This window comes from Ranitomeya variabilis, chromosome 5 (assembly GCF_051348905.1).
Source record: "Ranitomeya variabilis isolate aRanVar5 chromosome 5, aRanVar5.hap1, whole genome shotgun sequence".
In the NCBI taxonomy this organism is placed as follows: domain Eukaryota; kingdom Metazoa; phylum Chordata; class Amphibia; order Anura; family Dendrobatidae; genus Ranitomeya; species Ranitomeya variabilis.
Window position 1 is genome coordinate 679,551,202 of NC_135236.1, and position 54,474 is coordinate 679,605,675.

The 54,474-nt window shown below is 42.6% G+C and overlaps 1 protein-coding gene across 1 annotated transcript; it reads left to right on the forward strand.

The window, feature by feature from the left end:
* Positions 1-18,933: 18,933 nt before the first annotated feature.
* On the forward strand, positions 18,934-47,958 carry LOC143777059 (sodium- and chloride-dependent betaine transporter-like). Its single transcript, XM_077267000.1, has 15 exons — positions 18,934-18,987; positions 26,399-26,593; positions 26,879-27,013; positions 29,046-29,186; positions 30,155-30,236; positions 30,621-30,753; positions 31,147-31,281; positions 43,438-43,541; positions 43,712-43,836; positions 44,195-44,307; positions 44,809-44,946; positions 46,020-46,122; positions 46,458-46,558; positions 46,997-47,167; positions 47,336-47,958. Exons 1-15 carry the CDS (start codon positions 18,948-18,950, stop codon positions 47,483-47,485), a joined length of 1,866 nt encoding a protein of 621 aa, XP_077123115.1. The 5' UTR covers positions 18,934-18,947; the 3' UTR covers positions 47,486-47,958.
* The last annotated feature ends 6,516 nt before the right edge of the window (positions 47,959-54,474 follow it).

A 54,474-nucleotide genomic window follows, 5' to 3' on the forward strand; every position in this document is an offset into this window, starting at 1 on the left:
GGCAAAACGACGCATTTGCGACGTATTGCAGTTAACGCTAGTGTGAAAGTAGCCTTAGATAGGAAGTTAGTTAGAAGCTGACTGGGTTGGAACCAGGCAACATCCTGTGGCAGAGGGTGTTGCAGGGGAAGATTCAGGGGGGTCCCTGTCAGGGGTGGGATCCTGACAGAGGCCTAGCGAACAGAAAAAACGTTACAGGAACGCGCCTGCACTTCATCGCGGCGGTACCTCAAGAAAGGACAAGAAGCGAGGTTTATTGTGTTGAGTGAGAAACGAGATCAACACAACAAGGAGAATTACCAGTAGGAGTCGTGCTGTAAGACGACGCAACATCCTACTGAGGCGCGTAGCCGGTGGCCGGAACGCCGAGGAAGTATTGAGCTCCAGGCCTTACTTCAAACCTACGGCAGGACAGTCAGTTATAGGCAGGCTGTCTCACCCAAAATCACCTAAGCAGACACAGGGGGCAACATCTGGAGAGGGGCGACTCTAGGGTCCCGGAAGACCTCCGAGCCTACCCGTCATACGGGTGCGTCCTGTTATGATCCTGGTGGTAGGATCTCAAACTGACCTGACACATATACCCTGAATATATAGGACAAGTTCTGGGGATGTGTAAGCTATACTGACCGCAATCCTGATCCTATCCAAACACACTAAAGGCAGCTGTGGAGCGTTACCTGAAAACCTAGACGCCTCGTCACAGCCTGAGAAACTGACTACCCCTAGAGAGAAAGCAAAGACTTCACTTGCCTCAGAGAAATATCCCCAAAGTTTTAGATAGCCCCCCACAAATAATAACGGTGAGTTAAGGGGAAAACACAAACGCAGAGATGAAACAGGTTTAGCAAATGAGGCCCGCTAATACTAGATAGGCAGATAAAGATAGGTGTCTGTGCGGTCAGTACAAAAACTATCAAAAGTAAACCACGCAGAGAATACAAGAACCCCCACACCGACTCACGATGTGAGGGGCGCACTCTGCACCCCAGAACTAACCAGCAAGCAAAAAATCACATGAAAGCAAGCTGGGCTGAACTCATAATATAATGAGAAACGTTTTCAAGGAAATAATGAGAAACTGAACAAGCAAACTTAGCTTCTCATAGCAGGAGACTGGTCACAAGGAATATTCAGGAGAGCACAGGATCAGGACTGAATACACCGACAGCAGGCGACAAGTAAAGGTCCAGTTGAGTTAAATAGGCCCAGCCTAGCAGGAGATGAAACAGCTGAGCCCAGCAATATCGCTAAAGGCCACCAGAGGGAGCCCAAGAACAAACTCACACAGTACCACTCATGACCACAGGAGGGAGCCCGAGAACGGAATTCACAACAGCGTCCTAGCCATATCATCTGGGGGACTAAACAGAACATCATAATCGAGTTGTGAGGGAACTTCAGAAACAGACACAACAGTTGTGAGGACTATCCCGTAAACACAGCAGGGAAGGACTACAACACACAAGTGCTAGAAGGTAGGCACAGATTTCCACCTGCAAAGGGAACTCTGGAGGTGCCATCGGACCGGCTGGACTTACGCAGCCCGGTTAACCGTATTCCAGACTGAGGATCCTGAAGCCTTCAGTAAAGAGGTAAAGAGACTGCAACCTGGTGTCCTCGTTATTTTCTGCGACCGGCACCACACTACAACAGCATCACTCACCACCTTCATTGTATGCCCCTCAGCAGGGTCACGGGCCGGGTCTAGCCACCGTGACAACCCCAGAACTGAGACAGAGAGGCCCGGTACCGGGTACCCCTCGGCCCTGCGGCAGTGGGGGCACTCCATAGACCCCAGACCAGACCCCTAAATAAATACAGATACTATACCAAACCACTAAATAAGTACAGACCCCAGACTATATCCCCAAATAAGCACAGACCCCTAAATAAGTACAGACCCCAGACCAGACCCCTAAATAAGTACAGACCGCAGGCCAGACCCCTAAATAAATACAGATACCATACCAGACCACTAAATAAGTACAGACCCCAGACCAGACCTCCAAATAAGCACAGACCCCAGACCAGACCCCTAAATAAGTACAGATATTAGACAAGACCCATAAATAAGTACAGACTCCCAAAATAAGTACAGATGCCAGACCCCTGAGTAAGTACAGATCACAGATTAGATCCCCTATATAAGTACAGATCAGAGTTCAGCCCCTTAAATAAATGTAGAACCTTGACCAGATAGTCAAAATAACTACAGAACATTGATTAGACAACCTAAACAGCTACAGAACCCTGACCAGACAGCCTAAACAGCTACAGAACCCAGACCAAACAGCCTAACCTACAGAACCCTGACCAGACCCGTAAGTATAGACCTGACCCTTAAATTAATACAGAGCGCAGATCAGGCAGAATAAATAGTTACAGACCCCAAATCAGACGACCTACATAGCTTCAGAACCACGATCAGACCCCAAAATAAGTATAGACTCTTAAATAAAGACCGAAGACCAGACCCCTTAACTACAGATCCCAGACCAGACCCCTAAATTGTTATAGATCCCAGACCCGTCCTTCGAATCTAAAGTACTACATACTACATGGAAAATACAAGCTTGTTGTCCATTGCAACCAATCATGGTTCATAAAAATGAAAGCATAAATCTAACCGGCTGCAATGGCAGACATAGCCCCCCTCTTGTCTTTTGCCCCCCACAAGGCTCACTGAGCAGCCCACAGGGCAATTCTTTTATTTTTCCACTGCTGAAAAGTAAGTGAGAGCAGACCTCTGATCGGTTATTCTGAGGCCCCACGTTTTGGGTCCATGGAGTTGATATTACGGGTTTATTTGGGTTCCCACCCCGAATCAGCTACATTTATTCTCTCATCATTTTATTATTGTCCATATAAAATTTTCTCATTTAATATTAGGCAGTAAATACTGATGGTTTCTGGGCAACTTGGGAAAACAAATATTATGAATAAATGATCTGTCATGTGGCTGACGGCCATGTGACAGCTACTGAAATGAAAATAAAAAAGGAAATATATTAGGAAATATAAAATGCCTGTCGTTACAGATCCCACATGGGTTGTTGCCCTGGTTTCCTAGACTCTGGATGACTCCCTGCTTGGGGATTTGAACATGTAATCCTTTGAAAAAACATCACAATAACCCTATATCAGATCCAAATCTAGGTTTTTCCGCACCTGGGGAAAAAATTCAGTTAGGCGCCCCTTCTATACACAGCTCAAGTGGTTTGAGTAGTCAACATATGACCACTCATGCAATTTGCAGACGTACAGTCACATGCCGATGAGCTGCTCTTCCTAATTCTCTCAGTTTAGTGAAAACTTAATACATCACTAAAAGCACCATCAATACATGAATTCATCAGTGGAACCACCATCAAAACTGGAATACAGCACCAGAACCACCATCACTACAGGTATACATCACCAAAACCACCATTAGTACATGAATACATTGAATACATGTCATGTCGGACGCTATTCACACTAGGGCATCCGACAGACAGCGGTAATTCCGCATTCGTCCACTATACGCTCAGTGGTGCCGACTAGATTTTATCTAGGTTGTCCGGGGTTAATTTAGCTGGTACTCGGGTTGGAGGCTGGGTCACGCCCACTGCCTTTAAATAGTTCTGCTGGACTTTGGGCGTCGCCGATTATAGCTTGTGCCTCGTGCCTAGTGATTCCGGTCTGGAGTGGTGGTCTTGGAGTAGAAATATTGTATCTGGTGGTGTATTATCCTTTGTCATATTTCTCCTTCCTATATTTGTATTTGTTTTGCCCTGTGCACGTTATAGTGTTTTCCTGTGTGTCTGCGGCGTGGTGCGTATTTAGTTTTTCCTGTCTGTGCTTTCTGTTGAGGTTGGTGTGTGGTCTAATCACTGGGTGGCGGGTGGAGATTTCAGCTTAGGGCTGAAACAGGAGTCAGGGCCAGGCCTGGTGGCCCAGACAAGCACACCATTAGTGTAAATTCTGGGAGAGGGACAGACAGGGTTTTCCCTAGTCTGAGGGATATCGCAGGGGCCCGGGTAACCAGCCTTAGTCTACCCAGTACCCCCGTGACAACCCTGTCTGTCCCTCTCCCAGAATTTACACTGATGGTGTGCTTGTCTGGGCCACCAGGCCTGACCCTGACTCCTGTTTCAGCCCTATGCTGAAATCTCCACCCGCCACCCAGTGATTAGACCACACACCAACCTCAACAGAAATCACAGACAGGGAAAACTAAATACGCACCACACCGCAGACACACAGGAAAACACTATAACGTGCACAGGGTAAAACAAATACAAATATAGGAAGGAGAAATATGACAAAGGATAATACACCACCAGATACGATATTTCTACTCCAAGACCACCACTCCAGACCGGAATCACTAGGCACGAGACACAAGCTATAATCGGCGACGCCCAAAGTCCAGCAGAACTATTTAAAGGCAGTGGGCGTGACCCAGCCTCCAACCCGAGTACCAGCTAAATTAACCCCGGACAACCTAGATAAAATCTAGTCGGCGCCACTGAGCGTATAGTGGACGAATGCGGAATTACCGCTGTCTGTCGGATGCCCTAGTGTGAATAGCGTCCGACATGACAATACATCAACAGACCCACTTTACTACATGAATACATGACCAGAACCACCATCAGTACATGAATGAATTACCAGAACCACCATCAGTACATGAATGCATCACCAGAACCACTGTCAGCACATGAATACAGCAGCAAGCTTAATTGTGATGTCCGGCCAGTCCCATATTCAATTGTATCATATGAACCTACAACTGTCCTTAAAAATGGTAAAGTGATGCTGGGAGTTGTTAGCAGCCATTATCAGACTGTGCACCATAAAGAAACCACTATACTGATGAGATGTAATCAGTATTACAAATAAACATTTACATCCAGGTACCTTACAGATCACATGCTCTCTGACTGGAGCTGTTTTATATCTTGTCCAAATGCCATAGTAACGTTTCACATGAATAGCTCGTCTCTGCAAACTTTTAATTTTAACAGTTTAATTTTAATGCTCTTGAATAAAAATATCTGCCCTAAGCTGCGCTCCTCAATAATTGTCTCTCAATTTGCTCCCTACACAGTGTCCTCTTCTTTCCAAGCTTGGCTTCCTCGTTATATGGTCCCTTCACACTGTGTCCCCCCTATACTGCCCAGTCTTTATAATGTGCCCCATCCTTACTTTGTACTCCTCTACATACTGTCCCCATTTGGTATGTCCCCAAAAGCTACCCTCTATTTTGCACGATCACACTACCCAGTCTCTATACTGTGCCCCCTCCTCACACTTCCCTATCTGCATACTGTCTCCTCCCTACAAGCCCTCACATTGTTCCATTATGTTGCCCCACGTCTTTATACTGCCACCCCACCCTCCCCAGTCTCTATATTGTGTCCCTCACACTTTTCTCCCCATAGTGTCCCCTCACACTCTCCCCCTATGCTGTCTCCTCACACATTTCCCCCCCCCCATACTGTCTCCTCACATATTCCCTCCCCATACTGTACTCTACTCAAGATTCCCCACGCTAGAAAACCTCCTGTTTTTGGCTCCATTGAAGCACTTACCTTGCCGCCACCCACCTCCTCTGTGCCGCAGAAGTGACATCAACAGCGTGATCAACTGACCTGATCGGACTGCTGATATCGCCCTGACCCGGGATTGCCTGAGGTCATGGCTTCAATTGTACTCATGCCTGATAACAAGTTATTCTTGCCAGCCGTCAGTTTGACAATTGACTTGGAGAATGGTCGAATCCCACTCCGGGAGGAGGGGGGCCTGGAAGCAATATGCCACTACCTGGGAGACACCTCTGCCCACCTCAAAATGTGCCGGTTACCGGGGCTCTGGACAAATTGGGGGCCCACTCGACATCGGCAGGGGTGTAACTACCGCAGTTGCAGCGAATGCCAAAGTGTCTGGGCCTGGAAGCTGAGGGGCCTGCCAGTGGCAGCAAATACTTCAGCTGGATGTGCGTCCGAGGGAGCACACTCAGCTGAAGTGTATTGCAGCACACAAGGCAATACACGCTGCCGGATAATCAGAGGCCAGCAGCTGACGTTGGTGTGCATGTGACCAAGGGCGCATCGCAAGTACATCATGTGCTCCCGTCGCTTGCCCGCTAAAGTCAGCTTCCGGCTTCAGAAGAGGATGATGTGCGGCAGGGGGAGCAGATGGGAGGTATTTATTTTATTTTTTAAAATCAGTGAGTACATGGTGGCCATACTACTACATGGATGACTATGGGCAGTGAACTATACTAAATGGATGACTATGATGTGTGCATTATACTACATGGATGACTATAGTCTGTGCATTATACTATATGAATGACTATGGGCTGTGCATTATGTTACATGGATCACTATGGGCTGTGTATTATGCTATATGGATAACTGTGGGCTGTGCATTGTACTACATGGATAACTATGGGCTATGCATTATATATGGAGATGCATTATACTATATAGATGACTATGGGCTGTGCATTATATACGGAGATGCATCATCTATATATATAATTGTCTAAGGGTTTTTCCGTCTGTCTGTCTGTCTGTCCTGGAAATCCCGCGTCTCTGATTGGTCGAGGCCGCCAGGCCTCGACCAATCAGCGACGGGCACAGCATGGCGACGATGATGTCATAAAGGTTGCCTCGACCAATCAGCGACGGGCACAGTCTGCCACGAATTCGCCTCGACCAATCAGCGACGGGCACAGTATCGACGTAGATGTCATAATGGTTGCCATGGCGATGATGATGTCATAAAGGTTGCCTCGACCAATCAGAGACTGGCACAGTCTGCCGCGAATTCTGGAATCATCATTGTCCATATACTACGGGGACATGCATATTCTAGAATACCCGATGCATTAGAATCGGGCCACTATCTATATATATAATTGTCTAAGGTTTTTTTCTGTCTGTCCTGGAAATTCCGCGTCTCTGCCTGGGCCTCGACCAATCAGCGACGGGCACAGTATCGACGTAGATGTCATAATGGTTGCCATGGCGACGATGATGTTATAAAGGTTGCCTTGACCAATCAGCGACGGGCACAGTCTGCCGCAAATTCTGGAATCATCATTGTCCATATACTACGGGGACATGCGTATTCTAGAATACCCGATGCGTTAGAATCGGGCCACAATCTAGTACTATATAGATGACTATGGGCTGTGCATTATACTACATGGATGACTATGGACTATGCATTATACATGGAGGTGCATTATACTATGTGGATGAATATGGGCTGTGCATTATATATGGAGAAGCATTATACTATATACTGTAGATGACTATAGGCTGTGCATTATACTATATGGATCACTATGGGCTGTGTATTATGCTATATGGATAACTGTGGGCTGTGCATTGTACTACATGGATAACTATGGGCTATGCATTATACATGGAGGTGCATTATACTATGTCGAGGAATATGGGCTGGCATTATATATGGAGATGCATTATACTATATAGATGACTATGGGCTATGCATTATACTACATGGATGACTATGGGCTATGTAAGGGTTTTTCTGTCTGTCCTGGAAATCCCGCGTCTCTGATTGGTCGAGGCCGCCTGGGCCTCGACCAATCAACGACGGGCACAGTATCGACGTAGATGTCATAATGGTTGCCATGGCGACGATGATGTCATAAAGGTTGCGTCGACCAATCAGCGACGGGCACAGTCTGCCGCAAATTCTGGAATCATCATTGTCCATATACTACGGGGACATGCATATTCTAGAATACCCGATGCGTTAGAATCGGGCCACAATCTAGTACTATATAGATGACTATGGGCTGTGCATTATACTACATGGATGACTATGGGCTATGCATTATATATGGAGGTGCATTATACTATGTGGATGAATATGGGCTGTGAATTATATACGGAGATGCATTATACTATATAGATGACTATGGGCTATACATTATATATGGAGGTGCATTATATTATATGAAAGAATATGGAGGACTATGGGGGGTGCATTATACTAATATGGAGGACTATGGGCTGTGCATTATATTATATGGAAGAATATGGAGGACTATGGGGGGTGCATTATATTATATGGAGGACTATGTGCTGAACATTATGTATGGAGGACTATGGGCTGTGCATTATACTATTTGGAGGACTATGGGCTTTGCATTAAACTATATAGAAGACTATGAGACTGAGATGGATAACAGCTCTATAACTTGATACAACCTTGTTGATATATGTATTTATATTTATATTATTGAATATGAATTAATTTAATTAAAAACATATCTTTTACAATTCTTTTACAATTCTGGTATACTTCTTTGTGGTTTATATGCTCCAGGTTTCTTGTTTCAATAGAGGACTATGAGTTGTGCAATATACTGTATGGAGGAATTAGGGCTGTGCATTATACTATATTGAGGATTATAAGGAGTGTATTATACTATATGGATGGCTATAGGCTGTGCATTATACTATATGGAGGACTATGGGAGGCATTATACTTTATGGAGGAATATAAGCTGTGCATTATACTTTATTGAGGACTGTGGGCTGTGTATTATACTATATGGAGGACTATTGGATGCATTACATTATATGGAGGACTATGGGGAGTGCACTATACTATGTGGAGGACTATTGGATGCATTACACTATATGGAGGACTATTGGATGCATTATACTGTATGGAGGACTTTTAGATGCATTATACTATATGGAGGACTATGGGATGAATTATACTTTATTGAGGACTATGGGATGTGCATTATACTATATGGAGGACTTTTGGATGCATTACACTATATGGAGGACGATTGGATGCATTATACTGTATGCAGAGGACTATTGGATGCATTATACTATATGGAGGACTATGGGAGGACTATGGGCTGTCATGGCAACCTATAGCACCCTACATTTGTGTCACAGCGGAGTCGGCTGAGGTGACAGAAGCAAATCCCATCTCTGTAAAACCGCTTAGAGGCTGTGATTGCCGATGACGAGGCATCTAATGGGTTAAAAAGGATATGACTTTTCTGAGGTATATTATTGTCAATGCCTGCCGCCGGCTGTTTAACCTTTTAAATTCAGCTGCCAATTTGTGACAGAGACAGTGAAGGAGCGTGATCCTGCTGGGGCTTCTCTTCAGGCCCCCATTGACCTCCTCCCAGCAATGTGAGTGGGGGTCCCAATGGAAAGGCATGACAGATGACGGCTCGGTCGCTGCCATCTTGGCTGAGCCATAGGCTGAGCTTCAAAGCAGACCATAACATCCCATTACAGCCGGGGGTGGCTGGGATCATGGGTGCGGACCTGCTATACTCGGTGTGCCAGCACTAACACGATGGCAGCAGACGACCGCACCCCGAGCTTTTCACTCCTCTCAGACTTCATGCTTTTATTCTCGAAACAAACCGTCTCTCCAGGTGCGTTCAGTTCACGTGGGATCGGCATCCGTCCCCACTGGGTGAGGGTGTGAGGACTCTGGCACTGCCATCTGCACAAGGCAATCTTGCCTTACGCAGGCGTGTACTATGGAGGACAGAGAATGAACTTCAATCCAATATTGCAGCCAGCATGCAGCCAGCGGGTAAGGAAAGGGTGAATCAAACACCCGAAAACCCCGCCCCTATGGCTGAAAATTGTTCCCTCCAAATTCAGGTGACAGAGTCCCTTTAAATGAAACATTATTGCAGTAACTGATCAGCACAAATAAGTCCAGTGACTTTTCTTCACTGTCTTGCCCAGACCACTATGACAACTTCTCCGGACGATTGCAGAATTCTGCTGAGAAGTGCTTGGTCATTTATTTTCCCCAGGAAACAAAATTAGACCCCAGATCAGACCCCAAATGTTATTTTAGACACCTAAATAGGCTTCTAAATTAGCTTAGACACCAGACTTTACAACCCTTGTTTCTCTGACCTAATGTTTGGATCAGAGCAAAAGTTTTCCCTTCCCAGCTCCTCCTGGGGCATCTGCATTACAATTCAGGGACCTGAAAATTTCGACAAATTGTGTATACCGTATTTTGTAGATTACTCCCCTCCCCGTCTATGGTCCTACAGAGACATCTAGTGGCAGTAGTGAATATTGCTGGTATACATCCAATATATTGTATCACATATGGATAGGCCTAAAAGGCAAAGAACACATCCATAGGAGAATACATTTACACAGATACAGAAACAAAACAATGGACATGACTGGCATAAATCAAACTCTGGGCACACATAATTCCATCTTTGCTAAACTTGCAGCATCCCAGGACCCAGCATTTTAGTAAGGAAGGATGTAAAACCTTCCCACATCATTACTCTACCTCCACCAGCTCCACAGGAAAGGATCATCCTTCTATAGGTATCAGAGGAGTCACATTCCCCCTTGAAGAACAAGTGTATTGTTGTATTATGTAATGTGAATAGTGACATGCGTTAATGATGTTGGTATTGTGTGTTGCCCGATAGTAGGGAGAGTTAAAGATTGGGACTAGCCCAGAGTGGACAGGGCTAAGGTAAAGGGACAGAGACAGTTTCCTGTCAGAACGTCAGATAGGGCCCAGTGTGCATCTTGAGTAGATCTAAGGTCTATACCGCAGCCGTGGTGCATGATTTGGGTGTCCCTAATGTGAGAGGACCAATGACAGAAGATAGTGAGATCCTTGTGGACAGAAAGAGAGAAATGACTGAAAGGCAGAGTGATTGATCATAGACGGGTCCCGGGAAAGGACGCCCAGCAGTACGGCCCAGAGTTTATAACTCCAAGAGGAAACAGGCCAAAATGGGGCAGAATAAGTGAGACAAAGGAAGTGCCCCGGGCGGGTGTCCCAGAGCGTCAGTGCCTGGTAAGTCCAGTGTCCAGGTACGGACTGGGACTTAAATTCAGCCCTGGCATTTGAAATCACAGAGGCCCATGCTGTCCCCGTACCCAAGCACCAGATGTGATATATTGCTAATATTTTCCTTCATGGAGGAAAACAAGATTTACTACAAACCAATATTTCTGTTAACAACGTAGCAGACAAGGTGGCCCATGACCAGACAGGCTGTTCTGGCATTTGCCAGAAATGCCAGATGGCCAGTCCGGCCCTGCCAGTATCTTTTCACCAATGCTCCAATTTCTGGCCTACACGTAACCTCAGTCTCTTTACAACTCCTGTGCTGTCTCTGGGTCCCCACTAACCCACAGCTGTACCTTCAGACTTCTGTCTATGCTCTCCTGAAGCTGATCTCATTAATAAAGTACTAGAAATATCTTCAGGGGGTGTCAGACATTTTCCTCTCCTGTACAGGTACATCAGGTGCCCTCTCATCGCTGCCAGCTTCCTCCACTGTTGCTCTACACTACTTGAGCCTCCCGCTCTTACTCTTTGGAGTAACGGGATCCGATCATCTTAGAAGTAATATGGTGGGTCTGCTCCTGTGGGGCAGACTAGGAGGCTGACGGAGGAGCGCTGGAGAAAGATGTAGAAGAAAGCAGCCAGAGGAACAGGGTTCATGAGGGACAGAAGGAACATGCACGCCCTCGTCTGCGGTTACAGCTTTAGTCCTCTGTGCCAGGTGAGAGGAGCTGGGTCCGAGGAGGAGAGACAGCTGATGTGTAGGGTTGGTGTGAACACCTCAGGCCATGGGAGACTGTGGGGTCAAGTGTCCTGCCCTCATTCGAGAGACTGGACCCGTAGGACTGGCTGCCATCTAAATACTTTTATGTTTCGTATCCGCCATGTTTAAAGTGGCGCCGTACAGTGATGTGTTGTAACCTCAGCACTTACAGGCCCAGAGAGTGCGGGGTTAAAATGGGAATTTTTATGGTCAGGATATATCAACATCATTAGCTGCAGCTTTTCCTGAGATCCAATAAAACAAGTGAATGATTAAAGATTTTATGGCCCAAAAACGAAATTAAAAAGTGATTAAAAAAACATATAATAATAATAATGATGACACTCATACCTGCACGCTTCGTCATACGTGCAAAAGAGATAAAAAGGTGTGAAAATTATGGGGCATGTAAGGTCACACAAATAGTAACACATCGACTTGAATAAACCCGTCTGGGAAGTTTTGGAATAATTGAAGATCAGAGGATTGTCTAATGTTATCGTCTCGATCCGGCAGCCAATACGACTTTTTACTTATTCACATTGAGGTCATCTTTTGACGCATGGTAAGGTTTTAATACTAGAAGATAGGACTATCCTGATTTGGGTACACCTTGTGGTGGTGGGATGGATTGTTTTACACTTTCTTTATTTTATCAAAAACTCTGTATGGAAATTAGACCCATGACCTAGGAGTAGAGCATAAAATCAAGTGATCCATTTTCTGTGGATTAGTTTCACTGTGAATCCACAAGACAAGGTGAAAATCAAATGAATGGAGCGACTTAGAAGGTATGGCCAGGAGGGCCTAGTTTTCAAAATCCTTCAAACTTGAGGGATGATTTGCTTGTGCAGTCGTCTGCAGCGTGTAAAAGAAAGGTCTGACTAATAAAAAAACATACGGTGAAAGGGAATCTTGTGGATAGAAAAAAAAATTATCCTCTAAAGTGGTCAGTTGTGAAGAATTGGACTGAAGAAACAATAAGAGGAAGATGTTATGAATCGTTCTGATAAAAGGGATCAGAGGAGGATGTAAAGAATTGATGGAAAAAAATTAAAGAAGGATATGATGAATCAATCTAATAAAAGTGATTAGAGGAAGAGGTGAAGAATCGTTCTGATGGAAAAGAATCAAAAGAGGATGTGAATAATCATTTTGATAAAAGGGATCAGAGGAAGAGGAAATGAAGACTACAACTGAAAAAAGAAGGTTGGCACATCCAAATAAAATCTTCAATCCTTATTTCATATAAATCTAAGTTACACATAGAGACGGTGAAGGTAATAAAACTGCTCTGACGCGTTCATGTGCCAGAATTCTTTTTTGCTGGATATTTTCTGTGGGCTAGCAGTATTGGAAGGGCACTCATGATAATGAAGACAGGTGTTCATTAATTTAAGTACACAGGTGTTCATTAATTTAAGTACGGCGTGGATTTTTTCATGTTGCACGATATAAATAATAGTTCTTATAAAAGATCAGAGAAGGATGAGAGATATAGTCCTGATAAAAAGGATCAGAGGATGATTTGAAGACTCGTTCTAAAAAAAGGGATCAGAGGAGGATGTAAAGAATTGTCCTGACAAAAGAGATCAAGGGAGGATGTTAATTGATCTGATGACAAGAGTAGAGGAGAATATGAAAAGATCAGGGGAGTAACGAATCGTGACGATGGAAGTAGTAGATGAGAATATGAAGAATCGTTCTGATAAAATAATCAGAGAAGGATTCATAGAATTGTTTTCATTAAAGGATCAGAAGAGAATGTAAATATGCGTTTTCATAAAAAGATCAGGAGAGTATGTAAGAATCTGTTTGATGAAAGGGCGAGGAAGATGTGAATAATCGTTCTGATGAAAAAAATCAAAGGAGGATGTGAATAATTGTTCTGATGAAGAGAGTAGAAGAGGATGTGAAGAATCACTGATGAAAGGATCAGAGGAGGAAGTGAAGAATCTTTCGGATGAATGAAGTAGAGGAGCATGTGAAGAACTATTCCAATGAAAGAATCTGAGGAGGATGTGAAAAATCATTCAAATGATAGGAGAAGAGGAGGATGTGAAGAAGAGTTCTGATTAAAGAATAAGAGGAGGATACATAGAATTGTTCTCATCAAAACATCAGAAGAGAATAGAAAGAATCGTTTTCATGAAAAGATCAGAAAAAGATGTGCAGCGCCCCAGAGTCCTGGTCGTTGCAGTAATGTCGTTCTTCCACCAGGGGGAGTGATATTACGTCTGATGGCAATAAAGGAGATCTTCCTACCAGGTATCACAAACCATACACCACACTTCACACTCCAGTCCACCAGGGGGAGCCTTGCTCCTATCTACTAGGGCACTCCTCACAGAAGGGTAAAACTGGTGGGCTGGATAGAAAGTTAGAGAGACGCTGGCTGGGCTTTGCCCAGGCAACACCTGTCAGGCAGACAGGGGAAGGAGGAACATCGGAGCTGCAGACAAAGGGTCCCTGACTGGGGTGTCAGAGGCCTAGACAGAAAGACACGGAGCTGCGCCTGCCCCACGTGCGGCAGCATCCTAAGAAAGGACACGAAGAGAACTGTGTTGTAGAGAGTGAGAAACGAAGTCATAGCACAAGGAGATAACACCAGAAGGAGTTCTGCCCTGCAATAGGCTGCCTCCTTCTGAGGCGCAGAAGCCGGTGGCCGGACCACCGAGGGAGTAATTGTCTCCAAGCCTTGCTCCAGAGACCGGCAGGACAGTCAATTCCAAGTTGGCTGCCCGACCTTAATACCTAGGAGACACGGTGGCAACTTGTGGGGGTCGGGGCGTCTCTAGGGTCCCTGTAAAAAGCCTCAGGCCATCAGTCATACGGGTTTGTCCTATCCATACCATCTGGGGGACAGAGAGGACGAAATAACATCTAGAACATCTACAATAATTGTGAAGACCTTACCGAGAAGCTCAGCAGGGAGGTACTACAACACACAGGCGCTAGAGGAAGGCTACTGATTTCCACCTGGATAAGGGGACTCTGGATTTGCCTTCAGACCGGCCGGACTCTGCCTACCCTGTGATCCAGTGCCTTGGACTGTGGATGCTGAAGCCTTCAGTAAAAGGTAAAGAGACTGCAACCTTGTGTCCTCGTTATTCACTGCACCTTACATCATCCACCATCGCCATCTACACTTCCGGGAAGCCCTGGGGATACACTTCACCTGTGGGAAGGTATACTATCTAGCTGCCATAACATCACCCCAGCTGACCCCTAAGCAGCGTCGGTGACCCTGACCGAATACCACAGGTGGCGTCACGAACACTACCCCTTTAAAGACCTTTCCCAAAACCATAAAATCTCTTCCTTTTATCGGACGTCCCCCGAAGGGCCACGGACCGGGTCGGGCCACCATGACATCCCCGCAGAACACTGAAGGACCCGGTGCCGAGTACCCCATTGCCCTTGCGTGGGGGCTCTCCAAAAATCTTGGCGTCACGAACAGGATCTACTTAAGCCTGAAAATCGGGTCATGTGCGCCTAAGAGCTGTGCCAGAACAGTATTTGAACTGTGATTTGCTTAAAGACTGTGTATAGCAAAGTACCGCCAAAATTCCTGCCAAAACTGTCGCCATTACAGCGCCACGAGGAGCACAGGAGAAGAAGAAGGGCGTGGAGTTGTGGGCGTAAACAAACTGAGAAGCGCGATGAATAATGGCCGCCCAGTCTAAATATCTCTGTACCTTGAGGACGTGTCCGTCAGCATCCGAGATCCGCCTCCTGATCCTCAATGGCGGGCGGAGACAAAGGAAACGAAACCGCCCCAGAAGAAGAAAGCGGGAAAAGGACGAGGGAGGAGCGAGCCACGTGGGAGACGCCATGGCCAGCCGCCCGGAACCAGAGCATGGGGTCGGAGCAGAGGACTCTCCCAGCCACCTGGAGAGACACCGCAGCCAGGCATCACCCATTGGCCCCGACTTCCTGCCGGCCGGCATGGAAGAGCTCAGCCACCAACTCCTGGCCGGGTGGAAGAAGACCTTCATCGGGAGCCTCACCAGACGTCTGTCGGCAGCCTCGTCTGGTCCAGAGCAAGAAAGAAGTTCCAGCGCTCTGAAGCCAGAAAGCAAGGCCCTGCCGGAAAGCGAGATGCTGCAAACAGAGATGACAATGCCGCAGCACAAGGCCCTGCAACCAGCGTTCCAGACCCCAGCGGAGGTGGAACAGACCGGCACCGGAGGGACCGCATCTGAAGCAGGTATGAGGAACAACCCTGCCCCGGTGACCGATCTCACTCCAGCGACTGCTTGTGCCACAGCTACTGACTCCGTTCGAGTGACTGACTTTACCGCTACCTCTGCTGCAGCAAATGCCCATACTCAAGTTATGCAGACTTCCATCGCTGCTCATGACCTAACCATCCATGAAAGACAGACTAACGGTGTTTATCCAGCGCCAGGTGTAACCCTGGATTCCACCCTTCCCAGGCCAAGAAGGGTTATGTGCGAGGTGCAGCCCTGGAAACCGCCCAACTAAACCTCGAAACACTGAACTGTAAATAGTTAACTGTTCTTTCCTTCTGCTTGAACCCGTCCAGGGTTAACTCTTAAAGGGATCCCCTGTTTAAAAGGGATCGTATGTTTTTGCACAAGTTTCTTACTTTTACTAAGAACTGCAGAATCATGGACTGTTGCATGATCCCAAACTGCTTGTAAATAGTTTGTACCTTCTTAAGGGTGCTTTCTACTGGTTTTACATAGGAGGCTTTTACAGAGACTGCCTCTTAACAGAAACTGCTGTTAATTATGCTGTAAAAATAACTTTGCCTTTCAGACCTGAAGAAAAACCCGTTGGTGCGGCAGAATTCCGTGTCAGGATTACACGTCTTATAGCCCACCCAAACCAACGTTCGGGGGTTCGTAACGGGTCCCTCATATCATATCACGTCATATTGCTTTTACACAAACTTGGAAACTAATGATGTGATTATTTTGCACTACCTCTGAAAAGACTTGGGTTTACTTTTAAAGGGAATGTTAGTTTGTTGCACTTTGCGCAAGGGTGATAATGTTGTCTTAGATAGATAGTAATAATGTTTATACATAGCTGATAGTATGCAGCCGTGAATAGGAAATGTTAAGATGATGTACTTTAAATAAAATTGAGGTTAAATAAATTGAAAGAAAGATACAGTGAACCCGTGGGGGGGGGGGGTGCCACCTGTTCTGCAATTCAATAAAGTGAACCCGTAGGGGTTAGTGAGTCATTTAGTGAGTCTTAGGTAGTTAGTTAAAAGACTTTGCACTTAAAGAAGAATAACTGTTTTATGCTAGAATGAAGAAAATGTTAATTTGTACTTTGAGGTTTTATGATAGTACACCCTTAGAGGGTAATTGCACTTATAACCACCGTTTTCTAATTGCACTTAGTAGTTAATAGATAGTATACCTGTACGGGTAATGGTGTTTCATAGTTAGTTAGTGCATCTGTAATTGGTCAATCTACAGAAGTAAGCTGGCAATGTAAATATGTTCTTATTTGTAACGTTCAAGTGTTCTCACCTCCCATAAAGGGAAGCACTGTTATATTAACTTGTTCTATAGCATTTCAAAATTTTGCATGTCTTTTGTTAACCTGTAATTGTTTTTTTTTTTGCCCAGTCCAGGAGTACTGGATTTAACGGGGAGGGAGTGCATCACCCCAGAGTCCTGGTCGTTGCAGTATTATCGTTCTTCCACCAGGGGGAGTGATATTACGTCTGATGGCAATAAAGGAGATCTTCCTACCAGGTATCACAAACCATACACCACACTTCACACTCCAGTCCACCAGGGGGAGCCTTGCTCCTATCTACTAGGGCACTCCTCCCAATAGGGTAAAACTGGTGGGCTGGATAGAAAGTTAGAGAGAAACTGGCTGGGCTTTGCCCAGGCAACACCTGTCAGGCAGACAGGGGAAGGAGGAACATCGGAGCTGCAAACAGAGGGTCCCTGACAGGGGTGGGATCCTGTCAGAGGCCTAGACAGAAAGACACGGAGCTGTGCCTGCCCCACGTGCGGCAGCATCCTAAGAAAGAACACGAAGAGAATTGTGTTATAGAGGGTGAGAAACGAAGTCATAGCACAAGGAGATAACACCAGAAGGAGTTCTGCCCTGCAATAGGCTGCCTCCTTCTGAGGCGCAGAAGCCGGTGGCCGGACCACCGAGGGAGCAACCATCTCCAAGCCTTGCTCCAGAGACCGGCAGGACAGTCAATTCCAAGTTGGCTGCCCGACCTTAATACCTATGAAGACACGGTGGCAACTTGTGGGGGTCCGGGCATCTCTAGGGTCCCTGTAAAAAGCCTCAGGCCATCAGTCATACAGGTTTGTCCTATCCATACCATCTGGGGGAGACAGAGAGGAAGAAATAACATCTACAGTAGAACATCTACAATAGTTGTGAGGACCTTACCGAGAAGCTCAGCACGGAGGTACTACAACACCCAGGCGCTAGAGGAAGGATACTGATTTCCACCTGGATAAGGGGACTCTGGATTTGCCTTCAGACCGGCCGGACTCTGCCTGCCCTGTGGTCTGTACCCTGGACTGTGGATCCTGAAGCCTTCAGTAAAAGGTAAAGAGACTGCAACCTTGTGTCCTCGTTATTCACTGCACCTTACATCATCCACCATCACCATCTACACTTCCGGGAAGCCCTGGGGATACACTTCACCTGTGGGAAGGTATACCATCTAGCTGCCATAACATCACCCCAGCGGACCCCTAAGCAGCGTCGGTCACCCTGACCGAATACCACAGGTGGCGTCACGAACACTACCCCTTTAAAGACCTTTCCCAAAACCATAAAATCTCTTCCTTTTATCGGACGTCCCCCGAAGGGCCACGGACCGGGTCGGGCCACCGTGACATCCCCGCAGAACACTGAAGGACCCGGTGCCGAGTACCTGATTGCCCTTACGTGGGGGCGCTCCAAATGCAATAATCTGTCTGATGAAAGGAGGATGTGAAGAATTGTTTTAATAAAAGTATCAGAGGAGGATGTGAACAATCATTCTGATAAAAGGATTAGAGGGTAATATCAATAAGACTTTTGAAGAACAGGCAATCCACAGTCAACGCTGGTGTTCAACTAACGTGCAGAAGCTCAGCTAGTGCCACGTGGTGCCACGGCGCACATGGTGCCCGCCATATATCCATACACAGGGTACCACAGAGAGTGTATATAGGGCAGCCAAGACACCGCATAAAATACCAGCCATTGAGATGTCTTCCATGTGATTCCTCCTTCTCCTGCCACCGTCGCCTGTGCCCGAGGGAGGAGGATGGATTGCCACCAAACAAGTTTTCAGAAGAGCTTGGATGCAGTGGAGATGGCAGCTCCATGTGGGCAGGTGACGGGCAATCTTCCAGGTAAGAAGCTTTTATCGTATATTATATATTCCCCATAAAGACTATATAGCACCGCTCCTTGCTGATATCACAGTGGTATATAGCAGCATACAGAAAGCACAGACCAGCACCATGCAGTGTCGCCATAATGGCGCCATATGGAAAGCATAACAGTGCCATATGGTGCCTACAGAACACTGCCCTGCAAAACATAAAGGCACAGTGCAGTGCAAAGTAGGACAATACAGAGAGCACATAACAGTACAATATAGTGCCTGTATAATAGTGCCATACAGAGAGAACATATCAGTACAATATAGTGCCTGTATAATAGTGCCATACAGAGAGCACATAACAGTACAATATAGTGCCTGTATAATAGTACCATACAGAGAGCACATAACAGTACAATATAGTGCCTGTATAATAGTGCCATACAGAGAGCACATAACAGTACAATATAGTGCCTGTATAATAGTGCCATACAGAGAGCACATAACAGTACAATATAGTGCCTGTATAATAGTGCCATACAGAGAGCATATAACAGTACAATATAGTGCCTGTATAATAGTGCCATACAGAGAGCACATAACAGTACAATATAGTGCCTATATAATAGTGCCATACAGAGAGCACATAACAGTACAATATAGTGCCTATATAATAGTGCCATACAGAGAGAACATAACAGTACAATATAGTGCCTATATAATAGTGCCATACATAGCGCATATAACAGTACAATATAGTGTCTATATAATAGTGCCATACAGAGAGCACACAACAGTACAATATAGTGCCTATATAATAGTGCCATACATAGCACATATAACAGTACAATATAGTGCCTGTATAATAGTGCCATACAGAGAGAACATATCAGTACAATATAGTGCCTGTATAATAGTGCCATACAGAGAGCACATAACAGTACAATATAGTGCCTGTATAATAGTGCCATACAGAGAGCACATAACAGTACAATATAGTGCCTGTATAATAGTGCCATACAGAGAGCACATAACAGTACAATATAGTGCCTGTATAATAGTGCCATACAGAGAGCATATAACAGTACAATATAGTGCCTGTATAATAGTGCCATACAGAGAGCACATAACAGTACAATATAGTGCCTATATAATAGTGCCATACAGAGAGCACATAACAGTACAATATAGTGCCTATATAATAGTGCCATACAGAGAGCATATAACAGTACAATATAGTGCCTGTATAATAGTGCCATACAGAGAGAACATATCAGTACAATATAGTGCCTGTATAATAGTGCCATACAGAGAGCACATAACAGTACAATATAGTGCCTGTATAATAGTGCCATACAGAGAGCATATAACAGTACAATATAGTGCCTGTATAATAGTGCCATACAGAGAGCACATAACAGTACAATATAGTGCCTATATAATAGTGCCATACAGAGAGCACATAACAGTACAATATAGTGCCTATATAATAGTGCCATACAGAGAGCACATAACAGTACAATATAGTGCCTGTATAATAGTGCCATACAGAGAGAACATATCAGTACAATATAGTGCCTGTATAATAGTGCCATACAGAGAGCACATAACAGTACAATATAGTGCCTGTATAATAGTGCCATACAGAGAGCATATAACAGTACAATATAGTGCCTATATAATAGTGCCATACAGAGAGCACATAACAGTACAATATAGTGCCTGTATAATAGTGCCATACAGAGAGAACATAACAGTACAATATAGTGCCTGTATAATAGTGCCATACAGAGAGCATATAACAGTACAATATAGTGCCTGTATAATAGTACCATACAGAGAGCACATAACAGTACAATACAGTGCCTATATAATAGTGCCATACAAAGAGCACATAACAGTACAATATAGTGCCTATATAATAGTGCCATACAGAGAGCACATAACAGTACAATACAGCGCCTATATAATAGTGCCATACATAGCGCATATAACAGTACAATATAGTGTCTATATAATAGTGCCATACAGAGAGCACATAACAGTACAATACAGTGCCTATATAATAGTGCCATACATAGCGCATATAACAGTACAATACAGCGCCTATATAATAGTGCCATACATAGCGCATATAACAGTACAATATAGTGCCTATATAATAGTGCCATACAGAGAGCACATAACAGTACAATATAGTGCCTATATAATAGTGCCATACAGAGAGCACATAACAGTACAATACAGTGCCTATATAATAGTGCCATACATAGCGCATATAACAGTACAATACAGCGCCTATATAATAGTGCCATACATAGCGCATATAACAGTACAATATAGTGTCTATATAATAGTGCCATACAGAGAGCATATAACAGTACAATACAGCGCCTATATAATAGTGCCATACATAGCGCATATAACAGTACAATATAGTGTCTATATAATAGTGCCATACAGAGAGCACATAACAGTACAATACAGTGCCTATATAATAGTGCCATACATAGCGCATATAACAGTACAATATAGTGTCTATATAATAGTGCCATACAGAGAGCACATAACAGTACAATATAGTGCCTATATAATAGTGCCATACATAGCGCATATAACAGTACAATATAGTGCCTATATAATAGTGCCATACAGAGAGCACATAACAGTACAATACAGTGCCTACATAATAGTGCCATACATAGCACACATAACAGTACAATACAGTGCCTATATAATAGTGCCATACATAGCGCATATAACAGTACAATATAGTGTCTATATAATAGTGCCATACAGAGAGCACATAACAGTACAATACAGTGCCTATATAATAGTGCCATACAGAGAGCACACAACAGTACAATATAGTGCCTATATAATAGTGCCATACATAGCGCATATAACAGTACAATATAGTGTCTATATAATAGTGCCATACAGAGAGCACACAACAGTACAATATAGTGCCTATATAATAGTGCCATACATAGCGCATATAACAGTACAATATAATGCCTATATACTAGTGCCATACAGAGAGCACATAACAGTACAATATAGTGCCTATATAATAGTGCCATACATAGCGCATATAACAGTACAATATAGTGCCTATATAATAGTGCCATACAGAATGCAGGCAGCAGTACCATAGAGTGCCTTCATAACAACACAATACATAATGCACACATTAGTGCTATATAGAGCAATACAGAAATCCCTGTACAGTGCTTACACTAAAGTACCATGTCTACAGTATGTCTGTAAAATGCAGTAGAATTAATGGTGCTATATAAGTGAGTAAAATAAATAAATAAAAATAAATACTGACAGCGCATGAAAGCACCAGCCTGCATGATAGTTCCATAAATAAATTACATAACAATACCGTACACTGCCTACACAATGACACCAGACAAAGCAAGCAGCAATACTGTACACTGCCTAAATAATAGCACCACGGTATACATATGTTATACTGGCAGCATATGGAGGCAGCATAATGGTACCATAGTGTGCCCACATGGCAGTACAACAAGACCATCACATTGCCCCGTACTGACCCAATATGTAACAAATGAATGAGTAGAAGAAACCCCTGAGGACTCCATGGCTCGGCGAAACCACACACATCCTATAAGTATGTGCTGCACCATACAGTGCACAATAATAATAGGGCCATACAGTGCACAATAATAATAGAGCCATACAGTGCACAATAATAATAGAGCCATACAGTGCACAATAGTAATAGGGCAATACAGTGCACAATAGTAATAGGGCAATACAGTGCACAAAAATAATAGAGCCATACAGTGCACAATAATAACAGGGCCATACAGTGCACAATAATAATAGAGCCATACAGTGCACAATAGTAATAGGGCAATACAGTGCACAATAATAATAGGGCCATACAGTGCACAATAATAATAGGGCCATACAGTGCACAATAATAATAGGGCCATACAGTGCACAATAATAATAGGGCCATACAGTGCACAATAGTAATAGGGCAATACAGTGCACAAAAATAGTAGAGCCATACAGTGCACAATAATAATAGGGCCATACAGTGCACAATAATAATAGAGCCATACAGTGCACAATAGTAATAGGGCCATACAGTGCACAATAATAATAGGGTCATACAGTGCACAATAATAATAGGGCCATACAGTGCACAATAATAATAGGGCCATACAGTGCACAATAATAATATGGCCATACAGCGCACAATAATAATAGGGCCATACAGTGCACAATAATAATATGGCCATACAGCGCACAATAATAATAGGGCCATACAGTGCACAATAATAATAGGGCCATACAGCGCACAATAATAATAGGGTCATGCAGTGCACAATAATAATAGGGCCATGCAGTGCACAATAATAATAGGGCCATACAGTGCACAATAATAATAGGGCCATACAGCGCACAATAGTAATAGGGCCATACAGCGCACAATAGTAATAGGGCCATACAGTGCACAATAATAATAGGGCCATGCAGTGCACAATAATAATAGGGCCATACAGTGCACAATAATAATAGGGCCATACAGCGCACAATAGTAATAGGGCCATAAGGTGCACAATAATAATAGGGCCATACAGTGCACAATAATAATAGGGCCATACAGCGCACAATAGTAATAGGGCCATACAGTGCACAATAATAATAGGGCCATACAGCGCACAATAATAATAGGGCCATACAGCGCACAATAGTAATAGGGCCATAAGGTGCACAATAATAATAGGGCCATACAGCGCACAATAATAATAGGGCCATGCAGTGCACAATAATAATAGGGCCATACAGTGCATAGGGCCATACAGCGCACAATAGTAATAGGGCCATAAGGTGCACAATAATAATAGGGCCATACAGTGCACAATAGTAATAGGGCCATGCAGTGCACAATAATAATAGGGCCATACAGTGCACAATAGTAATAGGGCCATACAGCACATTAAGAAAACATTCCAATGTCACCCTGCTGCCTAGGATGGAGATAGTGATCATTTCTTCTGACACACTGACACAATTATTGAGGTGATTACAAAAAGCTTTCATTCCATTGTTGTGTGACGTGAGAGCCCCCTATATAAGATGGCAGAATATTTTAGGAGGATTTCCCCTTTAATTCATGCCCTTCATCTCTGTAATAATTAATACTAGTTGGCTTATGCAAAATTTTCGCACATTGGTTGTCGGGGTGCAGGCAATCTCAGGAAAATCAAGCTGGTCAAATGTAAATGTCTTTAATGAGATGATGAACACAGAGAGGTATGTGTCTCACTGATATCTATATATATATATATATATATATATATATATATATATATATACACTCACCGGCCACTTTATTAGGTACACCATGCTAGTAACGGGTTGGACCCCCTTTTGCCTTCAGAACTGCCTCAATTCTTCGTGGCATAGATTCAACAAGGTGCTGGAAGCATTCCTCAGAGATTTTGGTCCATATTGACATGATGGCATCACACAGTTGCCGCAGATTTGTCGGCTGCACATCCCAAAGATGCTCCATACAAGGCAGGATGGATCCATGCTTTCATGTTGTTTACGCCAAATTCTGACCCTACCATCCGAATGTCGCAGCAGAAATCGAGACTCATCAGACCAAGCAACGTTTTTCCAATCTTCTACTGTCCAATTTCGATGAGCTTGTACAAATTGTAGCCTCAGTTTCCTGTTCTTAGCTGAAAGGAGTGGTACCCGGTGTGGTCTTCTGCTGCTGTAGCCCATCTGCCTCAAAGTTCGACGCACTGTGCGTTCAGAGATGCTCTTAGGCCTACCTTGGTTGTAACGGGTGGCGATTTGAGTCACTGTTGCCTTTCTATCAGCTCGAACCAGTCTGCCCATTCTCCTCTGACCTCTGGCATCAACAAGGCATTTCCGCCCACAGAACTGCCGCTCACTGGATTTTTTTTCTTTTTCGGACCATTCTCAGTAAACCCTAGAGATGGTTGTGCGTGAAAATCCCAGTAGATCAGCAGTTTCTGAAATACTCAGACCAGCCCTTCTGGCACCAACAACCATGCCACGTTCAAAGGCACTCAAACCACCTTTCTTCCCCATACTGATGCTCGGTTTGAACTGCAGGAGATTGTCTTGACCATGTCTACATGCCTAAATGCACTGAGTTGCCGCCATGTGATTGGCTGATTAGAAATTAAGTGTTAACAAGAAGTTGGACAGGTGTACCTAATAAAGTGGCCGGTGAGTGTATATAGACTGTATATATGTTTTCACGAATATCTGAGCCCATGGATCCATTCTATTTCCATTTTGCAAGCCAGCGATAAAATGTCGCCATACGGATGTCACACAGATGATTAAATGTGAGAAAATCGCCTCCTCGCACTGCACATGACATACGGATCACGGCTCAGGGAACATTTCTGCGATTCTCGTCCGATTTTTTTATATGTTGTGTGTGACTCCAGCCTAATGGAGATCCCCCAACATTAAACATAATGGTATTTTACTTACTGATCAGAAGGGGTCTGATTGTCAGGACCTTGCAAAAGAACAGGGGCAGCAGCATTTGTTTCCCCTCCACAGCAGCACTGCCATCTATCTGCAGTGTAGGGTAGTGCAGCACAGCCCTATGTATGTGACCGGAGCAGCTCCCTGTACAGCAGTGCCACAGTGACAGTAAAAATGATGAAGGAGAATTGACCCCATAACTGAGCGTATTTACACCATTATATAATAACTGGGAATATCCCTTTAAAAATAAAAAAGTAATATCTGCAGACTATTTTACCTTTTTTGGATTTTTTTTTTCAATTTTTGCAAGTTTGTTTCCACCAATCTCTCCCATCGGGAAACAATGTACAGTCTGAGTTATGTCAACGCTGCAGTTTTTTACTTGGAACCAGAGGTGACTCCAGGTCACCAATAAGCTGCAACCTTAGAAGGAAGATAGACTTTTCAATGACTGTCCAATAATATGGAAAATCTGATGGTTCATTTATATCTTCAGTTTTAAAGCTGAAGTTTTAAACAGGTAAAGTTTTACTTTTATTCTACTTCCACATATGTAGCAAATATTTTATATGTACCTGCCTGAAATCGGCCGGGCAAGGAGTTTGGCAAGCTGGAAAGCCCCCAAGGCAAATGTTAGGATTTGTTTCAGCTTTGTGCTTCTATGCTTTGGGGTAGTGTGGTGCCACCTGCAGGTATTTTTCCTTACTGCAGGTTTATGAAAATGAATGTTTAAACTGTATTTTGTGATCACATCGTGGATGTGTGGTTTGTTTGGCTATTTTCTTGCTGAAGGGGGCAAGTTTACCTTTCAAATTGTGTATCATTTGTGTGTGTGGGTGCAGTATGAACGGAGATACAAAGGAATCACCCAAAAAGAAATAATATAGAAGGATTTGTGTCTTCGTCACTAGGTTCTTCGGAGGGCGAACCAACCATCAGTGATCTGGAGACGCTGCCTCCTCCGAGCCAAGAAGCCCCACAGTCTGAGCTAAAGGAGCGAGGGCAATGGGGGAGCAGAGTGGAGTTCATTCTGTCTGTCGTGGGAGGAATTGTGGGTCTGGGAAATATCTGGAGATTCCCTTATTTATGCTACAAAAATGGCGGAGGTGAGAGAGAAAGATTCAGTGTGTTGTGAAGAATGCACAAAAAAAATACCAAAATAAATCCCTCCATCCACATCCGGAGCTGTATTCATAGTTCTGCAGAGCAGCACTTGGAATCCATCATCATTCTGTAAAGACAATGATCCTCCCGGGTGCAGCAGGGACGTTTGTGGAATTGGCGCCTGAGAGCTAACAGGGAGCCAGCAAGGTGTGAGTGGGGAATAAAGAGTTTAAAGGAAAAGATTTTATTTATTTATTTTTTTATTATTCGTCCCTCTCACTCCATAGGTGCGTTTTTCATCCCGTACCTCATATTTCTACTTACATGCGGCATTCCCATCTTCTTCCTTGAGATTGCACTGGGTCAATACACTACCCAGGGACCAGTCACTGCCTGGATTAAAATCTGCCCCTTGTTTTCCGGTAAGTCCTGTAGAAAATGGTCATCATTTAGACAACGTAAGGTTGTGCCAGGAGGGTGATGTAGACAGTCGGCGCTATAGTTAGAGCTAACCTCCTGCTCCAATTCTTCTTCATACATGTCGGTCTTCCCGTTCATCCACTCAGTGCAGATTAAACCTTGGAACAAGTTGCAGTCAGACTGGTTATACTGGTGGAGGAGTTACCGGGTGTTATCTGCCATCTCTTCCAGCTAAAAGAACATTGGGGCGGAAGAAGTGGTGTTTCGCCCGAGAACCTCCTTACAATGCATCCAAACGAGAGCCAACAGATACTGTGTGGGCACAGCTGTCTTCAGAAAGATCCCTTTAAAGAGGTTTTCCCATGTGGGACATTTCTAGCATATCCATTGTCGTGACTCCCATCCATCTTAAGAACGGGGTTCAATTAGTGGAGAAGCGGCCGCGCATGCGCAGTTACCACTTTTCTGACAAAGCTCCATTCTTTAGGGATAGGTCATTTTTTATGGGGAGTCCACTGCTGGGAGAACGGGGCCTCGTGGCCCAATATTGCTAGTGGAGCCGTGGCCTGGCATGCTCGTAAATGGGACTATCATACAAGTGAATGGAGAAAACTGCACATTCACAGCTGACTCTACCATGTCAAAGTGCAGTTGCCTCTTTAGTGGAAAGGCTCCATTATTCAGTTATGGGTTATTTTTTATTGGACGTCCACTGCTCGGAGACTGAAGCCTCATGGCCCAAACTTGTTAGTGGAGTAGTGGCCTCATATGTACAAAGATGAAAATATCATACAAGTGAATGGAGAAAACTGCACATTCGCAGCTGACTCTACCCTATTACCTCTTTAGTGAAAAGGCTCCATTCTTTAGTTACGGGTTATTTTTTATTGGACGTCCAATGCTGGGAGACTGGAGCCTCATGGCCCAAACTTGTTAGTGGAGTAGTGGCCTCATATGTACAAAGATGAAAATATCATACAAGTGAATGGAGAAAACTGCACATTCGCAGCTGACTCTACCCTATTGCCTCTTTAGTGGAAAGGCTCCATTCTTTAGTTACGGGTTATTTTTTATTGGACGTCCACTGCTCGGAGACTGGAGCCTCATGGCCCAAACTTGCTAGTGGAACAATGGCCTCATATGCATGAAAATGAAAAAATCATACAAGTGAATGGAGAAAACTGCACATTTGCAGCTGACTCTACCCTGACAAAGCATTGTTTAGACGTGGGTCATTGTTATTGTAAGTCCACTGGTGGGACCTACATCTACCTTGAGATAGGAGCCACTTCGTACACTCCTGTCAGTGGGGAAGTTACAGTATATGTGTGAAATTGGAAATATCACACAAGTAAATAGAGAGAAAAGCCCCCGCTCAGCCTCTTCTCCACTGACAAAGCCACGTTCTCTAGATGTAGGTCATTTTTATGCTGCGATCCACACCTATCTTAAGAATGGGGCCTGTCAGGAAATAGTATTGCATGCAGAAAATTGGAAATACATACAGATAAATGGGGAGAAAAGCCCATGCATAGCTCACTGTCTACTGACAAGGCCCCGTTCTGTAGATGCGAGTCATGCTTGTGGAAAGTTTAGCGCTGGGACCCACATCTCTCTCAATATCGGGGACCAATTGCATGATCCTATAGAGAAATGGCAGCGCATGCAAAAAATGAAAACCCCTGTAAACGCTAATGTCGAGAACCTCACATGCACGGCCCCCGCTCCACTGACAAAGCGCCTTTATCTAGATTTAGGTCTGGGACCCTTATGTATCTAAAAAACGGGGCCTTATTTAATGCCACTTCCATCTATCAGAGATTGGCCAGATGGTAGTAACCATTTCACAGAACCAAAGTCAAGTATTTTTAAGAGACGTTTGGGACTATAAACACAAGCAGGACAGAATGTGAAGAACGACATTGTGTGAAAGCAATAAATGCCCGATCCAGGAGCCATTAAAAATCGAGGACGCGAATCCCTCATTGGAGAAGTCGATCTTGGGTTGATTTTCTTTCTGTTCTTCTTTTGCAGGCATTGGATACGGCACCATGGTAATGTCATTCCTGGTCAATATCTACTATATCATAATATTGGCATGGTCGTTTTTTTACCTTTTCAACTCATTTGTCTCCCGTCTGCCCTGGGCCAGCTGTAACAACACCTGGAACACAGGTATCTAGAGCCTATGCTGCAGTCAGTGGACACTTGTACTTTTTACATGGATGATTCGCTCTCGAGTAGTTTCCTTTAAAAAAAAACCCTCAATCAACTCTTGAGGGCACTACCCTCCATCAAGGGTCACAATTCTTCTACCCCTAGACCCAATTATTAGGAGTCCTAGCTGTCCCCAGATTGTGATCTTGTGGGCACCAACCATCTTTGTCCAAACCATGATCTCAAGGTCTACGAAGTTTGGTCTCCAAATTACTCCTATATCTCTAGTGTCATAGATCTATGTGGACCCAGCAATAGGCGCTCCGCTCGCCCCAGGCTGGTTCCAGTGGAGCAGCTGATCCATACTCTTGGGGTCAAACCTCTTCTTCAATTATGTGCATCTACCAGCTGCCGAAACAAATGTAGCCGTCCAACTTCATCCAGAAGCCCAATCACAGTATGGTGGCATGGACATCTTGAAGCTTCTGGACCTACTTCTCAGGTTCCCTCTGCAACTGACAGCCAAGAAGGCTGCAACATCCTTACCCGTAGAGTATTGTGAACTGATGATGGGGAACCTGCAAAGAAAACAGTACTAAGTACCCAGCACACCATGAAAAATAATGTAAATTACATGTGGGCAGGACTAGAGAACTTCCAAGCAGTTTCTAAGATGAAGGGATTGTCCAATTGTCCAAAATTCTTTTCAAAATGAATCTTTTTTAATATATTAAAAAAAGGAAGTTCACTGGTTCTAACGCTTCACTTCTGCTCTTCTGGTGGTCTTCTTGGGGCTGTGGTGGTCTCTGCTAGGCTGTTATGGTGACCACATCCTATTCTGGCCTGATCTGGAGTGACAGGCATTATTGGAGCCAGGGAGTTACTTACCTAAATCCTACATTTTGGCCAATGCTACGTTCCGACAATGACTTGGTGTTGTCTAATGGTCTTTATATGAATATTTTAATAAATGTTCTTCTCCTCAGAAAACTGCATGGAATTCACTCACAAAGAAGAAAATTGGAGCCGCACCATGAACCACACAAGTCCAGAAGTGGAATTTTGGGAGTAAGTCAATTATTTTCGCTACAAACATCCCAGCCCAACTCACCCACCTCATGCCCTCCACACTGATGTATCTTCTAAGCAAACAACCCTCCTAGTTACCTGTGTCTCCTCGTAGCCCCTTAGGACAATGTGTTGGCCCAATTCATCGGTGTCACCATTCTTATCTCCTGACTCATTCTGGCCAAGGCAAGGAGCTCTCTCCCAAAGGACCCCACTGCAGTAGCCCGGTCTATCTCCATGCTATGGATGCCCTTGGCGTTCAGAACAATTCTGGTCAGGTTCCCTCTGCAACTGACAGTGAAGATGTCGGCAACCTCCGTCCCACAGAATCTCACTGTCGCAACTTCATTACTTTCAATGATCTACAATTATTGATCTCCTCAGGAGAAGGACTCTGGGCCTCACAGACGGCATTGATAACCTTGGATCTATTAGATGGGAGCTCGCTCTGTGTCTTCTCCTTGGCTGGATCATATGTTACTTCTGTATCTGGAAAGGAGTAAAAACCACTGGAAAGGTGAGTGCAAAACAGGTGTAAATGTAGCACGCGGGGGGATGTGAGAGCCAATATTAGATTACCTATGAGCTGAGCTCCAGTACCCAGGAGCGGCCACTACACAGCACCAATGTTCACGTATGGCCGATGATGATGATGATGATGATGGTTGGGGTCTCGGATGTCTCTGCTCACCAATCTGATATTGATGATATATGTAACTAAAGCTCAGAAAAATCTTTTAAATGATTATCTTGTAATAGATCTTCTAGGAAAATCCTGGCATGTTTTTCAGGACAATCAGCAGCTTAACCCTATGCGCAACAAAACATGTAATTAACATGAGATTTTCCAGAAAAAAAGGAAAAATATAGATTTCTTCAATTTTGGCACCTCCTGTTCTGCCGTCCACAGGTTGTGTATTTTACTTCAACATTTCCCTATGTTATGCTCATCATCCTGCTGATCCGCGGCGTCACACTGCCCGGGGCTTCTAATGGCATCTTGTTCTATCTAAAACCAGATACTTCCCGACTAAAGGACCCGCAGGTGAGCAATGACCTAAACCAGGGAGGCGAGAGCATCCACTGTATCGTCAGGATCTACATATTGCACTTATTATAAGGAAAAATAGTATTATAGTAGTTATATTCTTGGACATAGGAGCAGTATTATAGTAGTTATATTCTTGTACATAGGAGCAGTATTATAGTAGTTATATTCTTGTACATAGGGGCAGTATTATAGTAGTTAAATTCTTGTACATAGGGGGCAGTATTATAGTAGTTATATTCTTGTACATAGGGGCAGTATTATAGTAGTTATATTCTTGTACATAGGGGCAGTATTATAGTAGTTATATTCTTGTACATAGGAGGCAGTATTATAGTAGTTATATTCTTGTACATAGAAGCAGTATTATAGTAGTTATATTCTTGTACATAGGAGCAGTATTATAGTAGTTATATTCTTGTACATAGGAGCAGTATTATAGTAGTTATAGTCTTGTACATAGGGGGCAGTATTATAGTAGTTATATTCCTGTACATAGGGACAGTATTATAGTAGTTATATTCTTGTACATAGGGGCAGTATTATAGTAGTTGTATTCTTGTACATAGGGGGCAGTATTATAGTAGTTATATTCCTGTACATAGGGACAGTATTATAGTAGTTATATTCTTGTACATAGGGGCAGTATTATAGTAGTTATATTCCTGTACATAGGGGCAGTATTATAGTAGTTATATTCTTGTACATAGGGGCAGTATTATAGTAGTTATATTCTTGTACATAGGAGCAGTATTATAGTAGTTATATTCTTGTACATAGGGGCAGTATTATAGTAGTTATATTCTTGTACATAGGGGGCAGTATTATAGTAGTTATATTCTTGTACATAGGGGCAGTATTATAGTAGTTATATTCTTGTACATAGGAGCAGTATTATAGTAGTTATATTCTTGTACATAGGGGCAGTATTATAGTAGTTATATTCTTGTACATAGGGGCAGTATTATAGTAGTTATATTCTTGTACATAGGGGGCAGTATTATAGTAGTTATATTCTTGTACATAGAAGCAGTATTATAGTAGTTATATTCTTGTACATAGGAGCAGTATTATAGTAGTTATATTCTTGTACATAGGAGCAGTATTATAGTAGTTATAGTCTTGTACATAGGGGCAGTATTATAGTAGTTATATTCTTGTACATTGGGCAGTATTATAGTAGTTATATTCTTGTACATAGGAGCAGTATTATAGTAGTTATATTCTTGTACATAAGGGCAGTTGTTATGACCCCAATGGCGAGGGTCTCAGAGGAACGTGGAAGTCTGCAGAATACAAAAATCCAGCTCATAGGGCAGTGGTAACTGGGTTGACCATATATCTACTCCTAACGCCAACACTAGAAGTAGCCGGGGATCATTCCTACGTTGATTCTAGATGACACGCGCCAGCCGGAGAATCTAGCTACCCCTAGTAGAGGAAAACAAAGACCTTTCTTGCCTCCAGAGAAGGGGACCCCAAAGCTGGATAGAAGCCCCCCACAAATAATGACGGTGAGGTAAGAGGAAATGACAAACACAGAAATGAACCAGGTTTAGCACAGAGAGGCCCGCTTACTGATAGCAGAATAAAGAAAGGTAACTTATATGGTCAACAAAAACCCTATCAAAATCCACACTGGAAATTCAAGAACCCCCGAACCGTCTAACGGTCCGGGGGGAGAACACCAGCCCCCTAGAGCTTCCAGCAAAGGTCAGGATATAGATTTGGAACAAGCTGGACAAAAATACAAAACCAAAACAAATAGCAAAAAGCAAAAGGCAGACTTAGCTGATATAACTGGAACCAGGATCAGTAGACAAGAGCACAGAAGACTAGCTCTGATAACTACGTTGCCAGGCATTGAACTGAAGGACCAGGGAGCTTATATAGCAACACCCCTAACTAACGACCCAGGTGCGGATAAAAGGAATGACAGAAAAACCAGAGTCAAAAAACTAGTAACCACTAGAGGGAGCAAAAAGCAAATTCACAACAGTACCCCCCCCTTAGTGAGGGGTCACCGAACCCTCACCACGACCACCAGGGCGATCAGGATGAGCGGCATGAAAGGCACGAACTAAATCGGCCGCATGAACATCAGAGGCGACCACCCAGGAATTATCCTCCTGACCATAGCCCCTCCACTTGACCAGGTACTGAAGCCTCCGCCTGGAGAGGCGAGAATCCAAGATCTTCTCCACCACGTACTCCAACTCGCCCTCAACCAACACCGGAGCAGGAGGCTCAGCAGAAGGAACTACAGGCACAATGTACCGCCGCAACAAGGACCTATGAAATACATTGTGAATAGCAAACGACACAGGAAGATCCAGACGAAAAGATACAGGATTAAGGATTTCCAATATCTTGTAAGGCCCAATAAAACGAGGTTTAAATTTGGGAGAGGAGACCTTCATAGGAACAAAGCGGGAAGAAAGCCACACCAAATCCCCAACGCGTAGTCGGGGACCCACACCGCGGCGGCGGTTGGCAAAGCGCTGAGCCTTCTCCTGTGACAACTTCAAGTTGTCCACCACATGATTCCAGATCTGCTGCAACCTATCCACCACAGAATCCACCCCAGGACAGTCAGAAGGCTCCACATGACCCGAAGAAAAGCGAGGATGGAAACCAGAGTTGCAGAAAAAAGGCGAAACCAAGGTGGCGGAACTAGCCCGATTATTAAGGGCAAACTCAGCCAACGGCAAGAATGTCACCCAATCGTCCTGATCAGCAGAGACAAAACACCTCAAATAAGCCTCCAAAGTCTGATTGGTTCGCTCCGTCTGTCCATTAGTCTGAGGATGGAAAGCAGACGAAAACGACAAATCAATGCCCATCCTACTACAAAAGGATCGCCAGAACCTGGAAACGAACTGGGATCCTCTGTCTGACACAATATTCTCAGGGATGCCGTGCAAACGAACCACGTTCTGGAAAAACACAGGAACCAGATCGGAAGAGGAAGGCAGCTTAGGCAAAGGAACCAAATGGACCATCTTGGAGAAGCGATCACATATCACCCAGATAACGGACATGCCCTGAGATAGCGGAAGATCAGAAATGAAATCCATGGAGATATGAGTCCAAGGTCTCTTCGGGACAGGCAAGGGCAAGAGCAAACCGCTGGCACGAGAACAGCAAGGCTTAGCTCGAGCACAAGTCCCACAGGACTGCACAAATGACCGCACATCCCTTGACAAGGAAGGCCACCAAAAGGACCTGGCCACCAGATCTCTGGTGCCAAAAATTCCCGGGTGACCTGCCAACACCGAGGAATGAACCTCGGAAATTACTCTGCTGGTCCACTTATCCGGGACAAACAGTCTGTCAGGTGGACAAGACTCAGGCCTATCAGACTGAAATCTCTGCAACACACGTCGCAGATCCGGAGAAATAGCTGACAAGATAACTCCATCTTTAAGAATACCAACAGGATCAGTGACTCCAGGAGCATCAGGCACAAAGCTCCTAGAAAGAGCATCGGCCTTCACATTCTTTGAACCTGGTAAATACGAGACAACAAAATCAAAGCGGGAGAAAAACAATGACCAGCGGGCCTGTCTCGGATTAAGGCGTTTAGCAGACTCGAGATACATCAGATTTTTGTGATCAGTCAAGACCACCACACGATGCTTAGCACCCTCGAGCCAATGACGCCACTCCTCAAATGCCCATTTCATGGCCAACAACTCCCGATTGCCCACATCATAATTTCGCTCGGCAGGCGAAAACTTCCTAGAGAAAAAGGCACAAGGTTTCATAACAGAGCAACCAGGGCCTCTCTGCGACAAAACGGCCCCTGCCCCAATCTCCGAAGCATCCACCTCAACCTGAAAGGGAAGTGAGACGTCAGGCTGGCACAAAACAGGCGCCGAAGTAAACCGGCGTTTCAACTCCTGGAAAGCCTCCACGGCAGCAGGAGCCCAGTTAGCTACATCGGAGCCCTTCTTGGTCATATCCGTCAAAGGTTTCACAATGCTAGAAAAATTAGCGATAAAACGACGGTAGAAGTTAGCGAAGCCCAAGAACTTCTGAAGACTCTTAACTGACGAGGGCTGAGTCCAATCAAGAATAGCTCGGACCTTGACTGGGTCCATCTCCACAGCAGAAGGGGAAAAAATGAACCCCAAAAAGGGAACCTTCTGTACACCAAAGAGACACTTTGAGCCCTTGACAAACAAAGAATTTTCACGCAAAATTTTAAAGACCAACCTGACCTGCTCCACATGCGAATCCCAATTATCAGAAAAAAACAAAATATCATCCAGATAAACAATCAAAAATCTATCCAGATACTTCCGGAAAATGTCATGCATAAAGGACTGAAAAACTGAAGGCGCATTGGAGAGCCCAAAAGGCATCACCAAGTACTCAAAATGACCTTCGGGCGTATTGAATGCGGTTTTCCATTCATCACCTAGCTTAATGCGCACAAGGTTGTACGCACCACGAAGGTCTATCTTGGTGAACCACTTGGCACCCTTAATCCGGGCAAACAAGTCAGACAACAGCGGTAAAGGATACTGAAATTTGACAGTGATCTTATTTAAAAGCCGATAATCAATACAAGGTCTCAAAGATCCGTCCTTTTTTGCCACAAAAAAGAATCCCGCACCAAGAGGGGAAGAAGACGGACGAATATGTCCTTTCTCCAGAGACTCCTTGATATATGAACGCATCGCGGTATGTTCAGGTACCGACAGATTAAACAGTCTTCCCTTAGGAAATTTACTGCCTGGGATCAAATCTATAGCACAGTCACAGTCCCTATGAGGAGGCAGTGCACTGGACTCAGACTCACTGAAGACATCCTGATAATCAGACAAATACTCCGGAACTTCCGAAGGCGTAGAAGAAGCAATAGACACAGGCAGGGAATCGTCATGAATACCACGACAGCCCCAACTAGACACTGACATAGCCTTCCAGTCCAGGACTGGATTATGGGTCTGTAACCATGGCAGCCCTAAAACGACCAAATCATGCATTTTATGTAAAACCAGGAAACGTATCACCTCGCGGTGTTCAGGAGTCATGCACATGGTAACCTGAGTCCAATACTGCGGTTTATTTGCTGCCAATGGTGTAGCATCAATACCCCTAAGAGGAATAGGATTTTCTAATGGTTCAAGAGTAAAACCACAGCGCTTATCAAATGAGAGATCCATGAGACTCAGGGCAGCACCTGAATCTACAAACGCCATGACAGGATAAGATGACAGTGAGCAAATCAAAGTTACAGACAGAATAAATTTAGGTTGCAAATTACCAACGGTGACAGGACTAACAACCTTAGCTATACGTTTAGAGCATGCTGAGATAACATGTGTAGAATCACCACAGTAGTAGCACAAGCCATTCCGGCGTCTATGAATTTTCCTCTCATTTCTAGTCAGGATTCTATCACATTGCATTAAATCAGGTGTCTGTTCAGACAACACCAAGAGGGAATTTGCGGTTTTTCTATCACATTGCACCGAATTAGGTGTCTGTTCAGACAACACCATGAGGGAATTTGCGGTTTTGCGCTCCCGCAACCGCCGGTCAATTTGAATAGCCCGTGCCATAGTATCATTCAGACCTGTGGGAATGGGAAAACCCACCATAACATTCTTAATGGCTTCAGAAAGGCCATTTCTAAAATTAGCGGCCAGTGCACACTCGTTCCAATGTGTCAGCACGGACCATTTCCGAAATTTTTGGCAATACACTTCAGCCTCGTCCTGCCCCTGAGACATAGCCAGCAAGGCCTTTTCTGCCTGAATCTCAAGATTGGGTTCCTCATAAAGTAAACCGAGCGCCAGAAAAAACGCATCAAGATCAGCCAATGCCGGATCTCCTGGCGCCAGCGAAAAAGCCCAATCCTGAGGGTCGCCCCGTAAGAACGAAATAACAATTTTTACTTGCTGAGCAGAATCTCCTGATGAACAGGGTCTCAGGGACAAAAACAATTTACAATTATTCACGAAATTCCTAAACTTAAACCTGTCTCCGGAAAACAGTTCAGGAATCGGTATTTTAGGTTCTGACCTAGGATTTCTGATAACATAGTCTTGTATGCCTTGCACACGAGTAGCCAGCTGGTCCACACTTGTAATCAAGGTCTGGACATTCATGTCTGCAGCAAGCATAGCCACTCTGAGGTAAAGGGGAAGAAGAAAAAAAAAAACTCAGAATCTTCTTTCTTATAATCCCTCTTCTGCAATGCATTAAACATTTAATACTGGCCTGGCAAACTGTTATGACCCCAATGGCGAGGGTCTCAGAGGAACGTGGAAGTCTGCAGAATACAAAAATCCAGCTCATAGGGCAGTGGTAACTGGGTTGACCATATATCTACTCCTAACGCCAACACTAGAAGTAGCCGGGGATCATTCCTACGTTGATTCTAGATGACACGCGCCAGCCGGAGAATCTAGCTACCCCTAGTAGAGGAAAACAAAGACCTTTCTTGCCTCCAGAGAAGGGGACCCCAAAGCTGGATAGAAGCCCCCCACAAATAATGACGGTGAGGTAAGAGGAAATGACAAACACAGAAATGAACCAGGTTTAGCACAGAGAGGCCCGCTTACTGATAGCAGAATAAAGAAAGGTAACTTATATGGTCAACAAAAACCCTATCAAAATCCACACTGGAAATTCAAGAACCCCCGAACCGTCTAACGGTCCGGGGGGAGAACACCAGCCCCCTAGAGCTTCCAGCAAAGGTCAGGATATAGATTTGGAACAAGCTGGACAAAAATACAAAACCAAAACAAATATCAAAAAGCAAAAGGCAGACTTAGCTGATATAACTGGAACCAGGATCAGTAGACAAGAGCACAGCAGAGTAGCTCTGATAACTACACTGCCAGGCATTGAACTGAAGGTCCAGGGAGCTTATATAGCAACACCCCTAACTAACGACCCAGGTGCGGATAAAAGGAATGACAGAAAAACCAGAGTCAAAAAACTAGTAACCACTAGAGGGAGCAAAAAGCAAATTCACAACAGGCAGTATTATAGTAGTTATATTCTTGTACATAGGAGCAGTATTATAGTAGTTATATTCTTGTACATAGGGGGCAGTATTATAGTAGTTATATTCTTGTACATAAGGGCAGTATTATAGTAGTTATATTCTTGTACATAGGAGCAGTATTATAGTAGTTATATTCTTGTACATAGGGGCAGTATTATAGTAGTTATAGTCTTGTACATAGGAGCAGTATTATAGTAGTTATATTCTTGTATATAGGGGCAGTATTATAGTAGTTATATTCTTGTACATAGGGGCAGTATTATAGTAGTTATATTCTTGTACATAAGAGCAGTATTATAGTAGTTATATTCTTGTACATAGGGACAGTATTATAGTAGTTATATTCTTGTACATAGGGGGCAGTATTATAGTAGTTATATTCTTGTACATAGGGTCAGTATTATAGTAGTTATATTCTTGTACATAGGGGCAGTATTATAGTAGTTATATTCTTGTACATAGGGGCAGTATTATAGTAGTTATATTCTTGTACATAAGAGCAGTATTATAGTAGTTATATTCTTGTACATAAGGGCAGTATTATAGTAGTTATATTCTTGTACATAGGAGCAGTATTATAGTAGTTATATTCTTGTACATAGGGGGCAGTATTATAGTAGTTATATTCTTGTACATAAGGGCAGTATTATAGTAGTTATATTCTTGTATATAGGGGCAGTATTATAGTAGTTATATTCTTGTACATAGGGGCAGTATTATAGTAGTTATATTCTTGTACATAAGAGCAGTATTATAGTAGTTATATTCTTGTACATAGGGACAGTATTATAGTAGTTATATTCTTGTACATAGGGGCAGTATTATAGTAGTTATATTCTTGTACATAGGGTCAGTATTATAGTAGTTATATTCTTGTACATAGGGGCAGTATTATAGTAGTTATTTTCTTGTACATAGGGGGCAGTATTATAGTAGATATATTCTTGTATATAGGGGCAGTATTATAGTAGTTATATTCTTGTACATAGGAGCAGTATTATAGTAGTTATATTCTTGTACATAGGGGCAGTATTATAGTAGTTGTATTCTTGTACATAGGGGCAGTATTATAGTAGTTGTATTCTTGTACATAGGGTCAGTATTATAGTAGTTATATTCTTGTACATAGGAGCAGTATTATAGTAGTTATAGTCTTGTACATAGGAGCAGTATTATAGTAGTTATATTCTTGTATATAGGGGGCAGTATTATAGTAGTTATATTCTTGTGTATAGGGGCAGTATTATAGTAGTTATATTCTGTACATAGGGGCTGTATTATAGTAGCTACCGTATATTCTTGTACATAGGGTCAGTATTATAGTAGTTATATTCTTGTACATAGGGGCAGTATTATAGTAGTTATATTCTTGTACATAGGGGTAGTATTATAGTAGTTATATTCTTGTACATAGGGGGCAGTATTATAGTAGTTATATTCTTGTACATAGGAGCAGTATTATAGTAGTTATATTCTTGTACATAGGGGCAGTATTATAGTAGTTATATTCTTGTACATAGGGTCAGTATTATAGTAGTTATATTCTTGTACATAGGGGCAGTATTATAGTAGTTATAGTCTTGTACATAGGAGCAGTATTATAGTAGTTATATTCTTGTATATAGGGGCAGTATTATAGTAGTTATATTCTTGTACATAGGGGCAGTATTATAGTAGTTTTATTCTTGTACATAAGAGCAGTATTATAGTAGTTATATTCTTGTACATAGGGACAGTATTATAGTAGTTATATTCTTGTACATAGGGGCAGTATTATAGTAGTTATATTCTTGTACATAGGGTCAGTATTATAGTAGTTATATTCTTGTACATAGGGGCAGTATTATAGTAGTTATTTTCTTGTACATAGGGGGCAGTATTATAGTAGATATATTCTTGTATATAGGGGCAGTATTATAGTAGTTATATTCTTGTACATAGGAGCAGTATTATAGTAGTTATATTCTTGTACATAGGGGCAGTATTATAGTAGTTGTATTCTTGTACATAGGGGCAGTATTATAGTAGTTGTATTCTTGTACATAGGGTCAGTATTATAGTAGTTATATTCTTGTACATAGGAGCAGTATTATAGTAGTTATAGTCTTGTACATAGGAGCAGTATTATAGTAGTTATATTCTTGTATATAGGGGGCAGTATTATAGTAGTTATATTCTTGTGTATAGGGGCAGTATTATAGTAGTTATATTCTGTACATAGGGGCTGTATTATAGTAGCTACCGTATATTCTTGTACATAGGGTCAGTATTATAGTAGTTATATTCTTGTACATAGGGGCAGTATTATAGTAGTTATATTCTTGTACATAGGGGTAGTATTATAGTAGTTATATTCTTGTACATAGGGGGCAGTATTATAGTAGTTATATTCTTGTACATAGGAGCAGTATTATAGTAGTTATATTCTTGTACATAGGGGCAGTATTATAGTAGTTATAGTCTTGTACATAGGAGCAGTATTATAGTAGTTATATTCTTGTATATAGGGGCAGTATTATAGTAGTTATATTCTTGTACATAGGGGCAGTATTATAGTAGTTATATTCTTGTACATAAGAGCAGTATTATAGTAGTTATATTCTTGTACATAGGGGCAGTATTATAGTAGTTATATTCTTGTACATAAGAGCAGTATTATAGTAGTTATATTCTTGTACATAAGGGCAGTATTATAGTAGTTATATTCTTGTACATAGGAGTAGTATTATAGTAGTTATATTCTTGTACATAGGGGCAGTATTATATTAGTTATATTCTTGTACATAGGAGCAGTATTATAGTAGTTATATTCTTGTACATAAGGGCAGTATTATAGTAGTTATATTCTTGTACATAGGAGCAGTATTATAGTAGTTATATTCTTGGACATAGGGGCAGTATTATAGTAGTTATAGTCTTGTACATAGGAGCAGTATTATAGTAGTTATATTCTTGTATATAGGGGCAGTATTATAGTAGTTATATTCTTGTACATAGGGGCAGTATTATAGTAGTTATATTCTTGTATATAGGGGCAGTATTATAGTAGTTATATTCTTGTATATAGGGGCAGTATTATAGTAGTTATATTCTTGTACATAGGAGCAGTATTATAGTAGTTATATTCTTGTATATAGGGGCAGTATTATAGTAGTTATATTCTTGTATATAGGGGCAGTATTATAGTAGTTATATTCTTGTACATAGGAGCAGTATTATAGTAGTTATATTCTTGTACATAAGAGCAGTATTATAGTAGTTATATTCTTGTACATAGGGACAGTATTATAGTAGTTATATTCTTGTACATAGGGGGCAGTATTATAGTAGTTATATTCTTGTACATAGGGTCAGTGTTATAGTAGTTATATTCTTGTACATAGGGGCAGTATTATAGTAGTTATTTTCTTGTACATAGGGGGCAGTATTATAGTAGATATATTCTTTTATATAGGGGCAGTATTATAGTAGTTATATTCTTGTACATAGGAGCAGTATTATAGTAGTTATATTCTTGTACATAGGGGCAGTATTATAGTAGTTGTATTCTTGTACATAGGGGCAGTATTATAGTAGTTGTATTCTTGTACATAGGAGCAGTATTATAGTAGTTATAGTCTTGTACATAGGAGCAGTATTATAGTAGTTATATTCTTGTATATAGGGGGCAGTATTATAGTAGTTATATTCTTGTATATAGGGGCAGTATTATAGTAGTTATATTCAGTACATAGGGGCTGTATTATAGTAGCTACCGTATATTCTTGTACATAGGGTCAGTATTATAGTAGTTATATTCTTGTACATAGGGGCAGTATTATAGTAGTTATATTCTTGTACATAGGGGTAGTATTATAGTAGTTATATTCTTGTACATAGGAGCAGTATTATAGTAGTTATATTCTTGTACATAGGGGCAGTATTATAGTAGTTATATTCCTGTACATAGGGGCAGTATTATAGTAGTTATATTCTTGTACATAGGAGCAGTATTATAGTAGTTATATTCTTGTACATAGGAGCAGTATTATAGTAGTTATATTCTTGTACATAGGAGCAGTATTATAGTAGTTATATTCTTGTACATAGGGGCAGTATTATAGTAGTTATATTCTTGTACATAGGGGTAGTATTATAGTAGTTATATTCTTGTACATGGGGGCAGTATTATAGTAGTTATATTCTTGTACATAGGGGCAGTATTATAGTAGTTATATTCCTGTACATAGGAGCAGTATTATAGTAGTTATATTCTTGTACATAGGAGCAGTATTATAGTAGTTATATTCTTGTACATAGAGGCAGTATTATAGTAGTTATATTCCTGTACATAGGGGGCAGTATTATAGTAGTTATATTCTTGTACATAGGGGGCAGTATTATAGTAGTTATATTCTTGTACATAGGGGCAGTATTATAGTAGTTATATTCTTGTACATAGGGGGCAGTATTATAGTAGCTATATTCTTGTACATAGGAGCAGTATTATAGTAGTTATATTCTTGTACATAGGGGCAGTATTATAGTAGTTATATTGTTGTACATAGGAGCAGTATTATAGTAGTTATATGCTTGTACATAGGGGGCAGTATTATAGTAGTTATATTCTTGTACATAGGGGCAGTATTATAGTAGTTATATTCTTGTACATAGGAGCAGTATTATAGTAGTTATATTCTTGTACATAGGAGCAGTATTATAGTAGTTATATTCTTGTACACAGGGGTAGTACTATAGTAGTTGTATTCTTGTACATAGGAGCAGTATTATAGTAGTTATATTCATGTACATAGGGGCAGTATTATAGTAGTTATATTGTTGTACATAGGAGCAGTATTATAGTAGTTATATTCATGTACATAGGGGCAGTATTATAGTAGTTATATTCTTGTACATAGGGGCAGTATTATAGTAGTTATATTCTTGTACATAGGGGCAGTATTATAGTAGTTATATTCTTGTAAACAGGGGGCAGTATTATAGCAGTTATATTATTTGATATAAGTAGTAGTGTTCCTCTACTTTTGATTATTGTTTAGTTTGTTTCTTATTTGGTTTACATATAAATACAGTTTTGCACATATGGCTTTGTGTACATTTTAGAACTAATTTATTTTCTGCCGTAGGTCTGGATAGACGCTGGGACGCAGATCTTTTATTCCTTAGCAATCACTATGGGGTTCACTATTGGCATTGGTAGTTATAACTCCTATAGTTACAACTGCTATAGGTAAGTGTACGGCGGTGATACAGCTATACACAGGCAATGCTTTGGGGGCCGTGGGGGGAGAGGACCTAAAACTTCATGTAACTTCACAGCTGAATGTCATGTAAAGCTATTAGAATGTCACAATAAAATAATAGTTAAAGTAAATATTTTTTTTTCTTTTATTACTGCAGGGATTGCATCATTTTGTGCTTCTTTGACAGTCTCACCAGCTTCTTGGGAGGTTTTGCTATTTTCTCTGTTTTGGGCTTCATGGCGCAGGAGCAGGGGGTCCCAATATCTGAAGTTGCTGAGTCTGGTAAGAAAAAATTCAACCTTTGTGGGAATCAATAAGAAACACAACATCCTACCTGCTATATAACAGACTACTTCTTCATGGCGCACAGCCATATTTGTCACTTTATGGATCAGAATGAACCAGAAGACTTCACATACCTCACAACATCACCAATAATAATGCTATATAGAATATTAATGTGAATGTGCTGCAGTTTGTTTAAAAGAAGACAGCAGCATTATGAATGCAGCTCTGGATGTGACTAGTGTTCAAGAGGTGATGAATACATGACAAATTCTTTTTCTATACATTGCATATGACATGCCCTGTGGATGGCGGTCGGTGTGTACATGTGGGGTAATAATATGGCTTGTTACAGGTCCTGGTCTGGCTTTTATCGTGTATCCTAAAGCCGTAACGATGATGCCGGTGTCCCAGCTCTGGTCCATTCTCTTCTTTATCATGGTGATTCTCCTTGGGCTGGACAGTCAGGTACCGAATATACACAAAGGGCCCCAGACATGAAAAACATGGCTCAGATTAAACCTTTACAGGCAGCTATGTCCTCCTTTTGGAGATTACCTCCTTTACAAGCAGATATGTCCTCCTTTTGGAGATTACCTCCTTTACAAGCAGCAATGTCCTCCTTTTTCAAACTAACCTTATAGAAGCTGTATTTGCCTCCCTTTATGCAATGTTCATTATACAAAGTAACATCTTATTACTTGGCTGATATAACAAGATTCAGTCGTAGGTAAAGTTCAACATCCTGGTTGGAGGTTTACTTATGGTGAATTTATGAGTATAATAGATGAATCAATTCTCCCATTGCATTCTGTGGACCAGTGAGTCGACAAAATGGCAATATCCATCCCATGAAATCAAACTTTCATGGCTTTTCCTAAGGACTTGGAAACAATTTAGCATTGTGGGAAGTTGTTGGATTTTTTCTGTTTTAGATAAGTTCATACTGATATTTTTCTCTTGTTACAGTTCATTTACGTTGAGGCTCTCTGCTTGTCCATTATTGATCGTTATCCCACAGTCCTGCGTAAGGGGTACAGAAGGGAGATACTTATCCTAATTATATCTGTAGTCTGTTTCCTGTTCGGTCTGCCTATTGTTACTCAGGTACATATCATAGCCAGTCTGCATAGTTATTCCCTTTTCTTGAATCGCTTCATGTTTACATGTTTTCTCTCATGCTGCACCTATTCTCTCGAAAGAGTAAATTTTTAGGTTTCCTCTCATGCTGCAACTATTCCCTGGGAAACCTATACACCTCACGGTGCACATATTCTATTGGAAATTTATATTATCAGGTTTCCTTTTATGCTGCATCTATTCTTCGGAAAGCCTAAATTTTCAGGTTTCCTCTCATGCTGCACCTATTCTCTGGAAAGTGTTTACTCTCAGGTTTTCTCTTATGCTGCCCCTATTCTCTGGAAACTACATTTTCAGCTTTCTTCTAATGCTGCACCGAGTTTTTAGAGCTGTTCATACTTGCATGGTTTATCTCGTTTTTGCAACTCTCAATATGTCCAGGTCCAAAGCAAATGCACAATATGTGTCTGCAATGGGTTCATAGAAAGGGGGCTTAATTTAGATTGACCCCTTATTATTCTCTATGAATCATGTGATCTCACTGCCATTCCTACGACATTTGCTTGGTCTACCTAAAGGAACATCGGTCATCATTCTTTTTGGACTGAATGTTTTCATTTTAGGCATCTTTATTTTTTGTGCCAAATACATTATGGCTTTTGTGCCATTTTCAAGCTCGTTTTTCAGTCCTCATAATTTGGGGGGTTTGCTCGAATGGTTTCATTATCCAGAGGTTTTCGGCTAATTTATCATTTTCAATTTTCTTGAAATTATTTTTCTTTTATCTGTCTAAATTTTAACTTTTAAGTAGCTGAAGACTAACATCAAACTTTTTCACTGCTCTTTAAAGGACCTCTAAAAAGTCTCAAAAGAGCAAAATAAAACATTTATATTTACCCAAAATTCAATGAAACTCTTGCACAATTTTGAAGAATTTGGCACAAAATTCACCAAGAAAAACAGAAAGAGAAGACAAAAACATGCCAAAATAATACAAGTGATGAACTGGGGCCATAGTCTTATGTGTCCTATAAGGTATTGGAAGTAAACGATCACCAGCCACCAGTCCCTGCCATCATACAACCCTCTATGTTTTACAGGGAGGGATATACATATTCCAGCTCTTTGACTACTTTGCTTCCAGCGGAATCTGCCTCCTTTTTTTTGGGGTAGCCGAGTGTATCTGTATAGGATGGGTGTATGGTGAGTATTAATACTACCCAGGTACCAGTATGGTGAGGGGCATGCAAGTCAACCTTTCTGCCGGGGGTATTCATGAAGCCCAGCTAGTGGCCAGGCTTCATGGGATATCATCAATGTAATTATATAGTGCAATATTCTAGTATTGTAGCATATACACTGCAGTACAAACAATTGCGGGTTTATATCCCCTAGGGAGACCAAAAAAAAGGGAAAATTGAAAAATTAAAAAAGTGAAAAGTATATAAAAGATTGAATCAATTTCTTTATCCCAATTCAAAAATAAAAAAACAAACATTTTCACTGTCATGTATTGCGTTTTCACTTTATGTTTGTAGGGGCGAATCGCTTCTACGACATCATACAAGATATGATCGGGTACCGCCCGTGGCCCGTGATGAAGATATGTTGGGTGGCTGTGACCCCGGCTGTTTGTGTGGTAAGAGGCAACAGTCTTGTGACTTCCCCGTGTGCCTCCACCAACATAGTGAGGATGATTGACAGGAACTGCATGTATTATGTATGGGATCATTATTTGGGCACCATATAGCTATGTGTTTTGCCTGTCGAGCTGATATTACTCTGTATATTGTATGGAAGTATTACTAACACCAATAGAGCGGGGCTCCTCACAGTCTTTGTGGCCAGGGACCCCCATATACCCTGCTCGGGCCATGATGAGGGCATGTCTGGCCATTTTGTCAGGTACACGAAGGGTCTCAACCTCCAGCATCCACAATAGTGTCCATCGTCCATGTTGTAAAAAATAATATACAGAGGTTACAGAGTCATAATTAGAGGTGGTGTCAATATTTCAGAAAACTCCACCCCCGAGGAGTCACTTTCCTGAGTTTTGATTGGTTCTTTTTCTCTGCAGGCAACATTCCTCTTCTCATTAATCAGATATGTTCCCTTGAAGTACAATAACTACTATATGTATCCACCATGGGGTTACGCCATCGGGTGGCTTATGTCCATCGCTTCTATGATCTGCATTCCTCTATACGCCATCTATATAGTCCTGAGGTCGAAAGGGTCCTTGAAGGAGGTAAAGTGTTACCATAAAGACATTGCAGTGACCGTACTTACCATAACACAAACGCTGCCTATTGCTCTACCCGTTGTCTTATTTCAGTAAGCAAATGAGACAAATGGATAGAAAGAAGGATGTGACGACTTGACTTGACTCTAATTTCCTGTACTTATTTCTCTGCAGAGATTACGTAAAGTAGTCACCCCAGCTGAAGACCTCCCTCAGCCTAAAGTAAGCGTCCGTCCAACCAATACCTGGTCCATCTGTATGAAGCGGAGATCCAAGACACTTGATATAAACTGTGAAGCTCCCTCACAGAACGCTTGCCAATAATTTCGGGATTTGGAGGACGTCATCATTTTGTAGGACAGAATATGGCAGGCTTATATTCCCACATCTCCAGGAGGAACATCACTCTCAAGATTTGCTTTTGGGGAATTGCCCTCAGAACTGTCTTCATGAAACGTTTAAAAGGTTCTCAGGAAATGTAATGTTGATGACCTATCCTCGAGTTATATCAAGAATATGAAATCGATGGAGGTCAGACTTGTGGCATTGTGCAGTGGCTGTGGGTGGCAGCGCCAGTCTAGTTCCATTGACGTGAAAAAGATTGAGCTTACAGTTCCATTTAAAGCCCTCTAAACGGAGCTGAGCCTTCTCTAGAGCGCTGTGGCCCCTGAACTTGACTGATTGGTGGGAGTTACTGGGATTCGGACCACCACCGATCTGATATCGATTACATAGTCTCTGAGCTCTGGATTAGATAACTTCAGCTCCGACCTTAATGAGAAATGTATTAATAAATTAGTCAGCACTGAATTTTCACCTATTTTCATGCGTTGTGTCATCATTTCAGTTGGCTAGCAAGTTGCGGTATCAAAGTGTTATACGGTTATACGGCTTTGTGTATTTTCTTATATTATAAACATGAGGACTAAACATTATAGGTCAAGGGGATACTGCTAGAAACAGGGGCCAGAAGACTGCAGTGTCTGGTTTCATGACCTCCTGCATATGTTAGAAGTACTCCATCATCGAATTAAACAGTGCAGTTTTTTTTTCCTTGCTAGCAGTGCATGGGTTAATCTGTTCAGTTGGACCTCTGGGAGATTTCCTGCTTGGATTGTCTCAGCTGTTCAGGGTTGGCCACTTCCCTCTGCTATATATGCTTGCCTCTGGCTCTTAGGGATTGCCAGTGTTTGTTCTTACTGCCTGGTTCTGGAGTTGGATTTGTTGTTTGTGGTTGGAGGTAGCATTTGGAGATTGGTCTCGAGATGGTTGCTTGGAGATTTTTCTGTGTGCACATCCTCATCCTCTCCTGATTGGTTTCTCCTTCATTTAACTCCGCTGTTTCCCACTTTGTTGTTTGGTGAGTGTGTTTTGTATGGTTAGTATTTTAATGTTTCTCTATCCGTCTTGGTTGTCTGTTTAGTGTGTGCCTATACACTTCAGCTTCCCACTCCCTGGGTGGGGGAGGGGACAGATCAGGGTAGATATAGGAGCATAGCAAGGAACGAGAACATGGCATCTCCACCTTTAGGAGTAATCTGGTGCACAGGGATAGACTAGGGCACCCCTACTTCTAGGGACCTGGTAAGCTTCCAAAGTCTCAACATCATCATTGCATTAACATTGGCCCATATATTTTTGATCCATCATGGACCCAGAGTATGCTCTGGCAGGGCAACTGCAGCAACTCAGCCTAGAGGTGGCAGACTTACACACCGTTGTTTTGCGATGCCCTAACACCTCAGGTTTAAGGCCTACGGTTCTCGGGCAACCCCTCATGGAGACCCAAATCGCTCTACTGGATAGGTTTTCTGGGGGTCGGGATAAGTTTGTTTTCAGGGAAGCCTGTAAACTTTGTTTTTATGCCCTCAATTCTCAGTATACGTAAGAGCAACCAATAATGCATGTTTGTATTATGGTAGATGTGTGGTGACTGGTGAATTGGCATTTGATTCTTATTAGATATGACATAGAAGACATTCATTTGGTCCACTTTAGGGCAAATGAGGATGGAACAAGGACTTTAAAAGGTCTGAAATCCCAGTTTGCAACTCATCATAGCTCCAGCCCCCTGAGGAAGCCTGTCAAGGCAAAACTTGTGGGGTGGCTATGACTGATTTTTTGCTGCTTGAATGATTTTTGTTCACAGCAATAACACAGATACTTACCTTATGAATTATTTTATAGCCACGAGCTGCAGCCATGGCCGATCAGTTTAGACTACTAGAGATTGACAATTATTGCAGGCGATAGGAAATCTAATCTAAATAGAAGGAAAATACAGGATGACTTTTGCAATTTTAAAGTCAATCTTATTGATCACTTTTTAATTTGAAATTTAATAAAAGTCATTTACTTAATTATGAAAAACTGTATATTAGTAAAGTTAATGAACAACTAGACAGGGAAATTACTGAGATCCAACAATTACCCACCCATTTTGTACTTAAAGGGAACGTGCCGCGATTCTTAATTTTGCATTAATAATCAATTATTTTTAAAACAAAATTTAATGTACCATTTTATTAGTTTTTCATTTTTTTGATTTTTACTTTAACCACTGGGGGCTGCCATTTTCATTTGGGGGGTGTAAATGTATGAGCACGACACTTACGCATTTCAAATATGGCAGCCCCCGGGCATAAGAGACAGCGGTAGGATGGAGACTACATCTCTTGTATTCAGGCTGCTCCTCTTGCCTCTAGCTGTGACCTGGGCAGGCCCCCAGGCTGTCCATGTCCCAGCTGTGGGAGGAGATCTTGGCCATCTTTTTCTCGGCTCCATTTTCCCAGTCATCGCACAAATTGCTAAGTCAGTGCAAGCGATAACAGGAGCCAGCAGGGGGAGGAGGAGGCAGGGAGCGGAGGTGCGGGGCTTGGTGAGTATCTGCTCACCACCGACCCGTTCAGAGCACACAGAAGACGCAGCATTGCATGGGAGCTCAAGGAAGGTGAGTAGAAGAGTTTGATTTTTTTTCTTTGCATTGAATATATGAGGGACATATACCAGGATGGAGGCCATATACCAGGATGAGGACCATGTGAAAAATATTGGAGATATAATTTCATGTCAATCATTTGTATCCTATTTGGCATGGGATTATAAAACCCCCATTCCATTGTTCAGCTGTAACAGGACACCTAGCTCCACAGGTGGTCAAGCCTTGAAAGGCTGTGAGTGACAGATCTCACACACTGAGACAGTTAAGCTCAGGACAAAAGGCTTGCTTGCAATATGAAATCCATGTACTGTAATTGCTTTGTTGAGTCAGCTATGATTTCATAAGGAGAATATGGACTTATCGTACGTTCTGGTCACACATCGGCTATATTTTCGAGTTCTCTCAAACCCTTCCAGGGTCTCAATCTGTTCTAGCACCACAGGGTGGGGAGATATGTAGAATGGAGCCAGGTAGCAAAGCTGTGTATGTTTTAACATGTAGAAGGGACCGGTGAGATCCGATAATGTAAAAACCACCTCCTATTAAGAAGTTATGACCCATCTTAGGTTCTTGAGTTTTTAGCTGCTAGAGACAAGGAGAGGGGTAGGGATTTAGGCTCAGCCCAGAGGGCAGGAGGGAAGTGACCTAAAGGGGATAAACTCTAGTCTAAGGCCATGTGGTGTCTTTCTCTGGTATGCTTGCTATTCTCTTCAAAAGTGGGGGCCACGTCAAGTAACGTGCTATGAAGGTAGTTGGAGCCAGCTCGCAGCCCATGCCCCCTGCAGCCCAGCGCAAACATGGTAAAACATCACACCGGTTAATTGACAAGATCTATCTGCTTATATATGTTGAACTTCACCCATATTTGCATATCTGACCATTCTGTATATGTATAAACATTGTATATAGTGTATTGCCTTGTATGCCCTTAAAGTGATTAAGAATATAATTTAACCTTGGGCCGCTCTTTTATCTCAATCCACACTGCTGTTTCTCAGCTTAACTTTCCATGTTACCGGGGCTGGTTTCTGGTCCGATATAATCCTAGACTGGGCTTATATCTAACGAGGAACTGGTGGTAGTCCTACTGGGCTGACCTAGCTCTGTTTCACTGGTGCTATTGAAAGGAGCCTCTCAGCCTGTCAGGGTTGTGGGCGAGTGTGGTGCCACATCAGTGACTGCCTGGGCCACATCCTCTCACTCCCCATGCCTTTGTGGACAGGGGGTGGCTGTGTAAAACTGTACCAAGCTGACCTTAAGTGTTCCCAGGGGGTGTGTGTTATGGAAATTTGGTTTGGATAAATCTATCCCTGTATGTGCTGTGGCCATTCCCAATAAGACTGAGTATTTTGAGCGCTCATCAAGAATGACATTGTACACCGTGGTGACAGAATAACATTCCACCAATACTGATGGTTTATTGTACATACATGGTTTTATAATTGCATATAGAAAGGGGTGGTTAGTTAATTACCATATTGTCAAGCTCCTCTGCTATTGGTTATCTAAATATATATGGAATATTGTGATTAATGCACATATGAATGCTGATTAAGCAACTAAAGTGTAACTGTCGCCTTTTCTGCAACTAGGACAAAGTTGAGATGTCTATTCATCACTTAGTACATCTGGTGTTGTTCCGCTTTTTCATCTGAAGGCCCCAAACAGTCTGTCTGGCTTATATCAGTTTATGTCAGCCATTTTATGCAACTGATTATAGTGTATATATTAGCTGTGAGTATATATGAGTATATATGCAAGTGAGATCTATATGAAATATACATATTTCCATCACATGTGGAAAGTCACATTAATGAAAGTGGGAAGACCGCATCACGTGATCCTTCTGATGTACTAGTAACTTCAGGTGGGGTTGGCGAGGTGCGGGTTCATCAAAAGCCATATACCAGGATGGAGGAGCCATATACCAGGACGTGGGCCATATACCAGAATGAGGGACATTATACTGTGGGACAGTATATGAAGCCATTATACTGTGGAGCACTATATGAGTAAGACCTATTTTGGTCGAAACGCGTAGCCATATCTTCACAATCACCTGTTTGGTCTACCTTTTGTAAGGATTTGTTTTTATCTTCATGTTGGATTTACAATAAAATATAAAGGAAAAGAAAAAGGAAATTTTTTTTTCCTATCCATCTTGCTGGAGCTGGAGTATCCATGTTCTTTTGAGATTGCCATTGCAGGACGTCTTGGTCTGGACGAACTTCCGTGCACCGCATCTGATGGTCTGGTTGGTGAGCTGGCTACGGCTTTTTACAGTCGTTTTTTTTTTTCTTTTTGTGATCACTATATGTGGCTACTATACTGAGGGGCACTATATGGGGCCATTATACTTTGGGTTCATTATACTGTGGGGCATTATAAGGGGTCATTATACTGTGAGGCGCTATATGGGGCCATTATACCGTGGGGCACTATTTGGGACCATTATACTGTGGGGCACTATATGGGCCCATTATACTGTTGAGCACTATATGGGGCCATTATACTGTGTGTCACTATATGGGGCCATTTTACTGTGGGGCACTATATGGGGCCATTATACTGTGGGGCACTATATGGGGCCATTATACTATGGGGCACTATATGGGGCCATTATACTGTGTGGGACTATATGGGGCCATTATGCTGTGGGACACTATTTCGGGCTATTATATTGTAGGGCGCTATATTGGGCCATTATACTGTAAGGCACTATATGGGGTCATTATAATGTTGAGCACTATATGGGGCCATTATACTGTGTGGCACTATATGGGGCCATTATACTGTGGGGCACTATATGAGGCCATTATACTGTAGGGTTCTATATGGGGCCATTATACTGTTGAGCACTATATGGGGCCGTTATACTGTGGGGCACTATAAGGGGCTATTATGCTGTGGGGCACTATATGGGGTCATAATACTATGGGGCACTATAAGGGGCCATAATACTGTGGGGCACTATAAGGGGCTATTATGCTGTGGTGCACTGTATGATGCTATTATACTGTGGGGCACTATAAGGGACCATTATACTATGTAGCCCTATACTGTATGTGGCCATTACATAGAGAGCTCAGCGACTGTGATGAGCAGCAGGGAGGTTTTTATATGGAAAATCCAGCAAAGATCCGATCTTCACAGGTGATTTTAATAAAAGGAAAACGTATTTAGAATAAAGGTACAATTAATAGTTAATATAGAATAGACTTCTACGAGATCCCTCTGAGTATGACAGAGGGATCTGCCCTGTTGTAAGGTTTGATAACGGAATCTACTATATTATTGTCTAAGGGTCACTTCCGTCTTTCTGTCTGTCTGTCACGGAAATCCCAAGTTGCTGATTGGTCGCGGTCAAACGGCCATGACCAATCAGCGATGGGCACAGTGCGGCCGCGAAATGGCCGCTCCCTACTCCCCTGCCGTCAGTGCCCGCTCCATACTCGCCTCCAGTCAGCGCTCACACAGGGTTAATGGCAGCGTTAACGGACCGTGTTATGCCACGGTGTAACGCAGTCCATTAACGCTGCTATTAACCCTATGTGACCAACTTTTTACTATTGATGTTGCCTATGCAGCATCAATAGTAAAAAGATCTAATGTTAAAAATAATAATAAAAATAAAAAATCATTATATACTCACCTTCCGCCGCCTTTCCCGCTTCTCGCGACGGTCCGGTCCATGCATTGCTGTCTCGCGAGATGATGACGTAGCGGCCTCGCGAGACCACAATGCACTCTTGGGACCAGAGCGTCGCGAGGAGCATCGGTAAATGCCTGGGCTGGATCCGGGGGCCGACGGAAGGTGAGTATATAACAATTTTTTATTTTAATTATTTTTTTTAACAGGGATATGGTGCCCACATTGCTATATACTACGTGGGCTGTGTTAGATACTGCATGGGCTGTGTTATATACTACATCTCTGTGCTATATACTGTGTGGGCTGGGCTATATACTACGTGGCTGTGGTATATATTACGAGGCTGGGCAATATACTACATTGCTGTGCTCTATACTACGTGGCCTGGGTTATATACTGCATGGGCAATGTTATATACTACGTCTCTGTGCTATAGTGCTATATACTACGTGGCTGTGCAATATATTATGTGGCTGTGCAATATACTACGTGGCTGTGTAATATATTACGTGTCTGGAAATATACGTGTCTGTGCTATACACTACGTGTCTGTGCTATACACTACGTGTCTGTGCTATATGCTACGTGGCTGGGCAATATACTACGTGTCTGGGCAATATACTATGTGTCTGGGCAATATACTACGTGTCTGTGCTATATACTACGTGGCTGAGCAATATACTATGTGGCTGGGCAATATACTACATGGCTGGGCAATAT

Excerpts from the sequence above, each read along its gene's own strand:
- LOC143777059 (XM_077267000.1), top strand. The coding sequence starts at position 18,948 with ATGGCAGCTCCATGTGGGCAGGTGACGGGCAATCTTCCAG. Across the intron at positions 44,947-46,019 it reads GTCTGCCTATTGTTACTCAG|GGAGGGATATACATATTCCA; the intron begins GTACATATCATA and ends TATGTTTTACAG. Across the intron at positions 46,559-46,996 it reads TGACCCCGGCTGTTTGTGTG|GCAACATTCCTCTTCTCATT; the intron begins GTAAGAGGCAAC and ends TTTTCTCTGCAG.